This window comes from Rosa chinensis, chromosome 5 (assembly GCF_002994745.2).
Source record: "Rosa chinensis cultivar Old Blush chromosome 5, RchiOBHm-V2, whole genome shotgun sequence".
In the NCBI taxonomy this organism is placed as follows: domain Eukaryota; kingdom Viridiplantae; phylum Streptophyta; class Magnoliopsida; order Rosales; family Rosaceae; genus Rosa; species Rosa chinensis.
Window position 1 is genome coordinate 43,582,218 of NC_037092.1, and position 52,265 is coordinate 43,634,482.

At 39.3% G+C, this 52,265-nt stretch overlaps 5 protein-coding genes across 9 annotated transcripts; 1 reads left to right on the top strand and 4 right to left on the bottom strand.

Annotated features, from left to right (window-relative positions):
• Window positions 1–718: 718 nt before the first annotated feature.
• Window positions 719–2,158, bottom strand: LOC112167325 (transcription repressor OFP8). Of its 2 annotated transcripts, XR_005800267.1 has the most exons (3): window positions 2,116–2,158; window positions 1,081–1,905; window positions 719–850 (listed from the first exon to the last, which is right to left on the bottom strand). XR_005800267.1 is itself a non-coding variant. In XM_040506891.1 (2 exons), exon 2 carries the CDS (start codon window positions 1,863–1,865, stop codon window positions 1,227–1,229), a length of 639 nt encoding a protein of 212 aa, XP_040362825.1. In that variant the 5' UTR covers window positions 1,866–1,905; window positions 2,118–2,152; the 3' UTR covers window positions 985–1,226. The 2 variants fall into 2 exon arrangements, 1 of the variants encoding a protein (XP_040362825.1); XM_040506891.1 differs by lacking the exon at window positions 719–850 and having other exon boundaries at window positions 985–1,905; window positions 2,118–2,152.
• A 14,700-nt stretch (window positions 2,159–16,858) lies between these two features.
• On the top strand, window positions 16,859–18,366 carry LOC112166170. Its single transcript, XM_024302943.2, has 3 exons — window positions 16,859–17,305; window positions 17,668–17,856; window positions 17,946–18,366. Exons 1-3 carry the CDS (start codon window positions 17,048–17,050, stop codon window positions 18,102–18,104), a joined length of 606 nt encoding a protein of 201 aa, XP_024158711.1. The 5' UTR covers window positions 16,859–17,047; the 3' UTR covers window positions 18,105–18,366.
• A 190-nt stretch (window positions 18,367–18,556) lies between these two features.
• LOC112166168 (transcription factor E2FB) lies at window positions 18,557–23,395 on the bottom strand. Its single transcript, XM_024302942.2, has 14 exons — window positions 23,200–23,395; window positions 22,269–22,455; window positions 22,084–22,143; window positions 21,837–21,922; window positions 21,674–21,762; window positions 21,489–21,543; window positions 20,674–20,726; window positions 20,511–20,561; window positions 20,327–20,375; window positions 20,152–20,217; window positions 19,987–20,063; window positions 19,636–19,858; window positions 19,175–19,244; window positions 18,557–19,061 (listed from the first exon to the last, which is right to left on the bottom strand). Exons 1-14 carry the CDS (start codon window positions 23,206–23,208, stop codon window positions 18,931–18,933), a joined length of 1,206 nt encoding a protein of 401 aa, XP_024158710.1. The 5' UTR covers window positions 23,209–23,395; the 3' UTR covers window positions 18,557–18,930.
• Window positions 23,396–29,604: 6,209 nt separating this feature from the next.
• LOC112201537 lies at window positions 29,605–33,573 on the bottom strand. Of its 3 annotated transcripts, none has more exons than XM_024342438.2 (2): window positions 30,965–31,090; window positions 29,605–30,077 (listed from the first exon to the last, which is right to left on the bottom strand). In XM_024342438.2, exon 2 carries the CDS (start codon window positions 30,070–30,072, stop codon window positions 29,839–29,841), a length of 234 nt encoding a protein of 77 aa, XP_024198206.1. In that variant the 5' UTR covers window positions 30,073–30,077; window positions 30,965–31,090; the 3' UTR covers window positions 29,605–29,838. The 3 variants fall into 3 exon arrangements, with proteins under 3 accessions (XP_024198206.1, XP_040375377.1, XP_024198205.1); XM_040519443.1 differs by having other exon boundaries at window positions 31,001–31,021; XM_024342437.2 differs by lacking the exon at window positions 30,965–31,090 and adding an exon at window positions 33,440–33,573 and having other exon boundaries at window positions 29,612–30,077.
• On the bottom strand, window positions 29,944–33,564 carry LOC112201536 (phosphopantetheine adenylyltransferase-like). Of its 2 annotated transcripts, XM_040519442.1 has the most exons (3): window positions 32,476–33,396; window positions 31,001–31,581; window positions 29,944–30,077 (listed from the first exon to the last, which is right to left on the bottom strand). In XM_040519442.1, exons 2-3 carry the CDS (start codon window positions 31,499–31,501, stop codon window positions 30,027–30,029), a joined length of 552 nt encoding a protein of 183 aa, XP_040375376.1. In that variant the 5' UTR covers window positions 31,502–31,581; window positions 32,476–33,396; the 3' UTR covers window positions 29,944–30,026. The 2 variants fall into 2 exon arrangements, with proteins under 2 accessions (XP_040375376.1, XP_024198204.1); XM_024342436.2 differs by lacking the exons at window positions 29,944–30,077; window positions 32,476–33,396 and adding an exon at window positions 33,440–33,564 and having other exon boundaries at window positions 30,977–31,581.
• Window positions 33,574–52,265: the final 18,692 nt, after the last annotated feature.

The window sequence follows — 52,265 nt, forward strand, 5'->3', positions numbered from 1 at the left end:
TGCTGCACTTTTGAGTCTTTGATAGTTTATTAGTTTGATTAGCTTGTGTTTTGGATGTTTTTTTTTTTTTTTTTTTTTTCTGTTTTGAAAGTTCAGGTGTCGAACAAAGGCTTAAAATTGGGCCTTGACCCAAAAAACAATCCTACAAAAGCAGGTAAACTGAAATATTAAAGAATTGGGCCTAAAAAATGGGACAAAAACTCTAAAACGGCCCAACCCGAAACGGAACCGGGCCAACCCTAGTTTTCGGCCCATTACTTCGTAAATCCGGTTTCGGTTTTAAAAAGTCCACAACCGACAATTTCGGGTTGAGATCTGTTTGGGCCTCAAACCGACCCGCCCCGACATATGCCCAGCCCTAATTTTTTAGACGTGACCGAGAATTTACTGTCGTCCAAATATTTCAATTCATGTTTTTGTTTTTATATCATCTTTTTTCAGACTACTCACGTCCGATGTATTGGCCTCTGGACATTTGGACATGAAAGCATGCCTTTTCTAAATACATTAGTTTTAGCGACTATAAAGGACATACATTAACTACTGTAGTTGGACCGTTGTTGTTGTTGTTTTTATTATTTTTATTTTTTATTTTTATAGGCCTCCGCATTTAGACATTCATGTCTACACTTTTCTCTATTTTTTTTCTTAGTGAAATTGTTAATTCTATCAATATAGCGAAATTACTCACAACAGAAAGTGATTTAGGTAGTAATTTCACATGTAGCAGTAGCACAATGGTAAATTGAAACTCTAAAACCGTAAAAAAAAAAAAATGATAAAAATTTAGAACTCAGAAGTTTTTGCCCTTTGCCTCTTCAAAAGATAGATCTTCCCGATTTAATGCACTCTACATTGCAAAGCACCCCAAAAAAAAAAAAAAGAGCCACAATGATGGTCCAAAAATAAGATTCACAAAAACAAGCTTTTCATCACTAGAGACCTACTTGAAATTATTACATTCTAATTTCTATTCACCATTAGTTACTGGCTAACAATTAATATATACCCAAAATGACCAAAACAATATGATAGGATGTACCCAAATTGACCAAAATAATAGGATGGATGGATCTGTACCTTTCTCCACCGCAAAACCTAAATTGCTTATCATCACCCTCCATGTGACCAAACCTATCCATTAATGGCTCATCAAAATTGAATATTTCCCAACCTCCCCATGCACTACTACTACTTCTTTCTTCATTCCCTACTTGCCAATTAATTCAATGCCTCACATGGCTATGATCTTCACACGTTCCACATCTGGGATTCACACGTACGATTCGTTTCCCTGCAATATCAACCAGATCACCATTCCATATTTCTGTGAAAGCTTCAATGATAACATCACGGTGACGTCTGGAATTGAGTTCGAGGAAGCAGCTCAGCAGCTCCTGGAGCTCCTCCTTGGAATAAATCTCCTTCTCTATGATCATTTGAAGCATGGACTGCCGGAAATCCTGATAAGGGTCGTCGGAATCTTTCACAACGGCAATGCTGTTGTTGATTTTGGTTAGCGGTGGGTTCGGAGGCTTTGACTTCTTTACACCCTGAGTCTCTACTGAATCTGAAGGTTGGGATGAAGATAATGCTGAGTCGTTGTTGAAAGAGATGGTGGTGGACGTGCACTGATCCTCGTCATCGTCATCGTCATCGTCGTCGACTGTGAAACTTCCATTTCTTATGTCACAAGAACTTGAAGAGGAACGGGGTTGTTGATTTGGGGTGGTTTTGCAAATGGGGATTTTGGGTTTTGGGGTTGGTTCAAAAACGTCTGAGAGCTTCGGTCTTCCACAACCACAGCCTCGAATACTGGATGTGACTAGGGTTTTCAGAAACTTGTTCTTTTTGCTAGAAGACATATTGGAGATCCTCGATCAGAGAGAGAGAGAGAGAGAGAGATTTTGTTAGTTGGATCGATAGTCTAGGGTATAGGGAACTAAGGAAAGTTAAAGTAGTAGTCTTGGTACGGAGTCCTTTTCGGTATTCAATATTTTGGGCTGGTGAGAAATGTGTGTGAATTTGGTAAGAGTCCTTTTCTTTCTGCAATTGTTGTTGTTGAAGTTGAGAGAGAGAGAGAGAGAGAGAGAGAGAGAGAGAGAGAGAGAATGAGAGAGAGAGAGAGAGAGAGAGAGAGGGAGGGAGTTTTTCTTGAGGTAGGGGTGTGTGTTAAAGAAATTTAAACTTGAGCATGTGAACCTTAAAAAATGAAGGAACCTTTGTAATAATAAAAAAAATGGTGTTTCTAAATGTACCCAGCAAATATCTAAGTATACCCAGCAAATTTATAAAATCTCTAACTACACCCAACAAGTATGCCTATAATACCCTTTTCTTTAATTAAACCCAGCAAGAGTGCAAAACTCATAATACCCAGCAAAATCCATACACTCTGTAAACTCCCTCGTTATTTTGAGATGAAGAATAACAAACTATTCTTGTGAAATCTGCTTGCGATTGTTGTATGATTTTGTATGAGTTCAACTGAGATGTCTTAATTTGATTTCTATGGCACTCACATCTTTCTTATTAGAAGAAAAAAAAAATTGTAGCCACTGAGAAATAATGAAATACATACCCAGAGTTCACCCGTCAGTTATCTTCTTCTTCTCAAAATTGCAGCTATACATCTCTCCTGTAAAACAGTTAAATCCGGCTTCTTCTTTAGAGTAAGTTTGATAGTACTTGCTTGGGCATGATCGATTGGTTAGTTCTCATTGTTGAAACTAATCTTTTGCCTTTGGTTAATCTTAATATTGATGAACATATGTTTTTATCAAATCCTATATTCTTCCATCCGGTTGAGAAATTAGGTTATGCTAACAATAAGGCTTATGATGATGGTGTCCTGTAGATGTCTAAAATTCAAACTCTAAATGTCTAATATACAAAAGAAGAAAAACAAAGAGCAGTATAGTAATTGCAAGGATATTGGAAGGAGAGATGGATGTCAAGGGAAAGATTAAGAAATGAGAAAGTAGTGATGTAAACATCAAGGCATGGAGCCCATCATCCCTGATGCACCTTACAACTTCTGCTTGTTTCTGGGCATGTTTTCATTCTTTTGCTGGGTACATTGTTCGGTGAAGTTGAGGGTATTTTAGGGAATAATTGGATTTTTTTTAAATAATTTATAAAAATTATTTGCTGGGTGTATTAAGAAATTTGCTAGGTACATTTAGAAACACCCTAAAAAAAAAGAATGAAGGAACCTTTATGATAAGATTTTTTCCTTTTTTTGTTCAAACTTGAAAGATAGGATTTTGGAGATCTATTGATGTGGGGATTGCCGGGTTTGGATCGAGTAGTTAAAAAGGGAAATTTGCTACCGTTTACCGGAATCATCTCGCGTCATAAAATTACTAATGAATTTTAGTTATATTACACATAAATTTTTATCTCCTAATTAAAGAAAGAATGGGACATTTTATGTCCTGAAATATTTAGTTTTTAGATTCGAATTTGATGTATGTTCTATTCTTGAATTTGGCTTTGATTAATGAAATCTTCGTTTTAAAAAAAAGTGAAGCATATAATTAGTTCAGAGAACATCTATAGCACTTTGAGTCTTTGATATGGTAAAATGAGCTCTAGGGTTACTTTGTATAGACGATACGTCAATTTGAGTAAAGGATTTAGGATCCGACAAGATCTCCAATATTTTGGGGTATATTTTGCCCCTCGCCTTAGTCCTTAATTAATCAGGTATTTTTGGTTGGTTGATTCGTGTACTAATTCTCTGGATGAATCTACGACAGTTTTTAACTTAGAATTTGAAAGATTAATAAATTATTCTTGCATATTGATGGATGCGATCTCTGTGTCTCATGTTAACTGTTGCACTACACGTCTTTTATACATATGTGTTGAAAAAGAACTCCAAAAATAGTTGAGATCTATGAGAAGAAAGCCTTTACCGGAGTACAAATTAGGCAGCCCGAGAGCTAAAGGATGCAGAACGATAGAATAACCAACCCCCTCAGGGATGATCAGAGCTAGGCCAACGTAGAACTAGGCGGACGCGAAATGGAGAGGCGGTTACCTAGGGAGGGAGAGAGGACATGGAGCAAGTGTTTCGGTCTATCTCAAATATAAATTGAGTTAAGAATTTGTTTTTTTTTTCCTAGGAAAAGATAAACTAAAATTTGTTTATCAACTATTATCAAACCATTGGACGTTCAACTATTATCAACTGACTTTTAATAAATAAATAGAACAAGAGCAATACTAAGCTAGTTCGTAAACATGTGCAACCGTTAATGAGCTTTACATGCTTGCAACCGAAAAACTCAACTCTTTCTCTTAAGTTTTAACGAATACGAACAAAACTCAAATTATATCGAACAAATTTACATGCTTAATTAATTACTGAACATGACTTAACAGTGAGGCCTTGCGCGGCTGCGCGAGAAGAAGCCTCTCAATAGAGTCTCATCTAGAGTTTTCACAACAAAAATTTGAAAAGAGAGTTTTTGCAATTTTAATATTAAAGAGTGACTAAAATATCTTGAAGTCTTGAACTAGGTACAGTCGGGATGAAGTTGACAAGTCAAACTTTTCAACCTCCTAATGTCAGCAGTTTTTTTTTTTTTTCCTACCGAAATGTGCGGTCATTATTTCCAACTCAAAGGATCTGATCAACTCCATCCATGCATTAGATAGGAAATGACAAGTGAACTGTTTTTTTGTTTTGTTTTTTTAACATACAAAGTTTAGGTTAGGGAGAGGCTGCTCTCCAACCAATGCTCTGTTGAACCACCAGGAATAATTCTGATGTAAGAGCCCAACTTCCATTCCATTAGTTAACCGTAGACAAATTAATTGGAGTCGACAGATCCCATTGGTCCCAAAGTTTCCCAGCTTGAAGAAATCGCAGGCATCTGTCGATGACTGTTTCTGGACCAATATTATTCCAATCTTTAATATGGTACTGGTAGACCCACAGACCCTACCGTGTTCTCTATTGGTGGCCGCACAAGTGTTAGAGCAAGTTCACCAGTAGTCAAGAAATTGTTCACTGTCACTGGATATGGGTTTCCATCCGTTATGTTTCTTGACCAGTCAGATTTATTGTTCATTGATTTTTTTTTTAATTGAAAAATTGAAATAGATTTGATGTAAATAGATGATAATAATAGAGATTTATAGATAATTAATGTCAGAATTGTGATTGCTATAGCTTTTCGGAAAGGGAACGACGCTAGGAAGAGAACTATAGGAAGAGGAGTGTGTAACTATAAAATATAATTTTTTGGGTGTGAGAGGTAAAATAAATTATAGGTATTTATAGGAAAAATTTTAAATTTTTTTACAATTTTTTTGTTACCGTTTTTGTTACTGTTACATTAATATTCCTACATATTAATTACAAGCCATTGGATCCTCACATTAATTGAAACTAATGGTTCAGATTAATTGATCGTTGGATTCAATTTTCTAAACTAGCCAGCAGCTAGCTTCCACGTGTAGTACCACTGACCATTCAATTCTGGAACACGCTGCCATCACGTGCCTGACTTTTTGCCGCTACACGCCAAGAATCTATAGAAGACGCTCCTTGCTTCTCGCATCCCTTCTCTCCACCGATCCGACGTTGCCATTGGGCCGAGCTGGCAGCCGGCCAAGAAATGTCAAGTTTTCAGTCAAGCAGCTGCCCTTTTTCTTCGCCTAGGATACCAGAAGTCATGATTCAACCAGTCAAGCTTCAACCGGTGGAAGCCATTTTTTCTAAAATGGAGGTCACCACCTTACCTTACCCAGCTGGAGACCGGTCAAGAGGGCACCGGTAGAGTTGCTCTTAACTCGGTTATCTACCAGTAGAGACTATTAAGATTGTTGGGACTTGAACTTGGGGGAAAGCTCAACTAATGCGTTAATCCTACCAACCCCCGTAAGCATTATGTTTTTGTTTTGTTTAAAACCAATTCTTTGTTCCCAGTTGTATTTTAGAACTTAATATTATATTTTGATTTAACATTTTTATGAGATAGTCTACCTAAAATAATGCATAATAACAGTAATACAGACTCGAAAAAAAAAATGATTTTTACCTGTTTTTTAACGAGCATTTAATTTCTAACTTCTCTTGGTTCTAACTTTTAATCATAAAAGAATTCAGCACCTACTGATGTTCAGAACGCTAGCTTCTATTATCCATTTACAATACTTCACTTCTAAATTAAGGACAAAGGATACTTATGGAACTTCTAAATTAAGGACAAAGGATATTTAGGTGACTTTTGATTCGCGGAAAGTAAGCATCAAGAAATGAAACTTGCTCATTTCTTGCGTTTGAGATGCAAAAGTTCCTTTCTTGCATTTGGGATGCAAAAGGAAATGAAATCATTTCTTGAATGAAAGGAAAATAAGGGGGAAAGTGGGGTCCTTCCAAACTTTAAATGAATCACTTTCTCTCATTCTTTCTTTGCATTTATTACTCACATTATATTACTTTATTGCATTATTTACAAACTTTTTAGCAATTTTTCTGATAACTTTCCTTACATTACCAAACAACGGAATGTAAAGTTCTTGGGAAATTTCATTTTCCCTTCCCATGGGAAAGACTAAAGAATTACTTTTCTTTCAGTAAACCAAACGAGGCCTATAGTTCCCAGTTTCCCACAACAGCAGCAACAACAATTATTGTCAATTTATCACATTGGGAATATTATATACCAAGCAACCATGTCATAATAGTCATTAAACAATCACTGGAGGACCGAGGTAGGGGCAAGAGGGGGTTGACATGCCCACTCAAATTTTGTGGAGGATGTACTTATTGATCATCAATATAGTTAGAAGACAAAATGTTATCATACATGCCCCTACTTAACCTAATACTTTAATAATATATATATATATATATATATATATATATATGGAGAGGATGAAATCGTGAAATTAGTAAACATGAGCCAACAGACTTGCTATGGGAGAAGATGCAATTAAATGAGAAAGAAACATAAACATTTAATGAGAAAAAGGGACATAAAGGCATATATGAGTATATGACCAACATGACCTGATGACTGACGTGAATAACGACCCAAGCTCCTATATCCCAAATTCCAAGATAAAATTTAAAAAGTGAGCAGCCACAAAAGCCCAAGAGTCCAAAACGTGAAGAAGTAAAGCTGGAAAAAAACGTGAATACATGAACTGATGTATTGCAACTTTTTTTTTCTGGCTACGTACTTATTTGAATTGTTATGATATTGAATGTTTAGAAGTTGTACTAAATATCGAATTGTCTCTAATTTTATTGTTATTTTTTTATTTATTTTTTGCTATGCCCCCATATAAAAAAAATCATGGGTCCGCTACTGCACTTCACCATGTTACTTCTCTATGGTATATGATATGCTACCAATCTTTCTGACATCATTATAATGGATTGGATTAATGTTTCAATTTGCAAAAACATGAGAAAATGCACTAATAGAAAGCATAAAATAATATTTGCTAGTTAGATTCTAAAGACCAAAATGCAAGTTCCAAAAGCAAATCACTGCAATTAGACATTTAGACTTCGTATTGTTGTCTCCCAACCTTAACTACAAAGCTTTTATCAAATGATATAACAATTGATATTACATCAGTTACTATATATGACCACTCCACTATGCAAACAAATGCATAAGACGACAGATATTATCCGGCTTCTGATTGGTTAAATTTCTGGTGTGTAGGTGGCTACCGTCTCTTAGAATCCTCGTCGCTTGAATAACTTCAAACCACAGAAGCATCATAAGAAACCGTCATCTGATTATCCCAACTTTGAGGACTTAGTAATTATAAGATGACATACAATATATTGTGCAAAAATATATACATACAGACAACATATATAGATAAATATCAATGGTCTTCATCTTAGAAGACAGAATGTTCACAAACTTTTTGTTGTTTGAGTGTACCAAAATTAAAGTTTAGTTGAAGTCTCTATTGTTTGGTTACATGTAAAAAGACAACTTATATGTTGAGTTCGGTTCTACTCAACGATTTTACTAGAATGACTTTTGTTTGAACTACAATTATGTACAATTTTTATGGTTAGCTTGGATTTCCAACTATTGTGTTACTTGTTTTCTGTTGTTTGAACTTTGAAGTGTCCTTGAAGTTGAGACTAGGCACATTTGTTGTCTGATATTATTTTCAATTAAATTTTTATGTCTTTTGTTTGGACTTTCAGCCATTTTCTATTGTGTGAGGGATATTTGAAATCTATGAAACCAAGTACTTCTGTTGTTTAAGAGTGAATCCAACTCCACTTTTTTCTTTTTCTTTTTTTGTTGTTTATAGGTAGGAAGAAACAGCAGAATTCTTTGTTTTTGTTGTTCCTATATATGTTGATACAACATATATTGTGAAATCTGCATGTGTTGGATATCAACTATATCAACATCATTCATTAAGAACAATTATCAAAGTCATAATACAATGCATATTGCTATCTATCCTTATACGATCGAGTCATTCTTGGAGTACTCTATATCTAATGTTGTAATATGTTTTGAGCTATTATAAGAGTCGTTATAGACCAAATGAACTATTCTCTTGGCAATCAAAACTTACAAGCTTCTAGAGTTTAACCCATAAGCTTCAACAAAAGGGGAGGTTTCTTCCCAATTACAAGGTTTTGAACTACAGTGCCGCATGCGCACCAAGGAAAGGTCAAGTCTTCAGCTGAGGTCCTCTCATATGGTGGCACTTTGCGTCAGTGGGGCTTGCCTCGTGGTCGCTGTGAGGCTGCCGAAGGGGCGATGATGGTCTAGGGTTTACTGGCTTCATGGATCTGCAGTGGCTCGAAGCTTGTTTCGTCTGATCTGGTCTTGTTTGGGTCGAAGCTTCTCTGTGGCTAGGGGAGTTGTGGGGTCTGGTTCAAGGGGCGGTGCGGGTTGGTGTTTGACTTCAGGCAACTGCGGCAGTGCAGCAGCATTGTCGGGATGCAGCCGATGCTCTAGGGGCACAGGAAATCATTTTCATTTTGGATTGGGTCTGGTGTCTTTCGGGTTCTTTGTTGTCCTTGCGGTGGTGGCGGTCCTTGAAGTAGGCGGCGATGGTATGGTGCAGGCGTGGCAGTGGCTTGCTTGCGGCGTGTGGCATCCTCAACAAAGGAAGGTGGAAGTGCAACAGGGCTGGGTCAGCGAGTTGGGCCTAGGGTTCTACTCTTCTTTGGGCCAATTGGGCCATTAGTTAGTTTTGTTTATTTTCTAGTTTCTTTAGGCCTTTTTGGGGTAGTCTAGTGGATTAGCATTTGGTCTTGGTCTTTGTCAACTTAATTCTCAGTGTCTCTAGTTGTACACTAATTGAGGTCTCTAGGCGACAAGATTTATTGTTTTATGAGTTAGGTTGGGAGGACCGGGCCCTTCTAGCACCTCTGGCATAGTACCAAAGGGGGATCCCGCTATGTCTAAGTACTTGATTGTACAATGAGTAGGTCTATTTCCTATGTACCATTGTGGGTACTACCACTATCTTCTTGTTTGTCTAGATCGCAGCGGAAGGGTATGTAATGGTCTATTCTGACTTATGATGAATATATTTTTTCGCCCTCGGGCTTGATTAAAAAAAAAAAAAAACAATCATCAAAGTCATAATATTGGCTTATCAAAAAAACAAAAGTCATAATATTGGACCTCAAAGCAGCCATCAAAATGAAGCCAAATTTGTAATTGCATCGATCCACCAAAATATAATCTCATCAGTTCCATATACTAAACTAACCTTTCCATTATTACTGAGAAACCCAAAAAAAGAACATATCATCTCGATCATATAGCTAGCTAAGACAAAAACCTAGTAGGTAGAGAGTAGATAGAGCAATTGCATGCATAATATTGTTCAATATATACTTTCAATCAGTTTTGTCTAAGCAGTTCCTAAGTACTACTCCTCATCCACCAAAAACAAAAGCAACGCTTTATAAACTCTAATAGTTATTAGTTACCTGGAAACTTGAGAATGTGCATTGCCCATTCAGTGCAGACTTGATCAATATCCTTTCTGTGTAAAGAAGATTTGATTTCCTTTCCCACCGCAACAAGGAAATGAAAGATCTTATACTGCATATTACAAATCATTAAATTACTTGAAGAGTCCGTACAGTTCTTGTCCATCTCCATATGTCCGAAAATAAAAAAGAGATATATGTCAGTTCACGCCCCAGACATGTATCACAAACACTTTTTTGATGCAGACTTATGAGATATTTTGCTTATGATCGATAGTCATAATTTAAATTTACTTTGTGAATCCGGGAAATTCTAGTGTACTTGTGGGTATCTCATACCCACATTTACAAAAGTGACAACAAATTTGTTGTCAGAGTGGTAATGTTAAGTCTTATTTTGTGTAATCTTAGTTCTAATAATAATAATTACACCTCTTACGACATTGTTACAAGCTTTTAAACAAATTTGTTGTCAATGTTGTAATTTTTGTTTAACTATATGTAAATAATGTAAATGAATATGGTAACTTTTTTTTTCAATGTTGTAATTTTGGTTCAAATAATTGTAATTTTTTGTTCAAATAATTGTAACTGAGTGTATGAGATACCCACAAGTACCATAGCTTGTCTATGTGAATCCATTCTATATCTAGATATTCCTAACTAAATTCTAAAGTATAAGCATTGCAAGCAAATAAAGAAGAGATTTCAGGTCTCCAAAGACAAGTACTAGAACCACCTTTGTCGATGTAGACGTACTTATGAGACGTAAGGCATACGATATCATAAGCAATGTAAGTAAATTAAGTGGAATAATTGCATCCATTCTAAATCTAGATATTCCTGACTGAGTTCTGAAGTATAAGCATTGTTAGCAAACACAGGCAGAGATTACAATTTTACCTGAAGCTCTTGGCAAGATCCCTCATGACTATACAGTGCTACAGGTTTACTGAATGATTTCTTGGCACTACTCAGCCTCTGAGTCACTTCAGCTTGCAAGGACAATGACATTGTAATTAATCAACAATGTGAAAGCGAATTTTCTATGCTGAAAAAAAAAAAAAAGGGAACATTTACACACAAAACTATCTACCATGCAAGGAATATACCTGATGAACTGACCCAGTTCCCTGAACATAAATGAAGAATTCAATCAATGAAATTCTACCTCTATGATGATCAATGCTTTTCGATCTCCTATTTGCTCGAGTCACAGCCAAGGCAAATTATGTTTGTATCCACCACTTCCAGTGCATGCCTAATGAGCCTAACACCTTTCAGCTTTTGGTATCTTTGGTTATCTTTAGATGTTGGTAGCAAACCAACAACCACAAAAAAGAGAAGTGAAGGCTACCTGGACCTAAATTAGAGTCAAATCAAAGAAGATGGAGGGAGACTGAAAGTTAAATAAGGGCAAAATAGGTTCATCAAACTAGTCTTTTTTTCCTTTTATAATCGAGCCAGTAGGGCAATTTATATTCATCAAAAGTCAGAATAGGCCATTACATACCGTTCCGCTGCCATTTAGACAAACAAGAAGATAGTGGTAGTACCCACAATGGTACATATAAAATAGACCCACTCATTGTACAATCAATACATAGACATAGCGGGATCCCCCTTTGGTACTACGCTAGAGGCGCTAGAAGGATCCGACCCTCTCAACCTACTCTTAACCAACCAATAAATCTAATTGCCTAGAGACCTCAATTGGTGTACAACTAGATCCACTGAGAATTAAGTCGACAAGAACAGACCAAATGCAAAACTAGATGCACAAAGGCGCCTAGACTGTCCCTGAAAACGAAACATAATTGTAAATTAGACTAAAACTAAAATAACATAGTATGGGCCAAGGCTAAAACCCTAGCCCAAAGTCGAAGCCCAGCTGCTCCAAAAGAAAGCCCAAATTCAGGTCCAGCAGGTTGCCTGCAGCAAGCCCAGATCTATATCCAAAAAACGCGCAGTGGTCGTGGAGCACCTCCGCCTCATCCAGCCGCGCCAACCCACGTCCTCGCAGGCCGGAATCCCGCGTCCCACACCTGCCTACGTCGTCGCACCATCCTACAGCCACCAAGGTGACGCCGAATCAGCCAGAAAAACCGCGCCGCCGCAAAGCCCCTGGGAACCGAACCTCTGCTCAGTCCATTCGACCCACGCCGCCGTCACTAGATCTACAGAACCCACGCCGCCGCTCAAGCCATCCTTGCACAACCCAACCACTAGGCATAGAGCCTGCATCTGGTGCTCACCCAACCAGACAGCCATCTGTCCCTTGAGCCGAAGCCACTCTCTAGAACAATCTGAGCAAAGTAGCTGTCAATACCCGTCCGGCAGCGACTCATCAGCGGCAAGGCAAGCCCATACTGATTCAAAACGCCACCGGACGAGTCGATTTTGCAAAAACCTAGACCAAGAGACGTCGGGTTTTTCGGAGCTAAGAGAGGCTAACAGAGTATATTCTAGTTTTAGGTTCATCAAACTAGTCAGTTCATAATAACTTTGGGAAAGTTCTATAATACATACCAGTATGTCATACTCACATTTACAAATGTAACAACAAATTTGTTGTTATTGTGGTAACTTGAGTCCTATTTTATGTAATCTTAGTTCTATCTTCTATTAATGGTAATTACACCGCCTACGACCTTGTTACAAATTTTTGAACAAATTTGTTCTCAATATTGTAATTTTGATTTATATAAATTGTAATTTTTGTTCAAATAGGGAATTTGGGGACAAATGGGGAGTGGGGATGGGGATCCCCAATCCCCGCTATCTAAGATTGGGGATGGGGCGGGGATGGTATTGTGATCTCCATCCCCAAACCCGCCCCAATAATATATACATTTACTACTTTACTTTAATGGCTATACTTTTACGTTAATGGTGTTTTGACTTTTGCATTCACTAAATTATGATTTATGAATTTAATCATATTTTAAATTTATTTGTTGTAGATTTTGATTTTAAAAAAGGCAATATGAGAAAAAATTATTTTATTTATTAAATTCTTATTGGGGATTTGGGGCGGGTTTGGAGGCTTAGTCCCCAATGGGGATGGGGACGGGGAATCCCCAATATATTTTTATTAGGGATTGGGGCGGGGATGGGGGTAGAAAATGACCCTAGGGATGGGGATGGTATTGTGATCCCCATCCCCAACCCGTCCCATTGCCATCCCTAGATAACAATACCACTAACAATTAAACTCTTGTTGTCTATGAAGCTTCTGAATCTAATCCCAAGAAACAGAAGCACAGAGAAAGAAATTAAAACACCATCATTTATGCAATTTTTTCTTCTATATACATTCTACATTAATGGTAAAAGGAAAAAAAAAAAAATCATGTATACCTGCATTTATGAGGGAATGACTTCATGCACTACCATAGCCATATATGAATGCAGTCTGAGTGAACCACCAACTCTAACATAGCTTCCTCATGGATGACTGAATGATTTGCAAGGGTCTAGTGGTGGCACTTATCCAAAGCTAATTACAAAGGACAATATCGGATAAAGCAGGGACCCAAATAGAACGCGCCCCACGGGCGGAAAAAAAAAAAAAAAAGGAAAACCTTCGACAGTGTGGTTCTCTCCTGGCCGAACGTTGTCAGTGTTTTGCTGCTGTGTTCTGGCCCGGGAGGGGATTCTGATGGTGAGTAGGGGCAGGCCTTCATGGCAGAGATGCGGTCTAGGGAAGGGGGATGGTTCTTCAATCTCGGGAGGGGAAGACAGATCTAGATCTAGCCTCCTCGATTCGCGGTCGACGGTGGGAGAGGTACAGAGACGCGAGGGTGCTTCCCGGAGATCCTTGCTATGGGGGAGCGGTCCAGGGAAGGAGGCTAGGGCTCCCTTCTCAGGTCGGGCTGCTTTCTTTTTCCGGCGGTGGGATCTGGCGGCACCGAATAGGTGATCTGGGAGGAGGCAGTGGCGTGTTCCAGGGCTGGAGAAGGGTGGCTCGAGCTCGGAGCTGGCTGATAGGTCTCGATCTGCTTTTCGGGGATTGGGAAGGAAGGCAGCCATAGTGCAGCGCTTGGTCCGAACTTACCACCGACGAGTTGTGGTGGTTCTTTGGCATCTGGGATCCGTACGGCGGCTGAGACCTCGTTCTCATGGCAGTGATTCTGGGCGGAGGCGTGGTGATGCTGGAGGGCAGTTGCAGCGAGTTTGGATGGTGGCGCTAGAGCCGGGGATGCAGTGGTGGTTGGGCCGGGCCTTTGCATTTGGGCCTTGCTGGTGGTTGTTGGTAACTGTTTATTGCCTTTTTGTTTGTTTTTTTTTTCAGTTGTTGCTTTGTCGGTAATAACATCAAACCGTGTTCTGGTAGGAGGCAGTGGCCTGTGTGCCAGTCTTTGCACCTTGTGTGCCTGTTTTGCTCTAGGTAGGCGGCGAGTTCCTTGCACTTGCAAATGGTCGCTGCCTCTTAGTAGCAGAGTGAATTTAAGTGTCACTGGATGTAGTGTCCAGTGGCATCATGATGGGAAAGCTGTGCGTATGGTAGTTATGCTTTGCTGCAGTCGGGTTGCAGATCAAGTTATCCTTCAGTTGTGTCACCGCTGCATTAAAGAAGTTAAAGCAAATAGAGTCGCCAGTAGAGCGCTCTTTGCTAGTTGCTGCTTTATTGAGTATAAGCATTTAGTAGAGACTCAGGATAGTATTTCAGGATGTTCTACTTATTGTAATCAGGGATATAGGCTGATTGTCCCCCCCCCCCCCCCCTCCTTGTATTCGACAGTTTCTTTAATTAAAGCTATCAAGGCTTGAGGGCAAAAAACAAAAAAAACAAAAAACAAAGGACAATATCGAATAAATAAAGTAAACTTAATTTTTATTCCCTACCTATATACACATTAGAGGAGAACAAATCTTGTGCAATCAATGCTAAAGCGTGGGAAAGGTTCCTCAACTGATGGCTAATCCATGAAAGACAAGTGCAAGTGCATTACATTGCAATCCATAATGACATGTAGCTAGATTCAGTTTTCTGTTTCCGTTTATTTTGTATAATTCTTCTTGATGTTCTAGTCGTTCAATGTGAAATATACAGCTCATGTTATGAATGTGTTATGTGGGAACCATGCCCTTGTATAATACATTTTTTTTTCATGGATTCCGTTTGCACCTCTGTAGTCCTTCTTTGCCAATATCATATGTACAATTCATACTTGTATGGAAAAAATAAATAAATAAATTCACACTCCTCATTTTACAATCTACACTCCCTCTATGACAAAGTAAAGTCTCTTTCTCTATGATCCTTTCTGACCTAGCCGCTCTTCTAGGGTTTGCTCGTTGGCCTCTTGTCTGTGATAAAATTTCCAAACCTATGGCTGCTGCCCCAATTTTCCTCTTCTCTGGCTCGTTGTATTATGATCTGGGGCCCGCTGGCGGTCGTGTTTTTTTGTCTTTCCTTCTTCTTTGCAGCTTCAGTGGAGGTTTGATGGATCCGAGTTTGGATTTGAATTTGGGTCTAGATATTTTGGGTGATGGAGGTACGGTGGATTGCCGAATCAATCCTTGGAGGTGGAGGGGACTTCTGCCCTCTGGTATTCACGTCGTCATACGTCGACACTATCAATCTCGGGAGACGGCCATGGTTTCTGTCTTCTGATGCTTGCGTCGAAGAAGAAGACACTAAGGTTGGCTGCTGGGTCGCAGCGGGAGTGGGCGACGCAAGATCGATGGCGAGAGCGAGCAAGTCGATGGACATGGTTTCGACGATGGTAGCTACCGAGCTCTGGCAGCCTCCATTGCTGCACAGTCTAGACCTGGATTCCATTGGAATCGTGTTCAGGATTGCATCCTACTCTTGAGCACCAATGGTGGAAGTGAACACCCGCCTACCAGAATGTGGCTGCCGGCGGAGGCAAGGTGCAGCAAGAAGTTTGGTGGCGGCTGTGCATTGTTATTTGCTAAGGTTTTTCCCAACTAGGCTTCTAACTGGGCTGCTATGGATGTGGGTCTCTCTATTGGTTTTTGGATTGGATTACTTCATGCTTCTATGGAGAAGGAGCCATGCAAGGATCCTGAGACTGAACTAATGGAAGAGTTGCATGCAGATGGTGGAACTGTAGAGGATGCAAGTGCAGCATCCTCAACTAACAATGTTTAATTTCCCCTTGGGTCGCAAGATCTAGTTGCTCGGTTGTCACATTTATTTTATTTACTTCTGAGTTTCTAGGTTTTGTTAGAATAAAGGTGTTTGATTGTCTTTAAAAGGTGGGTGTACTCAGGAGTGTGAGGCTCTGTTTTCTTAGAATAGGCCCTTTGTATGTCCTAAAGGACGACTCTTTCTGTCGGCCTCTCTGGGGTGTGTCGTTTCTGATACTATTTGCTAAAATATAAAGTTGAATGACCTCCTTCGATTCAAAAAAAAAAAAAATCTACACTCCCTCTTTCCTCTTTTGGTTGAAGTTCTTATAGAAATACAAAATTTAAGTTTCTAAAATAGTGAACATTGTGGATTATAAAATGAGGAGTGTAAAACTATCAATCTATACTTATGGCTAATAATTGAAGATTGCAAACGTAGTCGGAGTGAAAGCATAAATTAACCTAGGTTGTCGTTGGATATGTTTAAATTTTTTTATTTCTAAATTAGGAGTATATTCTAAAAGTGTGTTTAGATTTTGCTCGATTCAATTAGCAAGACCCTTTTTATTTTCCAGAGCTATACTTCGTTTGCTTTTCAAAATTTGATCTTCTAACCTTTGTAGGTAGGTAAGACATTTTTTTTTTCAATATAATTTTTTAAAAAAATTAAAAATAATAAATAATAATAACAACAAGAATAAAAAATTATATTTTTTGTCTTCAACCAACAGTTGAAGCCCACTAGAAAATTAGCATACGCGCACATAAATGAAATTGAAGGGATAAAAAGAGCTACTTGTCTTGTTTCATAGCCTCATGTCGAGCAAGAGAAACAGAAACCTTGTGCTTCTTGCGTGGTTCAAAGGGATTGATTAAAGTTTCTTCTTTCTCAGTTCTGAGGCTTTGCTTTGTCTTCTCGCCTCAAAATAGAACACTCGATCAGTAATATGTTTGATTAGATACACAACACTTTGGTAGGCAAACAATATGGCAACAGCTCTGCTGCTCCCTCCTTCTCCTTGTCTTTCCTCTGCTTCTTTCTTGAAGAACAATGGAGAACCAAGAAGTTGCTGCTGTGCCTCTATTCAACAATCCAAGCGCAATTCTCACTTGAAAGGTTTAAGAGTCAGAGCCCTCAAAGAGAAAACGGAGAAAATCGAAAACCCATCTTCATCTTCTTCATCTTCTAAAGCTTCAGCAGAGGAAATTACCAAGAAGTATGGACTTGAAGCTGGTCTCTGGAAGGTACCCTTTTCTCTATTTCAACTTTGTTTCTTGGTTTCTTGGTCTCCCAATTGGGAGTTTGCCGTAGTAAGTATGAAAACAAAATGTGCTTATGATTACAATTTCATGGTTCTATCGTATGCAAGTAAACTGAATAAAAACTTCAACTAAAAAGCACAACTGGAGCTTCAATCTGGTTTTGTTGCTAAGTGAATGAATGTCGAATCTCAGCTATGTAGGACTGAAGTTTCAGCTAATCAACAGTAAATAGTTGGTGCTGCTAAGCTAATTTAAGTAATCCTGCAGTCTTGGACTGGAAGAAGTCCAACTGCCAACATCTTTTTAAAGTTCTAACCAAGAATGTTATGGAAAAGTAAATGCAGATATTCAGCTCAAAAGAGGAAGAAAAGGAAGGTGAAAAGAAGAAGTCAAAGGGTGATGAAGCCAAGGAATTGCTAGCTAAATATGGAGGGGCATACCTGGCCACCTCTATTGCACTATCCATTATATCATTTTCGTTGTGTTATGCGTTAATCAGCGTCGGAGTTGACGTCCAAGCTTTGCTGCAGAAGGTACAAGCAACCATCATATCAACTCTCTGTAGACTCAACTTGTTTTGTGTTATGCACTAATGGTTACTTTCCATTTTACTGTGTTTCAGGTTGGAATCTCAGGTAGTGAGGCTGGAGAGAAAGTTGGAACTTTTGCTTTGGCATATGCTGCACATAAAGCTGCATCTCCAATTAGGTTTCCTCCAACTGTGGCTCTCACTCCAGTAGTCGCCGGTTGGATTGGGAAGATAGTCGGAAAAGAGAAGTAACTTCTTCGGTTACTTATCTCATAAACGGGAGTTTTGTTTCTATATATAACATCAACATGTCAAAACTTGTCTTGCCCATGTAGCATTCAAGGTTGAACTCTCCTAGTCCTTAAAACGAGTTTTTATGATGCAACTTAGCTGGTGTAGCAAATGTCTAAATTGCAGAATTTGGTGATGTATTTTGATGCGGCAAACTGACTCCTGGATTCAATCATAATGCAATTCTACTTATAAAATTGCTGCATCAAAGAGCTATCATTCATGTGTGTGTGTATATATACACACACATTTCTACAATCATGAGCCCCAGGGGATGTGAACAATTTTGAGACATGATTGAAGAACGCAGCCTACATCTGTATAACCCAAAGCTTTGCAAAGACCAAGGCGATAGACCTTTCCAGGGCAACTATCATGAAGAAAATAGCTAAAAGGTAATGGAAAACATAATGGGGCCGGAAGATAATTCCTTTTTCCATTTTAGGATACTTGCGCTACGGAAACTTATCTATAAGACGATATCAGACTTGATCATTTGCCTACTTATGATACAACATATTGATATACAGGGATGCATGAACAATTTTAACCTTACCACTAAATCACATGAATTGAGTATAATTTATATTACATTACTGTACAACCAACTAGCCACCTCCATCTAGCTTCCTATTTCTGCACATGGATCTTCAGGGAACATCTAGTCATCTCTCAGAAACCTTTCATCCAACCTTGGCGGTAAAAAGATAGTAGTGCGTCACAGGTTCTCTGTAAACAAGTCTGCGTATCTTCATTAGATCCATTATGAATCTTTCATTTCTAGGTTTTAACTCCTAGTAGGGTTGGCTGTAGAAGGTACTTCCGTTGCACTCGATGGCAGAGTTTGTGCTCGCGGTGTGACATTACCCATGGAATAATCTTCATTAAGTGCACCAAACTCATTCCATTCAACTCCAGCTAGTTAATAGTCAAGAAACTCAGTATTCAATGCCCAAACATTATCCTAAGTGAAATATACCTTCGAGTAAAAATGATAAAAGAAATAAAGACATCTATTTATAGAAGGATACTTTCTGTTCTCCATATGTCTGTGATGCTAACACTAGCGTCATCCGATAAAAGCCAGTAATCTGCATCACACTGGGAAGGTAACAAACAACATTAACACCGAAAATCAAACTTATTCTCTTAGTAGAAACATGAAACACTTAACATATGACACAGCTTTCTTACAAGATTCTTAGAACCAGATATGGTTCAAGAACTAGAACTCCAGAAAATGGTTCACCACTAAAATACTGGATTTGCAAAAGATTTTAACAAATAGGAAGCTTCCATTACAATTTGTCCAACTGTTAGTTACTGATTTTAGGATAACTTTCTACTCCAACATCCAAAAAGCAGAATATGTTACTCTGCTCAGTTATTTTTTACCAGATGAACCGAACAACCAATAGGAAACAGCAACATTTTTAGAATATTGCATCTTTTGGATAGGTAAAAGTAAAAGCAATTTAGATATTGAACTTACATTTACATCTGAGGGAACAATCTTCATAATCCCACTCATGAAGTCCTGAGAAGCAGTGGGATCAGCGGAAACTCTATGATCTTCTTGTCCCTGCATTTCAACATGCTTCCCCGTATCCTCGGTGACAATTGTTGGAGCTGGGTTTTCACATAACCCCGAAGTTGAGGGGATACTTCCAGGTTCTTCGGCACCATTAATCTCCTCGAACTTCTCCTCAAATTGACTAGAATGGTAGGTGAAGAGAGAAGAGGGATTATGAAAATTCATTGTCATTTTCAATTAAGCCAGCAGGAAAAAAAAAATTAACTGCTGCTCTCAAAGTAAAGATAATGTAACATCAAGGAACACTACCTGACAAGGTAAACATCTATTGGACCCATCATGCTTCGCAGGACCATCCTGTATCTCCTTTGGGGATAGTCAACAGCCTAATACATGATAGAAAAAGTTCACTTAAAGAGATTTATTGAAAAGATAAGATTAAATTTTGGTATACACTGTTCTATCCTGAACTACCTCATCAGGATCTGGGACTTCAAGAGTGGTGCCGTGGGGAGCTTTAATCGCTATTAAGGTTTCATTCTGATAAAAACAAAAAATCATACATTCAGTTCAACAGAAAAAGGAAAATGTTTCGTTAGAAAATACAGAATGGGGTAACAATGACAATAGCAAACACCAAAAAATTTACCTGAAAGCAGGGTAAGCCCTTGATGTCTTCTTCAGTGACAAAAAGCCATCTACCAAAATAAAAATATATACATAGATAAGAGTTTGCATAATTTGCAGGCTAAGCCAAAAATAGGCTATGTTGAAAACTAGTCAATGATGACTTCACTAGAAAGAAACTGAATATTAGAAGTATAGAACTTTACTTCTTATTGCTTTCCTCTTCACTGAGATTGCTCAATCTTTCCTGCATTTCTCTGAACAAAGAATAACCTCAGAACAAAGCAGAGGTTACCAAAAGCATAAAGCTTAAGAAAATAATAGAAGGCGAGTAAATCAGAAGCATCAACCAAGGAACAGCAAGATAACCTTATTTGCTCATCTAATCTGCCCTCCTCCGTAGATAGGTTTTCAACTTGTGCCTGCAATAAACAAATATTGTGAATTAGCCCAACCCTGCACCTTTACCACATTCAATCAACAGTTGACATATTTTATGAAGAATCCATCATATCTGAATTAACATCTGCCATCACACTAATCTAGCAAGCGCAACTAAACATACACCTTATCATATTCTTTCCAGTAAAGAGCACAAAACCTGCTTTGTCAGGACAATCATTAAATCCAAATACGTACACAAAACTGGAACAGGACAATACATGTGCACTGAAATCAAGCAAACTCAACTAACTAAAGTCATTTCAAACTATTGAATCAAGAACATAATCTTGCTTTTCCATACCAATGTTCATATTCAAATGCATTACTTAAAGAAACATAAGAACAAAATAGGAACTGGACAAAACATGTGGACTGAAGTGAAGTGACAGATGTTATAAAACATGTGGAAAAGTATGGTGGCTGACTAGTAACTTACGGCATCATGCTGCAATTCAAACATGCAAAACAATTGCATTGCAAACACAAACCAGTGAGCACAAGAAGTTTTAAATTTTTCTCTTATTATATCCTTTAAATTGGCTAACACTATCCACTCAGGTCGAGAATTAATGCTGGGCAACATTGGATGTTGACACTTCCAAAATGATAGGAGATCAAATCAAGAAAAGTAATGAAACAAAAACAAACAGCATGTGCATTACAAGCAAACAATAATAGAATCCATACAAGAACTATCCAGGCTCATGTATGCCAAGAAACAGGTTATCTTCATTTCATACCTTCAAACCATCATAGTTTTCATCTGCGTCTCCTGTCCTTGTGGCCTCAAGTCCCCTAGTCAATCAATAAATCAACTTCTCAGTTACTTCCAATGAACAGTGGATCTTGAATTTTCACAGATTAATATAAAGTGGACAAAAAAACTGTAGAACTAAAGGAAACAAATCCAACCAATGTTCCTTACTTCCACTGAATTCTATTTTTCAGCTTCTTTTCTATGAGGCCAATTCCTTCGAGAACATTTGTTATGTCATATATCCGTCTCTTTTGTACCTATAACAAAAGAAAAGTTACTGTTAACAAAACCTTGAGACAGGATATATTAAAGCAGAAAGGAATATAATCACCTCTAAAGTATCAGCAGCTTTATTGAGATCTAGTATACCATCTTCCGCATGTTTGATCAGATTGATAAACTTCTTCGTTAAGAGACCTAAATGAGATAAACAGGACATTGTCTGTAACACTTGCACATGCAGATTCACAAATTTAAATATACTAATAAAAGAAAGTGAAGTTACTGTTCTCAACTTCTCATTCAGAAGTCTGAAAAACAAAAGATTACGTTTCTAGGAGAGGCATACGTATTGTTACCTAGGGAGCTGTCATAACGACAAGGACCAGCAGGAGTAAGATTAGCGCCAGAAGGAGAACCTGTCAATTATAGAGATTATATGCTAGTGTCTTTGGATGTACGTAGAATAGCAATTGAACTTTGCAGGATAGATAGTAGAATTAGAAGTATGAGAGCCCATCACATTTAGCCTAATAACACTCACCCACGTTGGAAGCAGGAGTCTGCGGCCCAGCTCTATTGAGCTTTGAAAGCCTAGATGCTTTGTTTGCCTTTCCCACCTTGACTGGCACAGGAGTTTGAAGTGGGCTATTAACTACGTCAGTGTACTCAGGAGCAGCTGTCCTATCATTAGGCTCGTCATAATATGCCGTATCACTCTTCCGCTTTAGCTGCCAGTACACCAATCAGTATTTGAGAAACACAACACAGCACAAAACAAACAAATAATATCACATTACAATTACGAGTGTGAAAATTACGGTTGAATTCACATAATGAAGGTAAATTAGCTGAAATACTGTCAACAAATCATAAAAAAGCAGCCTATGTTTCAGGGGGAGAATGCTGTAGAAAGAGAACCGGAAATTTTCAATCTTCTCTACTAACATTATTCATCAATCCATACTACAGGTGTATGCTTACGTGTAGTGCATTCAAACATGTGCAGAGCCTCACCAGAAAAGCACACAAATTTCCATCAAGCACAACTACAAGGGAAGACTAGTTATTTCTTTGTTCTTTTGTAAAACCTAAACCTAAACCATATTTCACCGCATCTATGAAGCTTAGCTTCAAAAAAAAAAAAACAATCAACTGCAAACTTGGAAATTTGGCAAAAAGAAAAGGAAAAAAAAAACTTGGAAACTGTAAACCCTACCTAGATTCTACACACTAAATTTAAACAAATCGTATTCATACTACAACCAAACTCACAAAATATGTCCGAATATAAACAGATGCACTCACCAGGAATGCACCAGTCCATTAGGATTTTAGTTTCTACATTGCTATTTCTCTAACAGTATTATAACCCCATAAGACCATCACTTCTTAACACTCTTATTTGTACTTAGTTATCAAAAACCTAATATGCCTTTTCTTCTTCACTTTCCAATCTACCAATAACACCTTACCTTTACCATGATCTAGATCTCCTCCCCACACTTTCATCAAAATACCACAAATTTCTTTGAAGATTGAACAGTCATAATCACACTAACAGCAATTCAACACCGCCGAAAGTCCCAACCTTTAACTCAAAACCCCAGCCAAACACACACCATCAACTAACCGCAATCACTAATTCCAGCAATCTCAGCCTCAGCTACTAATAACAACCAGATCTAAAGCACAGAAAAACAAGAAGACTGAGGGCAGAGAAGACTCACGGAGGGCTTGACGGTAATGCCCTCGGCGGGCAGGTGATCGGGGGGCGGCGGCGGGCGGCGGTCGGGAGCGAAGGCGTGGTAGTCGAGTGAAGCAGAGAAGGGCGGCTTGAGGGAGGAGAAGGGGAGCTGGCGCTGGGGCGGTTGGGGAGGCGGGGGTTCGGAGCGCGGTAACCCGACATGGGGGGACCCGAACCGGATTGAGGGGAGGGATCGAGAAATTGGAGGGAATCGGAAGAAAATGAAAAGAAGCGGGAGAGGGGGGAAATTTTGGGGGATTAGGGTGAGATCTGATGGTGGTGGGAAACAACCAAAAAAATAAATAAATAAAAAAGCGGGAGAGAGAGAGAGAGAGGGAGAAGAAGAGAGAGAAAGAGAGAGAGCAGAATACGAGGGAAAGGAAGGAAGCGAGGGAAATTGGTTCGGATATTGATATGGAGGGAAGCACTCACCCTTTTTCTATTTTTTTATTTATTTTATTTTTTTACTATTCATTAATGCCATAGTTGGTTTTTTTTTCTTTTTTGTAATTTTATAAAAAAATAAAAAAAATCAAGAAAAACAGTACAATCTTTTATGGAATGAATTGCACAGTTATTTTATTTACCAATTTGTGCAAGAGTGTTATGACACCCTTCTCTTAATTGTGGTCATTATTTGACAATAGTTAATAGATTAATTCTTTTGGCTAGCTTGTTTTAGATTTGAATGAATGCTTCGATTCATGTATTTAATTGTTGTTTAAATATAGGATGGCGGTTCGTCAATTCGAAATCATTTATTTTGGCTCGTATTTTTAACTTTTAAGTGTCATGAAGAACATCAACACACCATTAATGGATGATTGTAGCTCTTCTGCGACACCATACTTAGTTTGGAGTTATTGATGGCCTTAGTAGTACTATATTTGAAGTGCCTACTTGGATTTGAGGTTCGAGTGTAAATTCACAACCTCACTCTATTTGTCACACTTGTTGGATTTTGGAGCATGCTACCATAAAGTTCTCCAACATCTCAGTCGACCTTGATTTCGACCTAAAAGGCTGTTGTCAAGACAATTTTTTTCTTTGACCTAAATCCATGTCATGATTATATAGTTGTACGGATATTGAGTTGTGCCATAGTTTCGGACCAAAATAAAAGAGTTGTACCACAGTTGCATGCTTTGAGAAGTGGATGGGTTGGATTTATCTTCTAAATCAATGAAGAAGATCAAGAAGTCTGGCTCACATGAAATGAAATAAAAGTGCATTTTATTTACTAGGAGACGAAGTAGATCATCCTTAAGAGCAACTCCAACAGCTTCCCTATATTTTAATTTTTCTCTATTTTAAGGGAAAATGAGTGTCTTTTGCTCAAACATATTCTCTATAACTATCCCTATTTTAGGAATAGTGAGGAAAGAGAAAATCAAATTTTCTAAATTTACAACAATCTCTAAAATTTTAAGGAAGAATTATGGAGATTTTAGATATTGCTGTAAAATTTTAGAATTATGGAGAATCTGTTGGAGTTGGAGAAGAAAAAAAGGCTAAAGTTTTGACTTTTACTTCCCTATAATACAAAAATTATAAGAAACCTATTGGAGTTGCTCTAATTCTACTGTGTAGAGTGACTAGAGTCATCACATAAAAGCATCATGTGGTGAGTTCTCTTTTTACTAGTGTATAATACCTAGTAAGAGGCTTGCTTAGGTAATAACTTATTTAATCATGCTTTTTAAAATTAGTTCTTATATATAGTTTTGCTCCTTATTAGTAGAATCGACGTCCTCTTCTTTTTGAAAAGAAAGAAAAGGGAAAAGAAAAAAAAAATTTAGCAAGCATACCGGAGGTATTCTAATAGTAACTTATGTTTTTGGACCTTTGTCGAAAAACACTTGTGTTTTTGGACCAAAAATTTTAATCATGATCAAAGGTATTGTCACTGCATCTAAAGGCAGATCTAAGGTCATGTTTGGTTCAAGGATTTGAGGAATCAAGAAAGGAAGTCGTTCCTTTTCTTTGTTTGGTAGGCACAAACTTGAGAACTATTTTTCTGACATAGGGGAAAATAGGGTGGAAGATGGTTCCTTTAAGAACCCATGGGATTGATTTTCCCTTCTTCTTTCCCAGCATTTATTACAAAAATTTAGGACTACAATATCCCTACTCAAATATGTTATTACCAATTTTACTCTTGATGATAAATTTTAAAATACAAGGGTATCATTGGAACATTGATATATCTTTTCTTTCCTTTCATGAACCAATCAAACCTGGAAGGGAAATAAAATAATCTTTCTTGAATGTTTTCCCTACTTTACCAAACACTAAAAAAAAAAACTGCAGGAATTTTAATTTTCCAATCCCATGGGAAAGACAAGGGAATTGATTTCATTTCCGTGAACCAAACGAGGCCTAAGAGTAATTGCCCTTTTATTGCTCTATTGCGACATTATCTATACAATATATAAAACCAACACAGGCTTACCAGAACATTCACTAAAAGTTTCTTAGTTCTCTCTCCTCAAGAACCCTAAAGGCTGATTTTTTTTCCGATCCAAGATTTCGTTCTCGTCGCCGCATGACGCCGGGTTGGTCTCTGGCCTCGCCGTTATCATGGGTCTGCTGTCGGACGGGTATTGATGGCTATGGCTCATGGGGTTCCATCATATGGGGTTTGCTCGGGTTTTGTCAGAGGTTTTTGGCTGGTATGGTGCGTGGCGGTGGTCTTTCAAACATGAGCGGTGATCGAGCTCTGATGACGGGTTTGCTTGGTCGACTGCGCCACGGGGTTGACCCGATGGTGGTGTGAGGTTGGAGACCTGGATCGGGTTTGGTTTTCTCTGTGGTGGCGTGGGTTGCGACGACGTGGCCCATGGTGGTGTGGGTCGCAGGTGGTGAGATCGAGGCTATGCATGTCGTGGAGGCGTGCGACAGATGGAGCTTCGCTGGACTATTGTAAACAACGGGGAAGCAGATGGTTTGGGTGGACTAGACCAGACCTGCCGTATGGGCCTGGGGTGGACTTTCTTTGCTAGCTGCCCTTTTGGGTTTGGAGTTTTTGGGCTAGGGTTTGGCCCTAGTGCATTATCTAGGATTGTAATTTTATTATTTCCATTAAGTCCCTAATTTTTTAGGGAGCTACGCACTTTTGTGCCTCTAGCGAATCTTCCGGAGTAGTACCGATGGAAGATTCATGCTATTTCGATGTATTTAATCTCAAATGAGTGACCTAGTTCTATGTACCACTGTGGGTACTACTAACACATCTTCTTGTCTGTCTATAGATGACAGCGGAAGGGTATGTAAAGACCATTTTGGCTTTTGATCAATATATTGGCTACTGCCTTCTTTAAAAAAAAAAAAAAACACAGGCTTACCAAATAATTAGTTGCCTATCATACTTATCAAAAAAAGAAATAAAACTAATGTTAAAATTATCTAAAATGGTTATTATGATAAAAGTAAGAGAATTTTTAGTAATGCTAGTATTTTTTCAGTCAAGTTTTAGCTAAAATAGCCAAAAAAATCATTTTGACTAATTTTACAATACGTCCACATCAGTTCCCCCTATTTTTCTAGATAGTTTTGAATATATTTTTCTTTTTCCATTACTAAAAATAGTTTAAATATATTATTACACAAAACAATTTAAAAAATATTTTAAATTAACAAAAAAAGCTAAATACCGATTACCACCCTATAGTTTAGATCTGAAATCAATTCAGTCCCTGAATTTTCAATTTCATCAAAAACACTCATGCGTATCAAATCTTGTCTAATAGGTTATTCCGTCAATTGAAGCCATTAACTCACCGATGTGGCATGTCATGTCAGATCATGGAGCCCACCTATCAGGCAAAGTTCTAAAATTACCCGTGCCTCTATTCTAACCTTAAGCAATAAGTCAAATGAGACAAACAAAAGTTGACCTGCAAAAGCATTTTTCTGGAAGTAGCAAAACTATTGTTTTCTATTTTGTTCTTTGAAGCATGTTTCCAGAACATAAAACTTCTATATCCTAAACCAAATATCTCATTAGAAACAGAAAAACGTAAACCCAGGTCTTAACCCAAACATATTGACACCCTAAATTTAGCTAACTACTTTGTCATAGCAAAACCCAGTTCCATTTCGTCATGGATTCTGAAAACAAAGCTATGAATCCTACTCTACCAGTTCCGCCATAGCAAAACCCAGTTCAATCCCTAAACGCGAAACAAAATCCTAAAACCCGACTCAAACCCACAACCAGCGTTGAATCCCTTTAATCCCAACCAGCTTTGAATCCCTTTAAATACTCATCGAGTCATAGGTGAGCACCCTCCAGCAAACCCAAAAAATAAATAAAAAATATTCTGGATCCCCAGAAATTTGCTCTGGACACCAGGGATAGGGGTCATCATGGGTGGGCCGGGCTGGGCCTAGTCAAAGTCAACAAAATTTAGGGCCGGGTAGGGTAGGGCTGGGGCTTAAATATGCTAACCCTTACCCGCCCGAAAGGCTCGAGCCACTAGGGCCGACCTTCCGAATAGGGCTAAATAGGGCCGAAATGGGCCTTAATTTGTTTAACAAAAAGAAATATATTATTTTTATTTTTTATCTCAAAATGTGGCTCAATGGTTATATAGGTAATACAAGACTCATTGTTTTTTGTTGATCATATTTAATATAAATATATATATATATTGGAATTAACTTATAAGTTATAACATTTATAAATATTAGTTAAGATGATTATATTCAATTAACTATCTCTCTAAATCTCCCAAAATTAATTGTTGTTTAACAAAGGAAACAAAAATTTAAGAAAATAAAGCTTAGGAAATCAATTACAAAAATGAGATAAGTTGTATGTTATAGACTAAAGAGAAACATATTTAAAAAATAGAAAATTATTAGGGCTTAAAGGGTCGAGCTGTAGGGTAAGGCCGGGCTTCATTTGCATGACCCTTACCCTACCCTATTTGAGAAAGGGTAGGGCTGGCCCGCCCTAATGCAAGGGCCGGGTAGGGCTTCGGCCCTACAAGTCGGGGCGGGCTTAGGGGCGAAGGGCTAAATGATGAAGCCTAACCAGGGACATTCTTCTTTGAAGCAGAGGCGGACACCTCTCCTCCATGACCACACCATCACACACGGTACAGACCGAATCCTTAAAGTTTAGCCCAGCGGTCACACCATCTAGCCGCTGAACATCTTCTATGCTCCCACCGCCGAGCTTATCTGTTCTCCGCCGAAGCACATACAAGCCCGGTCATCCAATAGCCTCCAATCTGTAATTGTTGTGAACACCCAACTAGCCAATCTGCTGTAGCCCACTTCCTCACCATCTCCGAACAATCAGCTTTAAATCCCTTTAATCCGAACTCACCTCGGATTTGAAACCCGAAGCTCAAACCCTAAACCCAATTTCGTTTCTTCACGCCTTCAATTAGAAACTCTCGGTTTTTGGGTCTCGCCCTCGTTCAAAGCAAGAGGATTAGGTTTCAATTTTTCTCGACTTGGGATTGTGTTAGGATAATGTCGTGTAATGGGAGGAGTAATTGGGTTTCTGGCCTTCTGGGTTATAATAGAGGCAAGGACAATTTTGAAACTTTGCCTAATAGGTGGGGCGTACATGATCTGACACGACATGCCACATCAGTGAGTTAACGGCTCCAATTGACGGAATGATCTATTAGACGAGATTCGATAACACATGGGTGTTTTTTATGAAATTAAAAGTTCAGAGACTGAATTGATTTCAGACCTAAACTACATGGTAGCAACCAATATTTAGTCCTAACAAAAATAATAGAGAGCCTCATCTCGTTCTCTACATTTAGAAGCTAGATAGCTAAAAATTAAAATGGAGAGACATAAGAGCAGTGAAGCTGCTAAAATGGAAAAAACAAAAAACTAAACATGCTCTCCCAAATAACTAAGGAACCGAAATAAAAATTCTGCTAAAGATGCTCTAACCAAATTGAAAGTATAAATATGAAAAAAAAAAAAAAAAAATTAGTTCGCGTCTTCGCGATGTTTCTTATTTCATCAATTACACACGCATCGCATTGGTATGAAGCTAATGCTCAGAGCCCTGCTTAGATGTGATACTACCGAACTTTCACATTAGCTGCTTTACTTCCAAACTTTCATTCATCATAAATGACAACAGACAAATAGAGGATGCTCAAATAATCATATCTCTACACTTTAACAGTATCAAATGTTCATCCTGCACATATGTAACATGATTGATGGTTCGAGATGCTGCATTCAAATAAAAATTTTAGCACCATACAAATGCGTGGTATATACTCAAATTCCAATGCAAATTACTAAACAGTCATTACTTGTTAGGTTCAAAGGAAAACTCTGTGTCTTTCTCCTTCAAATCTATTGATAAGTACACCACCATCATCTACTTGAATAAATGGGCTAGATCAGGATCACTCAAGTCTACATCTAACCACCCATTCAAGCGCATGTACTCAATATAATGATCTGGGGGCTTCACTGCACGAGGGTTTGCTGGTGTGAAGCCGTGAATCCTCTCAAGATCTCGAGCAAGCCACCTAACATATGCACGATCCAGTGGAGGAACAACTTTCAAGAAGATTTCTTCCCTTTCTTGTTTTGCAGGCTTGTTTCCCATGTTACCTGGCAGATTCAGAAGATTTAGTGAATTGATGGCACAAATTTAATCAGGAAAATAACTCATTTTTTTCTTCTCTTTCTGATTAACCAAGCAAATGATGTCAAAATCTATAAACAAGGTTGCAAACGATTGCAGATCTTTGCAGGCTGCATCAATCCAAAATATTCTCAAACAGCATTATGCGGAGATGGAGCAAACATGTGTGGATATAACTTATAGTTTTACATCTATGTAAAAGATAATAACCAAAAAAGTTACATGGTAAAAATGAGGATATGGAAAAATCAAAAGTATCCAACAAAAAGTCATAATGAAAACAAAAGACAAAAGCTCTCCTGATATGCTTAGTTCATAACAGCTCTCAAACAGTGTTGGCCAATCTTAGGGTTTAGGATTTTCAAAATATTACCATCAGGTTTCCTGATGAAACCAACAAAGCAACAAGAACACAAAAGACTTCAAGATAGCAATGACATCATAGGTAGAAAACACCGTGCTAACAAATTATACTCATGCATGATGTTCACATAACACTACCAAATCCCCATCCAAATTTTGACGAATTAAGTATTAAACAATATTGATCACGATAGGATGTAATAATAGTACCAACTGCATGATGCTTGAAAACAAACATTTCTAATGCAAGTCTGAAACAACAATATTGTCTTTATTCATCATGCAATAACATTACTGTTTCATCACACCTTTTGTTTTTCGTGAAAAACAACTTATTAACTCCATAATGGAGATAATAAGTTAACATTGGTGTAACTGTACAAAAACTTCTTGAAGAATTATGGGTTTTTTGTCTCACAGGAACAATCATATCTATCTTACTTCCAGACCATTTCACACTCAAACAAACTGCCACATTAGAACTTGTTACCAGTTTATTCTCTCAGAACTGTGTTTGATTTTTAACCATCTCTGCCTCGAGCTTCCTTAATCTTGTTGAACTAATCTTATCTCCACCAGATGCTTCAGGCACTAAATCTACTACTTCAATCTTAAGTTTTGAGAGGCCTCTATCACCTCTCTTCTTATTAACAGCCAGTCCACCAGGTAAAGTCTCTTTGCTGACAACGATTGCCTCCAAATTTTCATCTATTGTTGAGGGGCCATATGGGTCAATAATAGGTTCAACTTGCACTAGCAGCCCCTGCTTGATAGACCTGATGTAATTTACAACATTATGCTTCCTTTCCTCAACGGGTTGTATCAAATCTGCGAATTGTTTGTCAGTCAACATGGGTCCATCACAAATTCCAATCACAATTCTATGTCTAGTGAGATCCGCTGCAGCCTTGAGAAAGAGATGATGGCCTTCGTGTAGTCGGTCAAAGGTACCACCTAGAACCACGGCTCCATATGTGTCTGGCGGAGAGAGCTTGGAACTAACCACTGAATCCTCTGAAGTTGCCATTTTGGCATGCTTTGGCTAATAAGGTGAGTTCTGCTGAAAGTCGAACAACAAAATCTCCCCTAATTTTCAGACTTTACAACCTGTGACAAAGAAGTAACTCCTCTAAAATTTCTGCCGATGCAACCACCACTAAAACAACAATAGAAACACCTATCCTGTAGGCACCTAGCGTAGGTTTGAATTCGATGTATACCCACTACTGTTTGTGTTTTTTTTTATCTTAGTTATTTATTTATTTTATTAATTTAACTATAGAAATGTGTTCAATGCACTAAGTGAGGTACATGTACAAAGTCATTACATACAGTTACACGGACATGACTATATATGTAATTCAATTGTCAAAAGAACTACTATACTCATAAACTGGATTAACCATATAGCAAAAATCTAGCCATAGAAGAGTGAGGAGTTAGTTCAATACAGAGTCAGTTGGGTAGAAAGGAATAATGAGAAATTCGAAGAGCATAGACTCATAGAGAGCAAGGGGTGAAGGGATTATGGGAAAAATTGTTTGTCAGTCCTCCTTCTTGGCTTCTGTTTCAGTACATTGTAAGGGTGGAAGCCTGTCTTCTATTTGTGGAACTGGAAAACAGCGATTGGCTAAGTTTGACGACAGTAGCACACCGTGGTTAGAAAAGAAGTACTTCTGAAGCCCAAGACTAACTTCATTCACCCAATTCAGTAATGTTGATAAATAAATTAAAAATCATTTTAAAAGATAATCCGAAGTTTTATTAAGAGTCTATTTGAGTCTTCGGGAAAGTACAATGTCTTTGAGTTTTCCAAGGTCTGTTGTTATTTAATGAGTCTTAGTAAGTCGGTCCAAGGGAGATATCTGCATTTGAAGCCTATCAAACAAAATAAAAACTAAACTGATATAGCAATAATGAAAATAGAGGGATGTGAAGGCTGTGCCTTGTATCTATCTATCATCTATCTCTGTATTCTTAACAATGACAGCCTCCCTAAACCTTTTCTAGTTCTTCATATTTCTATCATTGTAAGCTCACCGCAACAATACGCAACCACCCTTGCTCTGTCCTGCATCAAACTCCCGAACACTAAAACAGAAACAAACCAAGCACCAAGTAGCAGCTGCATTCACTTAATGGCCTGAAAAGAGTAATCTCTAAACTCTGAAGAGACTGATACCCAGATGAAACCCTATGGGCCTATCTGATGGCTAAATCACCTCCTCACAAGCAGCTTCCTCAAAGATCCTTTGTCTCTCTCACATCTAAGGCAATACATGATCTTTGAGAATCTCAGTTCAAAATTGGCTCCCTAAACAAGTTTTTCTAGAAGGACTGAGTGACGGGATAGTGAAACAGTAGATGATCCCACAGAAGTGAAAATCATAGTTTAGGCTCCATATTTGGTTTCAAACAAAATCTCCAACAAAAGAAACGGATCCAAGATGTCTAGTTTCATAACGTTTGCAATATGATAAGACAATACTATATATAGTAAATAAATCTGAATAATAATATCACTAATCTAAACAAAACATAAACATATAATATATCAAAGCTTATAGAAGTAAAGAAAAATTCCACATTAAGATGAACAAGCACATCTTCCCAGTTGTTAAACTAGTCCGGCTCCCTATTCTAAATGAAACAACAATTTCTTTGTCAATCACTGTAGCAATCAATACTTTGATTCGTTTCTATTACACAAGAACTTGATTCCTGCTTTTCTAAAGATTAACCCAACACCTAAATCACATATCAATGGCATAATTTTCCAATCCAAATAATATATCTGCAACTTGGTTCACTTTACAATCATCATCTCCAGATTGAAGATGGTTTTAACGTAGAACTTCAAAGTTCCAGTGAGTAAAGCACCCTAAAATCAAATTAATCCCACTCAAACTGAAAACGAACCTTCATCAACAAAAAGAAAACTGAAATTAAAGTTGAGCCGACTTACCAGAAGAGAGCGAATTGTGTAGAGGGGGATTGTGTAGTCTGAAGAACTGGAGAGGCCGACTGGATTTGGTTCTGTTTGTTTTTTTCTCGTACGCTTCGAGGGTGGTTTTTTTTTTTTTTTTTTTTCAAATAAATAATTCATATACAAACCACCAGTAGGTCCAATGGTTCATCCGGGATAATTACTATTCATGAAAATAGTAAGGGGCTAAATTTATACCATCTCTGGCTTCAAATCTTCTGTCCTCAATCCTGTCTCCTTCCTTGTTGCCTAATCAATCTTTGACATGGGGTCTGCCACCTAACAGCAATCTAACTTCGTTTAGTATTTTGCAAGTGGTCTAGTAGTTATTGTCTAGTTGGGTGTGCTTCCCTACCTAGGTTCGAACCCCGAAGCTATCAAAGTGGTCAGGCATTGTGCTGCAATGCACAGTTGAAACATTTCACATCGAAGGGGTTTATCTTGGACCTAGGAAGCCTTTGGGTTCCTCTTGACACAGTCAAAAAAAAAAAAAAAAAAAACTTCGTTTAGTATTTTGTTTTTAGTTCGAAAAAAAAAAATTATGAAAGACGGTTGCATCTCTCATCTTCTCCTCCTTCCCATCCCATCCCATCTCTCTCTCTCTCTCGCAGATTCATATGGAACTCCACTTGTATACAACACCAACAACTTGAAAAACAAACAATGTGAATCCCTGACCTCTAAAGTAATTATGCTTAACATCTGCTACACATCTGCTCAGGGATGAAAATCATGGCAGATCTAGACAAGATGTTATTTCAATTTCTAGATTTCTTTGCATGTCATGGCTGGGTTCTTTGAACTTTGCTACAAAGACTACATAGATTCTTTTGACTTCGTCAACATGAACCCAGATTTTATACAACTCCATTAGCAAAATCAAATCAAAGCGACCAAAAGATATAAAAGTAGAGTGACCCACTTCTAGAACAATCGCAAGGAAGAGAACTCAGATGAAGATTCAGTCCCTTCCGATGCCAAAATTGAATTTGAACCACAATCAAAATCTCCAACTTAAGAAGCAAATCAGATTGCCCATCCAAAAAGAGATCAGAAAAATGACGGTGGCCGAATTAAATCAAACGCAAAACAAAAATCTGCCTAATTTTCTTTTCTAGTAAGTAATGCTGTGTGAATTCGACTTGGAGAGAGAAGTCTCGAGTTAGAATTGCATTCTGCATTTTTCCTTTCAGTATAATTAGATTTTGTTTTGTTTTGTTTTGTTTTGTTTAGAGTTAACAGAGTTAGATGGCTGTTAGGTGAGTTGGAATGTGTGAGGGTGACTTTGTGATTTGGACTTTTTGTAGCAAGACCCTCTTGATTAAGAGAGACTAGGCCCAAAATTGTTCAAAGGTTGGACCTAAGAACAACTTCGTTGTAACCCGCTAGATGATAACAGCAGCTACTTGGCTTGATAATAACAGCAGCGATTGGGGTTAATTTCACGAGAACAGAATTTATAGATAGATGTGGTGTGGGAGCTAGATGCCTGGGAGTTTAGCAGAGAGAGAGAGTTCCAGCAATGGCATGATTTCTGGGTTTTGGGTTAAGGTTGATTGGGAGGAATTGATGGCTAGGGATTCAGAGATAGAGCTTGATCTCTTACCTGATGTTTCTGGGTTGTTGTGGCTTGCTTCCAACGACGATGAACCCACTTTTTGTAGTGGAGATAGGAGGGGAAGATTCGTGCTAAGAACTGGGGGTTTTAAAGTGGTATTCTTAGTTTTGGTGGGATAATCCTAAAGTTTTCAACTTTTGTTTTCTCCATGAAACCAAAAGGGTGAAAGCTGGGTCTTGCTACGAGAGTGAAGGCCGGTGGTATAGGCATAGGGCGGTGAAGATCCCAGATTTTGTGCTGCTGTGATCTTTGAGGGATTCTAATCCCTTATTTTCTGCTATTGTAAATTGTAATAACAAAGTTTGAGGGCTATTGGAAATTGAAAAGGGACTGCTGGGTATATGAATCAGAAAGCTTCTACATGGATTCTGGGTTCTTGCCAAAAATGGTGAAACACCAATCCCAGCAGCAATTTTGATGGAACGACATTCTGGTTTGGGGAAGAAGATGGTTTCAACGGGCTTGGGCTAGAGGCTGTTGTAATGAGCTTTTGGTAAGGAGGTAATTCTAATGGGCTTTGAGTTTTGTTGGGCCTACTTTCATCTCTCTACTAGCCTTTGTTAAGATTCTAGACCTTCAAGCATGAATTTTGGTCCCCAAGTCCAAAATTGTCGATGAGCCTTAACTTAATAATAGGCCTCACAGAATCCGTTACCTTCCACACCACACCCCTCCATATAAGCCCCAAACGTAGCTTGGGTCTACGCGTATCGCATGGTAAATAAGCGTGTTGGCTCCTAAAAAAAAATGCATGTCAATCGTTTGAGTATTTGGGCTTCTCGCATCGCTTGCTAAATAGAGAGATTCCTTTTGACGTGAAATGGGCTTGCTCGAAGGCCCAATTAGGTTACAAGGTTGATGACTCATCCCCTTTGGCTGTCACTCGTTAAATTTGAACTTGTGGAAATTTGGGTATCAACATTAGCCCCCTTGATTATGTAGGTCGTGTGACCGTGTTACGGGCTACATAATCAAAAATTCGAAGACTTATTGAGTGACTATGTAGGTCATGACATTTTTTTTTTTTTTGAGTTTGGTTGGCCTGCGTATCTTATTGATACGACCCATGACTTATCAAGCCTCCCTCGTGATAACAAATCTTCATCATCATTGGACTCCTAGTTAGAAGAGAGAAGTCTTACTTTTCAGTTACTTTTCTTCTACGAAAAAGGCATTGGATGTTAGCGTGAGTCATAGCGTAACGTTAGGAATAGAATATATTGTAATTATTTCGTAGTTAATACTTACCTTATTGTACTCTTGTAATCTTCTTTATATACCTCCACAGTGAGATGAATAATATATCAGACAATTCATTCTCTCAATCTTCTTATATTTGACTTGGTATCAGAGCAAAGATCCGAAAGGACTTTGTCTCGTTAGTTTTCTTTTTTTCGAGACACTTATACATAACTAAACCCCTTTGTTTGGGTTTTGTTTTGTTTTTTCCGGTCTTCATCAAATACTGGTCTTCGTCTCCTTAGAGACCGACCTGGTGCTCTTTCCCGATCAATCCAAACCAGGTCCGCTCCGTCCACCCGGCCACACCGGCTCCCCCTGTTCAGACCGCCTCCCTCTGTTCAGATCGCGGGCTCCGTCTCCCTTCCAGATCGGCTTCATCTTCAGTTCACGATCGCCGGCGCTCATCTTCGATCGGCTTCGTCTTCAGGGACCGCCGTCGCTCTTCTCCGTCCAGTTCGTCGCAGCCCAGTCCAGTTGCAGTCCACCCAACATCGTTCTTCAGCCAACGTCGTCCAGATTGTCAGCGTTCTCCATCGCTCTATCAGACCGAGTTTGCTCCTCAGTGAGTCAACTCGCCCCAACTCGTCAACTCGCCCCAACTCGTCAACTCGCCCCAACTCGGTCAGTGGGTCAACTCATTTCAAACTCGGTCAACCCAGTCAATTCTAACAGGTTCCAAAAAAAAAAAAAAAAAAAAAAATCTGTTACTATTATTTTTTTGGAGCCTTCTGTTTGTCTTATTTCCGCTGCCTACTTTGAGATTTGTCTGCATTGTTGTTGCTTATTTCAATGGGAGAAACGAAAGATGGTCAGGGTTCCAATTCTAAGACCAGTGAGGTCCAGAAGGTTGAAGTGTCTGTAAAAAGCTCAGAAGGTGGATCTTTTGGGGGTACCAAACTTACCGGTACCAATTTCCGAACATGGAAGAAGATTATGTCTGTTTATCTCCGTGGGATACACAAGATGGGGCATGTGACTGGAACAACCAAGGCTCCTAGTGAAGATGATGTGGAAGCTTATGCTAAGTGGGAAGACGATGATGGGTTTGTAATGTCAATTCTATTTCGAGCCATGACTGAGGATGTGCTACAGATGGTAGAGGAGTGTGACACCGCTGAGGCAATATGGAAGACACTGGGAGATCTCTATACAAATGAGTCTGATTTTATACAGGTTCATGAACTGATGTGCAAAGCTGCAGGAATGCAACAGCATGGGCAACCAGTGTTAGTGTTTTTTACCAAGCTGAAGAATGTGTGGGCTGAAATTGATCAGAAGCGTCCTTGTAAGATCAAGAATCAGGAGGATATTGCATGGTACCAGAAAGAGAAGGAACTTGAGCGGGTTCATGCATTCTTGAGAGGACTTGATGCAACACATAATAGTGCCAAGGGAGAGTTGCTTCGAATGCCAGACCCTCCTAGCTTGACCACAGCTTTTACCTATATTCGTAAGGATGAATCTCAGCAGGACAGTCTCAAACATGCACAAGTTGAAGTTTCTAGCCTCGCCATTCAAGCACCAACACCTTTCCTCCAACAGCAGCCTTCGGTCCCACTTCATCAACAAGGACCTCCGCCAGCTTTTGCCCACCGCCCTCGTCCTCAGTGTTCTTATTGCAATGATATTGGCCATGTTAGAGAGACTTGTTGGAAACTACACCCGCATCTTAAACCTAAAAAACAAGGTTATCGTCCTAAGGCGAGAGCAGCTGCTGTTCAATTGGTTCAAGAACCAGATTTCAATGGAGTGGCTGGACAAGATCATCATACGGCAGGAGGGGCTCTTCCTACAGCCTCTATAGCTGGTCGTGGTAAGATTGGTATGGCTTTAAAGGTTTCTAACTTTGTTGGTTCTGATACATGGATTATTGATTCTGGTGCCTCTGACCATATGACTTATGATAAATCATATTTTACTGAATTGTCTTCCCCACCAGTGTCCTATGTCACCAATGCCAATGGTGAGGCTTTTCCTGTGTTAGGGTCAGGGTCAGTGCGTATTACTCCCACTTTAGAACTTCATAATGTGTTATATGTGCCTGACTTGTCTCATCACTTGATATCTGTTCCCCAGTTGAATACTGAGTCTAAATGCTCCATAACCTTTTATCCTATGTATGTGATTTTTCAGGATCTTCTCACCAGGGAGTTAATTGGTCGGGGGTATCTGAGGGGCAGGTTGTTCCATCTGGATCAGACATACGCAGGGGAGAAACCAGGAGCACAGTCCCGCACCGCTTTGACTTCGAATTCTGATAAGCTAAGTGAAATTTGGTTGTGGCATCGCCGTTTAGGGCATCAATCTTTTAGTCTTATGAGAAAAACCATGCCTACCCTGTTTATTGGTGTGGATGAGTCTACTTTACATTGTGAAACATGTGTCTTGGCCAAGAGTCATCGTGCTACTTATTCTCCTAGTGTTTCTAATAAAAGTATTATTCCTTTTGAGTTGATTCATTCTGATGTTTGGGGACCTTCTAGAGAACCCACTGTGTTTGGTATGAGATATTTTGTGTTGTTTATTGATGATTGTACGAGATTGTCATGGGTTGCTCTTCTTAAAACCAAAGATGAAGTCTTTCCAGCTTTTCAAACTTTTCGTACTCTTGTTCAAACACAATACCATAGCACCATTAAAGTTCTTCGTTCTGACAATGGGGGAGAATATGTTAATCATGCTTTCCAAGAGTTTTTCAAAACCCATGGGATTGTTCACCAAACCACATGTCCACAAACACCAGAACAAAATGGAGTGTCTGAAAGGAAAAACCGTCATTTACTTGATATGGCTCGTGCCCTTCTCTTTAGTGCTCATATGCCTAAGTATCTTTGGGGCGATGCCATTCATGCTTCCTCTCATCTTATCAATCGTCTTCCATCTAGTGTCCTTCAGGGACGGATTCCATTTGAGGTTCTTGCATCTCATGTTTCCTTACCTTCCTTTCATAATCTTCCAGCTCGTGTCTTTGGCTGTGTTGTTTTTGTCCATATTCCTAAAAACCAGCGGTCTAAATTGGATGCCCGAGCACTGAAGTGTGTGTTTGTGGGCTACGGCGGTTATCAGAAAGGGTACAAGTGTTATCATCCACCCACCAGAAAGTACTATGTCACTATGGATGTTACTTTCTTTGAGGACATGAGTTATTTTTCCTCCTCAACTACAGCTCTTCAGGGGGAGACTTCATATTTTGAAGAGCTGTATCATGGAGAGGGGGAGGAATCAGAAAGTGAAGAAGTCGCACAGGCAGGAGGCACTTTGCCTGATCCAGTTGAGAGCATCAGCTCCTCACCTCCAGAAGCAGAGGCTCCAGACGTCCAGACACCAGTCTCAAGCATTGAAACTGCAGTTGAAGACACAACTGCCCCTCCTGCCATCACTTCTACCCCTGACCCACAACTTCCTGGTACTGAAGATCATCCATTTGAGGTATGTCAACCCACTGGTACTAGCGATAGTGAGTCTAATGTTGAGCAATATGTGTTACCAAATAGGACCACTCGAGGTCAAGCAGCCAAAAGATATGAACCTACTCTTACTGCCAAATCAAAATACCCAGTAGCCAATTATATGTCCACTAGGAGATTGTCTAAGTCATATGAATCATTTGTGAATCAAATATCTGCTGTATCAGTACCTAACAGAGTGCAGGATGCATTGGGGGATCCAAAGTGGAGGAAGGCAATGGAGGAAGAGATGGAGGCATTGCAGAAGAACAATACTTGGCAACTTGTGTCTCCACCACACGGCAAGAAGGCTGTAGGTTGTCGATGGGTGTTTACTGTGAAACATAATCCAGATGGATCAGTGAATCGGTATAAAGCACGCCTTGTAGCAAAGGGGTTTACTCAGACGTATGGGATAGACTACGATGAAACATTTGCTCCTGTTGCCAAGATGAACACTATTCGGGTTCTGCTCTCGTTTGCTGCTAGTTTAAACTGGCCACTCCGACAGTTTGATGTCAAGAATGCATTTCTTCACGGAGAGTTAGCCGAGGAAGTGTACATGAGCCTTCCACCTGGGTATGTAGTTGCTTCTCCTGGTGATTTTGTATGCAAATTGAGAAAGTCTCTGTATGGTCTCAAACAGTCACCTCGTGCTTGGTTTGGGCGATTTTCACAGTTCATGCGGAAGGTTGGTTACAAACAGAGCAACTCAGATCATACCTTATTCCTCAAGCATCAACAAGGGAAGGTAACAGCTCTAATTATTTATGTGGATGATATGGTAATCACCGGCAATGATACTGTTGAGATGGATAGGCTGCATAGACAGCTAGCCTCTGAGTTTGAGTTGAAGGACTTGGGTGAACTTAAGTACTTCTTAGGAATTGAGGTAGCTAGGGGGAGAGAAGGGATCTATCTGTGCCAGAGGAAGTACGTTCTTGACTTGCTAACAGAGACAGGTTTGTTGGATTGCAGACCTATTGATACTCCTATTGAGCAGAATCATTGTTTAGCTGAGTATCCTGATCAGGTACCTACTGATCGTGCTCGCTATCAGAGGTTAGTTGGGCGCTTGATTTATTTGGCTCATACTAGACCAGATGTTGCATATGCAGTGAGTGTGGTGAGTCAGTTCATGCATAACCCGAGTGAGAGTCACATGGATGCTGTTATGCGAATTTTGAAGTACCTGAAGTCAGCTCTAGGAAGGGGAGTATTGTTTTCTAAACACAACAACATCCTTGAGGTTTGTGGCTTTACAGATGCAGATTGGGCTGGAAATATTACAGATAGGAGGTCAACATCAGGTTACTTTACCTTTGTGGGAGGTAATTTGGTTACGTGGAAGAGTAAGAAACAGAAAGTTGTGGCACGATCTAGTGCTGAGGCCGAGTACAGAGGTATGGCTCACGGAGTATGTGAATTGTTGTGGCTGAGAAATCTGTTACGTGATCTGGGTGTCAAACTCAAAGGTACTATGCAGTTGTATTGTGACAACAAGGCAGCCATTGACATATCACAGAATCCAGTACAACATGATCGTACTAAACATGTCGAGGTTGATCGTCACTTTATAAAGGAGAAGCTAGATGCCAAAATTATTAGCTTTCCTTTTGTTCCAACCGAAGAGCAACTTGCAGATATGCTTACCAAAGGAGTTTCCAGAAAGGCGTTTTATGACTCACTAAGCAAGTTGGGCATGGTTGATGTGTATGCGCCAACTTGAGGGGGAGTGTTAGCGTGAGTCATAGCGTAACGTTAGGAATAGAATATATTGTAATTATTTTGTAGTTAATACTTACCTTATTGTACTCTTGTAATCTTCTTTATATACCTCCACAGTGAGATGAATAATATATCAGACAATTCATTCTCTCAATCTTCTTATTTTTGACTTTGGAGTGTAAAGTCTTTTTCTTTTCTCTTCGTTTGCTTCCATATTTTTGATTTGCTCGAGACATCTTTCTTCTCAAGCGTCAGTCTCTCGTTCTGAGGAGAAAAATCAAACTTCTTTGGCTTGAATGTCCCTATTCTCACGCTCTTACATCAGGCTAGTTGCAGAGCCGATCCGCGACTTCTTCCGTGCTTGGTAGGCTTGTCGAATTGCTTCCTCTTTTGCTTGAGGTAATCATCTCCGTCCTTTATTATCTCTGTCCCTTTTTTTTTTGATTCAGTATCTGCTGTAATTGATTATCGCGTTAGCTATATGAGTTGTTGCCATGACTGATTCGTTGCATATCGCGTGCTCTGTTCTCTGGGGTTACTGGTTCTACTGCTGTAATTCAGCTATTTGATTTGTTGCCATGACTGATTCGTTGCATATCGCGTGTTCTGCTCTCTGGGGTTATCAGTTCTACTGCCGTAACCACTCATCGTTTTAGCTATACTGATCCCTTGTCGTGATTGGCCCGTTGCTGTGATCAAATTTTGCTATTGTGATTGATTCGCTACCACGTGCTTTGAAGGGTACACAATCTGTAAGTATTTCTTCCCACTCCCTAGCCTTAATTTTGGCTATGGAGTTAGTACAGCAGGGTATTATTGGCTATGTAAAGTGTGTCTTCTTGGCCTGACTATATATGGACTCAGCGGCCTTAATTTTTTTTTGCTTAGTTCTTTGCTTAATGCCTAATAATAGATTAATTCAGCATGAGTGGCTCGATCTTTTGCTTTATGCCTGGAGTTTTTTATTTTTATTTTTATTTTTTTATATTGCTGTGATTGCTGTTAAACATGATGGAGCTTGCTGTTAGTTTGCTTGGTTCATCAGGTAAGACGTGCTTATTAGCTTGGTTGGGCTATGCGGATTCAATAGTTTCAATTTTAGCTTAGCCCTTTGCTTGGCGCGTGATTATGAATTGGTTGAGCATGGAGTGGCCTGGATTCCTTTTTATTCTTTTGCATTATGGGTGGAGTTTTACTATTGTGATTGCAATGGAACATGATGCAGCCTGATATCATATAGTTTAGTTCATCATGTAAGTTGTGCCTGTTAGATTGGATTGACCATGTTGGCTTTAAGGTTTTAATTTTGCTCGATTTCTTGCTTGGCATGTAATAGTTAACTGGTTCAACTTGATTACTTATGAATAGCGTGCTGTGATTCAATGGCTTGGCCTTCCTTCTTTTATTTTTTATTTTTTAAGAAATATCTCAATGTATGTGCAAGTCCTTGTATCTTCCTAGCACACCATGACTCCTGAGGTATCTAGTCTAGTCGATCATCATTTTGTGCTTGAGGATGGTCTTAAAAGGGGTCAGTTTAGAGGCAATTTCGAAACCTCCAGAGATGTCAGTCTTGAGCAGATTTCCAGGTTACTGATTGAGAGGGGGGACTATTCAGCGGCCCCCATAAACTTTGAGTATCCTTGTGGTTTGGTTACAGGGTGGCCACAATGGGTGGAGAACAAGCGAAAAGACGAGGCCACGAGAATTAGACTTTCAGAGGCTGCTGTCCTATCTTCTGTATTCATCTCTGCTCGTTGTGACATTAACAGGGATGTGGAGTCTCTTCATCATGCGGTTCGGAGGTGGAATCCTCATACGCATACCTTTGTTTGTGAGTGGGGAGAGTTTACCCCTACTTTGGAGGACGTATTCAACATTATGAGGCTTCTAATTACTGGTTCAGTCAACCCCTTTGGTTTTTGAGTTTGACTCAGAGAAGTTGCAGGTTCTTGTAGAAGGGGCCTCCAGTGTCAAAGGATGTAAACGCCGTTTTTCAAATTGGGTGAAGCATTTTTGGGGCGTTACTGAAAATGGAGTGTTTGTCCCCGGTAAAGGCTTCAATTCTGGTTGCCATTTGGAAGCAATGCTATCTCTGTGGTTAACAAAATTAGTCTTCATTGAGTTCTCTTATGAGTATGTTGAAGAGCGCGTGTTTCCTTTGGAAATTGCAATAACAGCCGGCAATAGGTTTCCTCTAGGACCAATGTTTCTTGGTCATGTCTATCGTCTACTTGACTATATCATTGTTGATGAGTTGGAGAGCGTTGGTTGGTGTGGAGTTACAACTTTAGTTTCTACCACCTTTCTGCAAGTATTCATCCGGGAAAGGTTCAAAGGGCTAAAGGTGGAACCCCTGACCATGGGTCTATCCTTGGAATTGTACAACAATAACAAGAAAGGCAGCAAGCAGGCACAGACTAAATATTTACCGCCGATACTTCCTCTGCTGTGTCGTTAGTTCAAAAGGAAGCAAGATAAGACAGTGTTTGCCCCGAGTATGTTGGATGATGTAAGTAATTTCATTTGGCAGCCCTATCTCCAGCCTTCTGAGTTCGAGACCTTTTCATTTTCTGGTAGAGAAGAGCAGTGTGCTACTGCTCTAGGTCGTGTTGAGCTCTACTTGACTATTTGCCCAAATTTTATCCCATCCATCAGTGAGGATAAGGAGGACCTGGATCTTTTCACTGATGTTTATTCTCCTGATAGAGTGATGCGGCAACTTGGTTACCTTCAAGATGTTCCCTCGCCTCATCCTCGCTCTCTCAACTCGAAGATTAGGCATTGCTCTCCTATGGAACTTAGATGTGTACTTGATTTCTCTGGCAGAATTGCGGACCTCCCATCTCAGTTGCCAGGGAATGCTGCAAATGCTAACGTTTCCCATGCTTATAGTTGCTATTGGAGGGGGGTGTTGTGCAGGTTCAAGCTCTTTGTGGAAGCCAGCAGCCCTCAGTTAGAATTGGGACCTATTACCAGCAGTAGGTTGGCTAGTCCCAAGACTGTACTGACTTATGCTGAAAAGCATAACCTCACCTATACTGAAGTATACAGCGATGGTACTAGAAAGATTGTCGATTATTTGAAAGGTTTTGAAGCTAAGGGTGAGAAGAACGAAGGAAGAAAGCATGACAAGAAGGCAAGTGACAAGGGTAATGTGAAGGAACAAAACACCCAAAATCCTATTCGGCGCTTCAAGCCCAAAGTGGATTTTGATAAATTCATGCATATGACCTGTCATGGAGTCAAGTTGATGATTCCTCCAAGCACGTTGCTTCAAAAGAACAAGGAGGTGAAGAAGAAAACATCTTCAACTTCCCGAGCAAGTGGTACTTCTCATGCAAAGCAAGTGAATGCTACCAGTTTTGAAGTGAAAAAAGGGGCGAAGAGGAAGGCTAATGTAGATTTTGATGTCCCTCTTCGTCGAAGCAATCGTGTAAAGTCTATGAGTTCTACTTCTCCTCGTGGTCCTCCAGTTTATCTTGAGTTGGCAGAGTCTGATCACGGAGAGGATTCTCAAAGGGGTCCAACTGATTCTTCTAAAGAGGACCATACTAATTTTTCAAAAGTGGCATCTGATCATGTGCTTGAAATGCCTCCAATGGATGCAATTAATCGAGATGGTGACCTCCAATGGATGCAATTAATCGAGATGGTGGCGATCATGTTTTTTTTTCTTCTCTTTCCTTTTTTTTGTTTTTGTTTTTTGCAACGACTTCTTCCTCTTTTTTTTTTTTTCGTAAATCTGATGATGTTACTTCTTCGCAGGCAATAGGTGGTGTGAGTAATGACAATCAGGTATGTCCCAGCTATTCCTTTTCCTCTTTATTGTATGTGTCACATGCATGGAGATTCTTTGGCTCACAAAGTATATTCTTCTTAGGTTGACGCAGAGTTCGAGCCTTTGCAGCACAGTCCAAGTGAGAATGAAAATAATGATCAGGTAGCTTGTTTATTTGAAACTGAAGGCTTGGATTTTTTTTTTTTTGGCGTGCTGATGTGTTTTTGAATCGGAGCTTTTAGCCTTTTTTTTTTTTTTGCTTACTGCCATGTGTTTAAAATACTTTCATGCATGTTCATCAGATCCTTAGTTTATGAAAGAGTAGTTAAATGAGTAATGACATGGAGATCGAATAGTTAAATAGGTTGATGTGTTGATATTAAAAGACATGTGTTTGTATCTGTATTGGTTTAATGCATATAGGCATCAGGAGGTTATAGCATGCATAATTATATTTGCTAAATAACAAATGAGTATTTGAGAGAACAAGATGCACGGTGGTTTGAAATCAATGTTTAATTACTATAGCTGAAAAGTGAAAGTATCGTGTTTGTTTGCTAAATCGTGAAACAAAGTAAGGAGATTATGTAATCAAATAATTAGCAGAAGCAAAACTAAATGAAGTATGACATGTAAACTGATAACGTGTGCACTAATTATTATATGAAGTGTATGTCATATAGTGTAGCAAGCATAACTTTTGTGTTAAGAATGGTGATGATAAGATGCATGCATCATTATGTGAAAAAATGATGAAAAAATGAAACAAAAGTGATGAAAAGAATAGAAGAAAACGTATGACTTGATAATTGAAAGATGAGAGAGATGATTTGCTGCTGGGAACAGCAACAGAAGTAATACACATGAGAAAAAAGAATGAAATAAAATGTGTTTTGAAAAACTATGAGTACTAAATAGTGTGAACAAATAAATTTGCAAGTAAGATGAGTTATAATGAAGCAAGTTCTCAGGTAAAATAATGCATGCATAACGAAATAGAGATGAAATGAGATGCACCTTTTGCTATGATTCTAGTTATTTGCTTGGAGTAGCAGATTAGGGAATCGCTTTCTTCTCTTGAGGTATGTTGCATTACTCATGCGTCTGTTTTTGTGTCTGTTTTGATTTCTTGGTCTTGCTTGCAAAATGTGTTCGAGCATTGCAGACAGATTTTTTTTTTTTACGATAATGCAACATGACATTGAAGTATTTATGTGTACTAACTTTATGCTTTCCCAGTCACCATAGTTTGTGGTAATACTGCACTTGGTACTGCTACTGTTATATGATAGTGAGTTTTGCCCCTTTGATAATGCGAAATGTGAAAAGCATGTAATATTTCACAGGATCACATATTCTCCTTTCCTTATGATTTCCTCTCTCTTTTTTTTTTTTTTTTTAGGAGCAGAATCATCCTTCGGATGTCGGTGAGAGTAATGACGGGGTTGGTCATGACACAGCAGTACATTGTTTATTGGTTGAGTCTAATAAGCATGCTCTAGAGGTTGATAAGATGACTATCATTGAGACTCAAGGCCTTGACCCAAGCTTGCCTGCTAAAGGGTTGACTAGTGAGTGGGCGACTCATATGAACAACTTCATGATTCGATTTGCTTCTAAAGAGGAGTCCGCTCCAAGCATTGCTGACGTTGCGCCAACATTGAATGGAGACACTGCTGATTTTGTGGGCATGAAAATTCCTTCAGAGTTAGCGGGTCCTTTAGCTAGATTTGCTGAGAGATATAGTAGGGGAGATATCTTTAACTTAATTAATCGAGACTATACTTCAAGAAAGAAGTGCGAGTTGGTTAAGGAACTTGGCATGATGTTGTACAGCATGGAAGTTTGTCAGATAAAAGATGGAGAAGTGTTCCTTATTTGGAGAGATGCTTGCTGTGATTTCATGGGGGCGGGTCTTAATGTTGGCTTCCTATTGGATTCCTTAAAACAAGGTGCACAACACTTCTTTGTTTATATGATAAGGCCTGGAGGATCAGAGAACTAGTGTGTTAAAATTCGTGGTCTGCAGGAGATGGTTTCACAAACCAAGAAGGAGCTTGCATGTCTTGAGGAAGAGTTGCGCAAGGCTCAAGATGATTTGAATTTCAGTTTGCGTGATGTTCCTATGCTTGATATGGAGTGTGTACTGGAATCTTCTTGGAAGGATGACAGTTGCTTCTTTCATTATTTATGCTAGGATTTGGGTTTATACTGCTTTGCAATGCAGCCTGTACGCCTATACATGGAAGCTTGTTCAGTAAACTAAACTTTGAATAATGCAGCATGTATGAATGCCTATCTTTATCTATTGTTGAAGATTGTTCTGGTGATATTGCTTGTCTTGCTTGTCATCCTTTTTTTTTTTCTTTTTGAAAAGGTTGGAGTTGAATCTCGAATAGCATTTTGTTTATTGCCGGAATTGTATTATTGCCTTGAATCTTACTGCTAGGATTTCAAACTAGTGTTGACCCCTTTTTTTTCTTTTTTTCTTTTTTTAGTCTCACGCTAGCCCCCTTGTATAGATTCACGAAGTCTTAGAGCATCTCGGTTTTAGCAAATGAGGTAAGGCAATATATTCGGAAACACCTCTTCATTTCACATTGCAAACTTCTTAGTACAGATTTAGGTATCATCATGGTGACGTACCTTACAAAAGCTTCTGAATGATAAAACAGAAGATGTGTCTTTGCAAGTGACTACAGAGATTGATAGAGGTATTTTTCTTGGAAAGGAAAATAAATGATAAGATTGGGACCTTCATCTATTAAGGTCTAGCAGTAGTAAGACTTGAGCCATTTACCATTGATGGGATTTGTCAGCTCACCGCTGTTAGCGTAAACAAGATGGTAATAACCACTGTTGTGAGACTCCTTAACGACAAATGGTCCTTCCCACTGAGCTGCGAACTTAGAAGCGCCAGGCATCTCTCTTCTTACCCAGTTGACGGTTCTAAGAACTAAATCCCCTTCTTTGAAGCTTCTCTCTTTGACTGTTCTATTGTAAGCTTTGGTCACTCTTTGCCGATATGCTTCTACCCTTGCCTCTGCTTGTCTTCGTCTCTCATCTGCTGCTTCAAGGTCCATCATCCTCCACTTTGCACAAGATTCGTCATCCCATTCCAGATCATTAACAGCTAGCACTCTAGCCATCGGGATCATAAGTTCTACTAGTAAAACTGCTTCAGATCCATAAACCAAGGAATATGGAGATAACCGGGTGGCACTCCTAGGTGAGGTGCGATAAGCCCACAAGGCATCTGGTAGATGAGTGTTCCATCCTCCCTTGTATTCATGTACCATCTTGCACAAGATCCGGATGAGCATCTTGTTTGTAGCTTCAGCTTGGCCGTTCCCTTGAGGATAATAAGGTGTTGATCTCCTATGCTTGATTCCATATCCCTTGAGTGTTTTGCTTACTTCTTGATTGACAAATGGTGTTCCATTGTCAGACACAATCTTGTAAGGAATACCAAATCTGCAAACGATATTCTCCCTTATAAAATTTAAAATTGCAGCTCCCGTTGCCTTACGAAGTGGAACTGCCTCCACCCACTTGGTGAAAGATTCAGTTGCTGTGAGAATCCATATGAAGCCCCTAAAAGGTGGGTGAATGGTTCCTACCAAGTCCAACCACTAAGTGTGGAATGGCCAAGGTGTTTTCATGTCTTGTAACAACGTCGGTGGCTTGTGACTTAAGTTTCTGTGTGCTTGGCATGTATGATACTTCTTGACTGTGTTATAGGTATCTTCACGCATGTTAGGCCAGTAGTATCCTAAGTCTAACCGCTGCCGGTAAAGCTTCTTTCTTCCTTGATGCTCTCCACATTCTCCAGCATGCACTTCTTGTAGAACTTATTGACATTCAGTAGTCCCAAGGCATCTTAATGGCTCACCATTGAATCCCTTTCTATATAGCGTGCTCCCATCCATAAATTACCTTTTTACTGTCTTCTTAACCTTGTATGCATGCTTACGATCTTCCGGCAATGTTTTACTTATGAGGTATTCCAAGTATGGTGATCTCCAATCTTCAGTAATTGCTGCTGTAAACCCTTCTTGCTCTGACGGGGTCAAGGAGCACTTGGGACATGAGAGTTGCGTCTCCGCTGCTTGTTTCTTCATGTCTGGCCAGTAATAACCTCTACGTTGCAACCTCCGGTATAAGCTGACCACCTGCTCAACCCCACAAGTGGCCTCATGTACTTCTTGAAATCTCCTCTGAGCTTCTTTTTCATCTACACAGCGGGCCAGTACTCCTCCTGGAAGACGCTTGTATCACTCTCCAAATATCAAACTGTAGTCTCCTAATGTTCTGAGCTTGTCTTCCTTGTCTAACTGAGTCATCTCATTCTTGACAGATTCTCACCAATCTTTCTTGCTTGGTGGACTTGAGAGAATCATAGCTTCTACACATGGCTTGTTGTTTTGGATTACAGTGATGCTGGGTTGCTCCTTTGTGAATGAAAGCTTAGAACCAAGGGTAGCTAAAGCGTCTGCATATCTGTTAGTGCTGCCGGAAATGTGCTCAAGAGTTATATGCTCAAAGCCCTTGATTAGCTTTTCTGCCAAAGTCCTGTAGGGTGCCAAGGTTGCTTCTTTCACTGCAAAATCTCCCTTTAATTGACTAATGACTAGGTTTGAATCCCCGATCACTCTGATTTTCTTGACTCCCAATTCATGTGCAGTCGTGAGCCCAGCAATAAAAGCTTCATACTTTGCCACATTATTGATGCATGAGAAGTTTAGCTTGAATCCTACTTAGTAATTTTTCGTATTATACGCGAATAAAACACGTACTTACGTTTTATTCAAAAATACTTCTGTACTTCCTATTTTGAAAGGGACTCGTTAAATTTCCCGTATTTTTGAAGCCAAAAGTATTATACACGTACTATACACGATTTTTACGTTTTTTTTTCCGTATTTTACACATATTATTGAACAAAAATGAATATAAATTAATATTTTTAATTAAAATTTTTAATTATTTAATTAATTAAAAATATTTTGCCGAACTTTTCAACGAACTATTTGATAAAATGTCCAAATAATACACGTACGTATTTTTCGCGTACTATACACGTCCCGTTTTTTACTAACTATGGCTTGAATGAAAGAGGTTTGGCATGCCCCTTAGGGTCCACGAGTACAACTCCAGCTCCTCCTTCATTAACCGTGGCTGACCCATCGAAGTGAAGGGTCCAAGGTTCTTCTTCTTCAACCACTGCTGTCATCCCATGTAACTCTCCGAGTATGTCATGAGAAACATCAAATCCTTCTTCTTCTGGGAAGAGAGTGATCATGTCGATCACGGCTTGTCCCTTAATAGCCCTTGGTGTCGCACATACAATGTCGAACTCAGACAACTGGAGCAGCCATCTTGCTAGCCGCCCTGACAGCATTGGTCTCGTCCGCAAATATCTGACCAAATCAGTCTTCACCATAAGTTGAAGCTTGTAAACCAAAAAATAGTGGCGCATCCTTTGTGCTGCATAGATAAGTGCTAAACAAAGCCTTTCTGCCTTGGGGTAGCGTGTTTCAGCTCCCCTCAAAAGCTTGCTCACATTGCAAATAGGAAATTCTTCCCCAACTTCACTATCTTGTGCTAACAATGCTCCCACGGCTGCATTGGTAGAGGCCAGATAGACCTTTAAAGGGATGCCTGGAGTTGGTGCTTTCATGGTTGGGAGCTTGGTGATGAGTTGCTGTACTTTGAAATAAGCCTCCTTGCATTCATCGGTCCATGTAAATTTGTTCTCTTTCTTCAACAGAGGCGTGAAGGCCTTGATCACAGCAGCTAAACCAGGTATGAAGCTCCTTATGTAAGCCAACCTCCCTAAGAAACTCTTCAATTCTTTCTGACTTGAGGGTGGTGGAAGAGATGCAATGGCCCGGATCTTGCTGGGATCAACATCAATGACTCTACTATGCACCTCGAAACCAAGAAACTTCGCTGAAGACACCCCAAATCCACATTTTTTTGGATTCATCTTCAGCTTATATTCTCTGCATCTTTGTAGTACTTTCCTCAAGGTACCCCAATGCTCACTTCTAGTCTTAGATTTTACCACCAGATCGTCGACATAATCCTCCACTTCTTTTCCCATCATGTCATGAAACACTGCTGTTATTGCCCTTTGGTAAGTGGTGCCAGTGTTTTTCAAGCCAAATGGCATGACCGTATAGTAGAAATTTCCATATGGTGTGCGAAAAGCCGTCATTTCGGCGTCTCTAGTGGCCATTTTAATTTGGTTGTAGCCGCTGAAGCCATCCATGAATGAAAGCATACCATGGCCTGAGGTCGAATCTATGAGAACATCCATGTTTGGCAATGAGAATTCATCTTTGGGACACGCTTTATTCAAATCCCTGAAGTCAATACAAACTCGTATCTGACCATTCTTTTTCTTCACAGGGACAATATTTGCCAGCCAAGTAGGGTGCTTGATTGGCTTGATGAAACTAGAAGCCAAGAGTTTCTCGACTTTGTGCTTGATTTGCTGCTCATCGTTAGGATGATAGTTTCTTCTCGACCGCACCACCGGTTTTGCTCCTAACTGCACATTCAGAGTGTGTCACACCAGATTTTGGTCTAATCCCGGCATGTCCTCATAACTCCAAGCAAAAACGTCTTTATACTCCTTCAATAAAGAAATGAGGCAGCTCCTTTCTTCAGGTGACAAATGGGTGGAAATGGAAACATTTTTCTGTACTGCGGGATCATCGCTCAAGTTGACTTCTTCCATTTCCTCTGCCACAGCAGCACTTCCATCCTGCATACATTTTGGTGCCTGCATCGCCTTTTGAAGGGGAAATTTCTCAGGTACCATGGAAGCCCCTTCTGCCTCTTGAACTTGATCACACTCCATGGCATCTGCTGATTTGGGGCCCTCCCATAATGAATGGTTAGGCCCCGCAACCCGTTATAAGCGATATATGGTGTAGCCATCCGGCAGCACCACTCGAGAGCATTGAGGTTGCTGTGCTTGAG

What these genes read in the sequence shown, in the direction of transcription:
- LOC112201536 (XM_040519442.1), bottom strand. Translation starts at nt 31,501, where the DNA reads ATGGCAACTTCAGAGGATTCAGTGGTTAGTTCCAAGCTCTCTCCGCCA. An exon ending in GGAAGCTCGAGGCAGAGATG is followed by an intron (nt 30,078 to 31,000) that starts GTTAAAAATCAA and finishes TGAATCTGCCAG; the next exon opens with GTAACATGGGAAACAAGCCT.
- LOC112167325 (XM_040506891.1), bottom strand. Translation starts at nt 1,865, where the DNA reads ATGTCTTCTAGCAAAAAGAACAAGTTTCTGAAAACCCTAGTCACATCC.
- LOC112166170 (XM_024302943.2), top strand. Translation starts at nt 17,048, where the DNA reads ATGGCAACAGCTCTGCTGCTCCCTCCTTCTCCTTGTCTTTCCTCTGCT. An exon ending in TTGAAGCTGGTCTCTGGAAG is followed by an intron (nt 17,306 to 17,667) that starts GTACCCTTTTCT and finishes AAGTAAATGCAG; the next exon opens with ATATTCAGCTCAAAAGAGGA. An exon ending in TCCAAGCTTTGCTGCAGAAG is followed by an intron (nt 17,857 to 17,945) that starts GTACAAGCAACC and finishes ACTGTGTTTCAG; the next exon opens with GTTGGAATCTCAGGTAGTGA.
- LOC112166168 (XM_024302942.2), bottom strand. An exon ending in GACTCCTGCTTCCAACGTGG is followed by an intron (nt 22,144 to 22,268) that starts GTGAGTGTTATT and finishes TATAATTGACAG; the next exon opens with GTTCTCCTTCTGGCGCTAAT. An exon ending in AGGGCTTACCCTGCTTTCAG is followed by an intron (nt 20,218 to 20,326) that starts GTAAATTTTTTG and finishes TGTTTTTATCAG; the next exon opens with AATGAAACCTTAATAGCGAT.
- LOC112201537 (XM_024342438.2), bottom strand. Translation starts at nt 30,072, where the DNA reads ATGGGAAACAAGCCTGCAAAACAAGAAAGGGAAGAAATCTTCTTGAAA.